Raw genomic sequence first — 72,089 nt, forward strand, 5'->3', positions numbered from 1 at the left:
TCTATGAGTCTCACAGGACTGATATTTGCCCAGAACGTACCATTCTCATGTAATATGTAAGTGGTTCATGGGAGGCAGTTTACCAGGTAAACTGACTCAAGTCGGTAAGCTGGTATTGAGCTTACATTTTTGCCAGAGGGTCTAGAAAAATTAATCCAGAGCCACATTTTGTATGAAAATTACAAAAACATTCATCACTGGTTTTGTGACTTTGGTATCCATTAAAGGGCAGAGTCTAAAGCTATTTATTATACCTCTCTTAGTTACCCATCAACAAATGGTGACCAACTGGATGTCGGCCCAGGTTGCACAGTGTTCCAGTGTTGAAGATGAAATGGAATATTAGACATTAGAATATCACCACCCATAACACTGATTTTTGCTTAAGTACAGTGACACCAAGATATTTGTAGAGTATTTGGTAGGCAACACATAGGAAATCGTCTGTACAACCAATTAATGTAATTGATTCCTAGGTATTCACTGATGGATTAATTGTGTGCCTATTTAGATTCTTTGAGAAATGCATTTTTATTCTGGCTAAATTATTGACATAATTTGTACTTTTTTAATTTATCTATCCTTACATAATTTTGTTTGTACCTTTCTGATTGCAAATTATGAAAATAAAACATTTGCCACGTTAATGCTTACAAAACAGTTCAGAAAAACTGAACTACTTGCCCTTCCTTGTTCAAATGAACATTGTAATATAGATAAAACTATTGAATTGATAAGAAGCTGGATATCTACAACCATGATGCATTGCCTTCCATTCTCTGGAAACAGGCAACGGAGCAGTCCAAATTATTTTCGATGTTATTAACCACGTATCCAGAATGCTTTTCCACTCAGGATCAGACTGTTATCAAAGAAAGCTTTCTAATTCGTAGTTGGAAATGCTTGAACATACCATCTATATTAGGTGGCTTGGAATATCAAAGAATTTACAAAAACAAATTTATAGACAAATGTCAAGGTCTTGACAGCAGTTGTCTTCTTGGCAGAAGCAGTTCCTCCAAATAAACCATTTCACAATAAAAAGGTATCTTTGTTGCTTTCTTCTATGAAATAGATGGCCGCCCACACATCTCTTATTACTAACTTCTCGCCACTCTTGACATGGTGGAGTCTGACACCATAACTTGTGCCTTGTGGCTGATCCAGATCCACCAGGTTATCTAATGAAACAATTTTACCTGCACCAGATGACAATTCCACTTCTCCATATAGATCATCCAGTAGAGCATTCATTGCCCAACCACCCCCTCAGTCATAAATCTAGCGTTCTGAGAGGTCCCATTACCGGTGATGCACAAAGAGTTAAAAGTAGTCGGACTTGGGTTACAAATGCTTATCCCTGATAATGGGGAAGTATGATCGGTCAACATAACAACCTACTACATATGCTATAAAAGCATAACTAGACCAAAGACTTTCAATCAACCACCTCTTTTTTGTGACGTCACAAAAGAGAATGTGATGAATTTCAGGGATGAGAGTGTGACCTCCTTGGAAAACATTTAGGTTTACTGAAATAAGGGTACTGCCCATTTGAGGTGTGAATTCAACCATAAAGTGATTGTGGGTGCAATTGGATGCATAGCCTGAAATGACTGTACATCTGAGAATAAGGTTTCTCAGATAAATGTGATCCAATTAACCTAATATGTTTCTTCTCATTTATGTGTAAAAACATAATACATGCATACATTAAGTGAACTGGTGTACTGGGTATTATAGTATTTATAAAATTAACATTTGTTGGAGGAGCCAAGATACTCGTCTATGTTGACGCATGCTCCCACCGCTATGATCACCCAGTTATTTAGACACCCCGTCTCATTATCTTGCCCCACCTGCGACATAGTGGAGCAGGGAGGTGGCTGTAGTGGAACTGATCCCGACCTGCCATTCCTGGCAGTGATGCGGGTCGGGCTGGACAACTGAGGCGGAGTGGGCGAGATGACGCACACAAGGAGGGATTGCAGGGGACCCCACTGGGCCCCGGCTGCACACTAACCAGTTCCGAGCAAAGCTAGGGAACTGGACAGCCACAGTCATGACAAGATCTGGTCTACTCTTGGCCGCAGCAGTAAAGGAGTGGACTGTGAGGGTCTCCTGAGAATCGTGGACAGTGGGCCCCACAGTGACGAGCTGTCCAGTGAGAGCATCTTGAAGGGGCCCAGCGGAGGGTGGACACAGAGATTTGCGGTGACACACAGTGTGGGCCGCTGCTTTCCTGGTGCTGCCGGATGGGGAGCCTCTTACTCTACCTGCACAGTGATGCACTACTGTATAAAAGACATATTGAAGTAATCTACAAATTTAGGGGCAGAGATAAGCAATGGCACCATAAGCATACCCAGAGGGCTGAGTTGTTCTGGAGACCACTCCAAATACCATTGAAGTCCAAGAGTGGTTTAGGGCCGCACTCAGAAGCTCAGTACACAATTGAGGAGGAACTCACAAAGATGCCACAAAGTGTGGCACCAAATGAAACTTCCCAACCCAGAGACACCGAGTCGCCTCCAGACTGGAATTGAAACAGCCAATCTTAATGGGCAATAGGGCCATTAGGGAGTAAATTAATGGTGTGGCAATTACTGTAAAGATACAAAACAGTGTTGGATAGAATGCTTGAATTAATCTCAGTCACTGGTAGTCACTGGGGCCACATTACAATCCATCGTTATTTTCCACACCATGCCACCTCAGTTTAGACCCAGCTATATGCAAATCAGTCATGCTCATGCTCCAATAGGAACAGATCTGTCCTAACTTTCAAGCCAGGATCTCCCTGTTTCAGAACACAAGAAACTTAGGACCAATTTCGCTCTCTGATTCATCAGCCGAATACAGCTTGGTCTCACTAACACAGTGTACACGGGGTGCAGATCTGGGCATACCCAACTCACTGAGGGCAACGCATCAAAGTATACAAAAAGTGATGGATGGAATGATTAAATTAATCTCAGCCAATGATAATTAATCGGGGGCCATATCTCAATTCATTGTTATTTTTAACACCATGCAAACTTACTGACCATTAGGAATTGCACTATGGTGTGGCGCAAAATAGATGGCATGATTCAGGAGATTGGGCGTCACTCTCGTTTCAGACTGAAAGCAAATAAATCAGTCCTATGCTCCATAAATGCAGAATACAACATGAGGACGAACCTTTCAATATACAACTTCGGCTGACCCCACTCAAATACTTGGGGATTTATCTGAGCACTAAACAAGCGTAAGTCTATGAATGAAATGGGGGAAAATTATTGCCTGACATAGTATACGCAAATGGTTGATATTCCAGATGTCACTAATGGGGCGTATAGCTCTGAGTAAGATGATTGTACTCCCTAGCACCCTATACATCCTCCAACATATGCCTATGCCTATACTGGAAAATTGCTTTTGTAGATTGGACAACCTGATGAGACTATTATAATGGGGCATAGGAAAATCTAATATAAGCCTTTGTGTATTAATAGTCCTGTGGGAAGGGGGGGCGTGCAGGCCACACATTTTAGAATTTACCAAGAAGCAATCCAGCTACAATATTTAGTCCCCTGGTTTGAGTAAGAAGGAATGGACCCAGTAGATCAAATCATTCGGCAACTGTTATGACTGTTGGGACTGTTAGCACTCCCCTTAATCTTTTGCAAGAAATAAATTTGATTTCCAATTCAGATCTGAACAACCATAGAGATATAGGACAAAGCCTCCAGGCAGAAAGGGTCTGAATATATATATTTGCAACAATTATACCCTAGTGCACAGGATTATGGACCACTCTCCCAAACTTTCCGGAAAACATGAACAAGGAAGCTATGCATAACTGCATGGGAGATTTACATGAGGATGGCAGGTTGTTCAGTTATGCATCCTTCTGCAATTGATGGGGCATCAATAGTAGATATTTTCTAACGTATGCTGGGTTGACAGGGGCAATCCGGAAAGCCTGGTACACAGGCCTGACAGACATCTCCTAAATCAGACGCTACTTGACCTGCTTGGGGGCAGCAAACTAATCAAACTTCTATATGGGCTACTGATCCTACGAACTGACAGAAGACTGCTTCTACTAAGATACCTCTGGGAAAGTGATATAGGGGAAGGTTAGGGGACCGAATGAAGGGGAGGTATCCTCAGTAGTTACAGGAAAGTCACTAGCAAAGCCAGATTGACACATATCTATTATAAATGTATACACAGGCTATACGTGATGTCACATTTATTGCACAGAATGGAGCCCAACACATTGGATCACTGCCCCAAACGTAGGATTGAAATGGGCACAAAGTGTACACGTGGTGGGACTGCCAGGTGGTATGGAACTTTGGGGGGGAGGTGATATTGCACCGAGTGCTTTAATAAGGGATCCCGTTGCAGCCTGCGGTACAGTTATGCTTGCTGGGCTGTGTACCCCGCAGTAAACACACAAAAGTAATGCATAAAGTAGTGGACTGGGATTAATAGTGGCTAACAAATGTGTTGCACTGAAGATGGATTATCTGCCAGGTACTGACTAAAGGGCGGTGGACTAAGGAGTTTGGGGCAGGCAGAATTTGGAGTGAGGCAGAAGTTAACATACACCGGGAGCTATGGAATGGATTATGGTATGAAGATGTAACTACAACGCAAGAGGAAGCTCTGCAGAATGATACAGAGCAGACCAAGTGAGAGATGCAAGGGAATACAGATGTGACTTATACATGTTTGATGGTACTCGTCATACCACAATGTTGTGCCACGTAACAACAGTGATCCCATGACAGGAATGTGTCCAGAGATGAAAGTTCTTTCCTGGCAGAAGACAGGGTTGGGACATTAAGGAAATGTTGCTGTGATTGAAAATCAATAAAGACATTTAAAAAAAAATGCTTTTATCAAAAGGGTTTGATTGCTGTGATTAGTAGGACCAAAACTCCGACCTGTCATGGCATAGTTTCTATTTAAGTCCATAGAGGCAAAGACAGAAAAGAAGGACTTCTTTTGTCTTTCTTAGCCCTTGGAGTTATGCATTTTGTTATAAGAAAAGAAATCTTCATAGAACCAGTTGCGTCCAGTTCTAGTCTCATAGTTTAGTCAGAGACATTGTTTGTCTTGGGTTTCCGATGGCATTAGAAGTAGAAGCGGAGGACAGGACAGACAAACACAGACAGTATTCCCTGAAGTGAGTAGTTATTTGCCTGCACTGAAAGAAGACTCAGTCAGCAATATGTGCTATGCTGAAGCAGGCAATATGTTTGATTAGAGAATTGATAGTAAAACAATTAACTCTCTGTGGCTGTTTGATCACCAAAGCCGTACGCTGCAACCAAACTTCAAAGTTATTTGCAAAAGTAAAGAATTATAGCTTAAAGTGTTATGGTTATTGTTATATAATTGACTGTCCCCAACAAAACAAGCAGTAAAGCCGTTTAGGCGATGGCAGCCATCTTACTGTACAAGTGAGCATCAATACATATTTCATCTAGGAACTGATAGTACTTTGCAGTTGACGTAGTTGCCAAGTTTTCCATGATGAGCTGCTCTCGTCCAGGTTTTTTCTTTGCATTTGGAGCTTCTACTCCTGTATTAAAATTTTAATAAACTACAAGTCCCAGAATTCAAAGAAGCCACCTGGACTGAAGCGGATCTGGGAAACTTAGCAGGGCTGAGTTGAGAGAGAAATTTAGAAAGAAAAATGGAACATTTCACATGCTCAGCAATGTTTCTGTATGTCTGTCCACATGTCAGTACACTGTATCTATCTAAGATGTTTTGTGCTGGGCGTGAATTCACACCTGCAACTTTGGAGCACGACTCATTTTTTTAATCATACACAGACAAGCAGATTTGAGTTTAGTGCATTTAATGGGAATACAGAGTAGACATACCACCTCAGGAAGTCAGAGATATACTAAAATAAAGCATGTATCGTGGAAGTTATCACAACAGGTAAAGCAAGCCAGGTTTTTTTCGAAAGGGGCTTTTGTGGCCACCAGACCACCATTTTCAGCGCGCAAAGGAGGTCTTGGCTCTTGTAAATCCCCTGCAAGAGAAATACATTGATATTAGCAGGATCAGGAGAGCTGAGCCCCTCTTCTCACTATGTCCCTGTCACTCTGCTAGAGAAATTCCAGTGGACTGGTTAGAAATGGTTTCTAGTGAATCTAATTGCAGCATGCTGGTTGTTAAATCTTCCTTGACAGTGCTGCTGTCTGCTGACCTACTGTTCCCAGTTCTTTAACACATACCTGGAGTGGGCTTAGATTGCCCCCAGAGGAGTATTTCTGTCTCATGCTAGTGGCTGTTTGGTGTATCATTGCACTATTTTCCATCTAAAAAATATACTGAATCGTCACACATTAAATTAATTCTCTCGTGTATGCATTCTACACAGAATGCAATTTTTGCTTGGGTTGTTTTCCACTGTAGAAGTGTGTTTCAATGTTTCAATCTGGACTAAAAAAGCAATCCGGCACAATTGGCTTTACCACTGCTTGTTTGGCATTAGCTTACAAAAGTCGTAAAGGGCCTTCTACTGTTTAAACAGACTAAAAAAGCCAAGAGCCACAAACAACCAGTTCTGAGAAGCAAATTGAACTATTCTCCACGACAGTACCTCATGAGTCTACTCTAAAATCCAGTTCACAGGCAAACGGACCCAGCTCGAAGCAGTCACAAGGAAGTCCCTCTTGGGCTGGTGCATCCGGATCTCATAAAAGCAATGGAGGGGATGGGGGAGCTGCAGGTTAGGACTGAGGTGTATGAGAGGTGCTGTGGGGCTCCAGCTCTGAGCGAGCACTATTTAACTTACATTGATCCATTCCTGCATGCCCTTTTGACACAAAGCAGCACTCCCCTTGTGCTGCTGTTATGCAGGCTGCCATGCATGCTTGTGCTTATGTCTAGGTACAATCCATGACAGAAACATCTGTCTTAATTCAGAGGAAAACCTGCATGGCCCAATGTCATGTTGGCATGCAAGTCCTACAAATGAAAAGTCTTTCGCTCATGCGAAAGATGCACGTGTCCTTCTTGCCAGTTCTGCCTACCTACGGGAATGCCCCTGCCAGCCCTTCCTACTCATGCCGGGCTTTCTTTACTGATTCCAGGTCTGCACATATATGCGAGTTCTACCAGTGACAGTTCTGCCCACCTGTGCAATTTCTACCTGATCATAGCTGCTGTGCCCACCCATGCTGGATCTGTGTATTCCTCCTTGTTGTTCATATCTATAAGTTTGCTTACCCAGCTGTTACTGGTAGACAGAGCGAGCTCTACTTTAAGATTCCAGTTCTTTCTTTTCAATGCCTGCTGTAGTTTTTATTAAATGTCAGTTACATGCATCACTCATAGTTTATTAATTAGTAGAGCAAATGTCTGAGCTTTTCACGCTGTTTCTTATCCATTTGTGCTTCATGGGGGCAGTCGAGTCTAGTGCCATCTGCCATACGACTTGAACTTACCTAAAACTCTCCAGGGACACAGTCGACTGAAAGAAAAAAGACAAGTAGTGTTAGGAATGTTCTGTCTCAACCACCCTGCTCTTGGCTCAAACAAACATTTAACACATTAGATAATTCCACCAAGAGGATGGCTGTGTGTGTGGGAGCAGGACTGGGAAGTCTCCTCAGCATGGGAGGGGCCGAGGGTGAGGCACGTGCAGTCATGTGTTGCAAATCAAGCATAGAAGGTGAGGCAAATAGTACTCCACCACTACACCAATATTACTACATCATGGAACACTACATCATCGGACGTTATATAGTTAAAAGCAAGTAACATACATAAGGGGTAAATAATGATAAAATAAGGGAAGACCATCTCCAGTAAATTCACTTGTTTTTTAAAAGCGGGTGTGGTGTTGGTCTACCCCCCACAAAAAAGATGTAATGTCTCACAATCTTAAAGTGACAATATGGTTGGCTACAATGTAGGGGAACTCAATATATTGACATGCAACCCTCCCCCCTCTGGGGTACACATAAGGAGTATGGATTCGAAGAGGCAATCTTTTGGAACCTCCCTTCATAACTGCAGAAATTGGGGAAGTTCAAGCACCCACACTAAGGTGCCAGCCACCGAGGGGAATAGAGAACGTGAACCAAGGGTACCAGCATGCAGAATCTAGGTTGGCAGAGTGTGGGCTGGAGCAGGCACTCGCGAAGGTCCTTCCACACACTATGGTATGGCTTGTGTACCTGTGATCTACTATTATCTGGCAAAGTTATCAATAATGGTGCCTGTGTCACAATGACAGCTCCACCTACTGGTAAACAAACTTTATGAGCACAGACTCTTTTCCATTTTAATGAAATATAGCACTGCATCAAGCACCATAACCTGCATAAGGAGCTGCTCTGTAGTGTCCGTGTCCCACCTTGAAGGCGTTTTGTGTATTCTAATGAAAAAATATAGATCTAATTGGGAAAGGGTAGAAATATATAGAGAGGAGGCTCCTGTCATAAAATACTCAATTGAATAATGGGCCAAGACAATTCTGTGAACCAGCCCCTACCCTACTTGCCTTCTTCATAGCAGATTTACCTCAGACTCTCTTGAAGACTGTATTGTTCCCAATGAAAATAAGTGCATTCTTCTCTATGCAGTTGATTTGGAGATAATGGACCATACACAAATCAGCTTGCAGAGGAATATGCTTAGGGGGCATATTGCGAGGGTGTGGTGGAGCACGGCGTTAGCATCCTTGGCTTAATGCTGCACTCCGCCACTTCTGAAAAGCAGGGCTGCACCGTATTTACAAGGATACGGTGCAGCCCTGTGTCTTTCCCAGTGCCGGGACTAATTTAGCCACCTGGTGCCCACAAAGACACCCTTGCACCATAGTGCAGGGGTGCCTGCGTTGAGGGAAGGTTGTTTATGTGCAGAAAGGTGTCTCTTGTGGTGGAGATAGGGGCTTGCAAATATGCCCCTAGATATGTTTAATAACTACTGTGAGTCCAACCAATAAATATGAAATATGAAAATAAAAATAAAATCTTAGCATTTGGGTCTAAAGATAAGCCATTTAGTGGTACATCTGTAAATTAAAAGTTCATGAAGTAGCCACATACAAATAATTGGGTATGAAATACCAGAAAACTTTCAACTGGAATACTCAGGTTGAAAAAGCTGGGCCCTGTTTTCATATTATCCGCACTTAAGATGTTTAATGGAAATGCCACTGGACTTTCTTTCGCACATATTTTAAAGGTGTATGACGCGAAGGCTCAATCTCAAAATGTATATAATCAGAAGTCTCCTGTCTAAATGGCAAAAATCCTTGAAACAAATAGAGGAATGCTTCCTTAAATCTATGTTGTCTCTTCCTAAATTCTCTATTGGACAAGCTGTAGTAATGGAATTTAAATTAACTTCCTGGTAACACAGAGCCATGCTTCTACCATTGAGATATGGGAAAGAGCTACTTGTTTGTGGCCAATAAATAATGCTAATAATTGCAATAATGAGGATTTAAATTGCGAACTAAAATAGGATCAGGGTAGAAGAAAACAGATTATGAGAGTAAGAGGTTATGTGGAGACCACTCAATATTTAGCAGGGCTGTGCAAAATTCACTTATTTTGCTTTTGCGTAATTATGAAAAAATTATAAAAAAATGGCAGTTATATTAAATGAAATGCAAATCCATCACTATGGGCTAAATTTTACTGTGAAATGAATCCTCACATCAATTTTTGGCATTAGAACGCATTTAAGTAAGAGCACTGCAAACAAGCACCTTTCATGTTCTGTTGTTCCTGTGCGTACGCAGTAGATTTTTACAGAGAATTGCACTATTTGCAGTAATTTTTTACCTCCACTGGCATGTAATTATGTGTAGCAATGTAACGCCGTGATATTGAAAATGCCACGTAACTAGCATAATACAAAATACCCCAAATTGCACAAATTAAGCCCATGCCTAGAATTTAGCAACTCACTTCGGGGCACATGCATCAAGGTATTTTGTGATCGCAAACAGTGCGATTCTCAAAAATTGGCTGTTTGCGATAGCAAAATGGCCTTCTGTAATGCATGAAAGTTTTTGAGATTCACAATTCAGGTAATCCCAATTTCTTGCGATTACCTAAATTGAGAATGCAAATAGGGAATCGCAATTTTATCTATGTATTACTTGTTAAGTGTTTATGTACTATCTTTAGAGACCTATGGTCTAAATAAACTATTTTCTGAATGTGAATCTGTAATGCCTGATTGGTATCACAGAAGCAAACCTTAGCTATGTGAGGCCTTCTTTCATCTCAGAGACTTTGAATGAGTAAACTCAGTATCTATCCTTTGCAAAAAACATCCTTGGGCTATAGCTTTCCACAGAGGACCGTTCTCACACCAATTTGTTACATGTATGTAAGTATTGATTGGGCCAGTTACTGTAAGGAAGTGGTCTGCAGAGTTATGTACATGGAAACAATTCCAAACTCTTGATCTTGGGTCAAACTTTGTTGATGGCAGTGTCCAAGAGCACGGCACAGGTGCCACACAGCGCTGCTTCAAAGACAGGTACTTCTCCTTTACGGCTAACTGGAGAACGGGATCTATGCCTTAAGGTTGCATGGAGGTCACCTAACTGGTGTAAGGATGACTGGCAGTAAGCTGGCTGTACCTTGGGGCTGCACGGAGGACAGCTAGCTGTGCCTTAAGGCTGCCTAGAGGTCAGCTAGCTTTTCCTTAGGACTGAGGATGCTTGGAAGGCAGCTAGCTGTCCCTTAAGGATGAGAGTGCTTGCAGGACAGCTAACTGTGCCTTAAGGCATGTAGAACTGACGTTTTATTTCTTGTTCTATTCTTTTCATTGGCTGTTCCATTTTACATATTGTCTGCAAAGGACCATAGCCCACCATTTTCTCCATTGCAGAATCTGCAGATTATCTTTGATACAGAGTTCTTATTTTGTTATACTCTTCAGATATTTCAGATCCACACATGGGGTAAAACTAATTTGTTGCAAATGGAAGCTTTCTAATTGTTTGGCTGAAGATACTTTGTGATCTGTGATCTACCTCCACAGCAGACATCTGCTCACCTGGCATCTATTGGTTTAAAATACATGTGTAAGATAACATGCATTTGTGGTCACTTGAGCTGCATTATCTCTATCATAAGTGAATTTGTTTTATATAAAACTGTTGTCTGGTCTTCTTGCTATGTTTGCCTTACCCAACAGTCTTTTTGTTGTAGAACGCAGTTGTTTTCTGTGCCTTAAACCTGTATTTTAATGAAATGTTTCATAGTGTTGCTATGTCTAAGCATATGAAACAGTAAGTTATTATTAATCAATTTAATAGAGCTCAATTCACCGCATCCAAAAGAATGAGTGGTGCTGCCCTCAAAAGAGCCATCTTTCCTCATTGTACAGCATTTTGTCACCTAACTAGTACAAGTGCTTGCATCCTTTGTATGCTGGATTGTGAGGCTGCCATTGGCTTCCTATGAATCATGCAATGGCTGTATGGAAATGACCAGCATGCATTATGCTTACTGTCTCTTGGCAGGTGTGTGACATCATTCATTGAGAGCCCAAGTACCGGTATGAGCATCTTGAAGTGTCCAATGGCTAAAGCAGGGATTTCAGCGACTTCTGGATGTCTGGCTGCAAACAGAAATCAGGAAGACAAACAAAACAAACTTTATAATGGGTTCAGTCACGATTTCACATGTCACGTAGCATATTAGTATAACTTACCTGCACAAAGAAAGTCATCTGAAGTTTTAAATTTCACATTCTTACTACCAGTTAGAATTAGGATATTTGTATCTAATAGTGTGGAAAATGTGCAAATATTTAGGGTTTTCTATACTCCTGGATTTAGGGTCTTGGACGGTAATGGGATAGCATTCTGGGAGGAGGGTGAGTAATCAAAAAACAATTTGTGGGTAGTTTACTACGCTACTAAGCAAACAAAACTACTCCTGTAAAATTCAGGATTAAATGCATTCTCAGGTCGAGCGAGAATATTGTAAACCCTATATATGCACATTTCGGATATGCATTGTCAAAGTGGAATTCATAGCAAATGGAAAATCCACTTGAATATACCTAGGAGTGGGGGTTACAGGTTTAGGTTTTGTTAAATTTTACAAATGCTTGATAATTTTGAAATTATGAAAGACGCAGCTGTGAGAAGACAATATGCAAGAACCAAAAAAACTAATTTGTTGAAAGAAACTAAGGCATGATGGACATGCCAGTCAAGTGCAGTTTTGGGAGCTTACACCTTTACAAGGAAATTAAATATGAAACCTAGGATTGCTTTACCGGGCCTTAATATTGTTAAAGAGAGTAAATTGTTTAAACCTCTTCGGTAATGAGAGCTACTGTTAATCAAGGACAATCATTCTCAGCTACTAACAAATATAGTACCTGTTACAAAATCACTCTCTCTCTTGCTCTGAGACTGACAGTGCCAGGGCCTGTTTGAGCAGGTAGTGTTACAGGAAGGCGACTGGTTATATTGCAGGCTTCATGCTGCCAGTCTTACTGAGTGTTATTGGATAGAGGGCTTTGCCATTGGTTGGGCTGGCTGCCAATTGAAGAGTCTGCCACTCAGCAGTGCTGCCTTCTGTGCCATGCAGGAGGCCGCACTGCTAAGTACCAGACCTTGGTATCATTTACTAGGTATTACCTCATGTGCAAGAGATACTTACAAGCAGCTGGCTCCTGTGGTACCTGGTGGAGATCAATTGCTTAAAGCCTTGTGCAGTAAAAATGAATTGTTTGTTTGCTTATAGAAGTCAAAAGTCATCATTAGGATTGTCTCTTTCTTTAGATTGTTTCCAGCAAAATTAAGAAATGCTGTGGTTTTAAAAAAAGTATTTATTTGAAATGTTTGTAATATTACGGAGATGAATTATAGGGTGGTAGTAACTATGTGATCACAGCAGTGAAGGCATGTGGGGTAAGATGAAAGGTAGCTCTGAGTAGGAGCGGGGTGTATTTTATGCTTCTGAAATTAATATCTAAAATGCTTTCCTCAAAGTAATGACAAAGTCTGAATACTGGATCACTCAACAAAGAGATAGGGATAGAACAGAAGTAGCAATGTGATTGTGGAAAATGGTGACGACCAGATTAGAGAGAGGTTCTTAAAAACAAAGCGGTCAGAATAAAGAATCTGTATGAAGGAATGTGGAGAGAAAGCGCATTCCCAAACTAAGGACTTAGGAATAGTCTAAAAGAACAGAAAAAGGATGAGGTCATGGAATGACTAAGCTGAGAAGTGATTCCTAGACAGTGTGCAAATTTGAACAAGAAAGGAGAAGCACTAAAGAGCAAGTTGCAAAGTGTTTTCCTTGTGACCATCTCATATTAATCACAAAAACCTCAAAAATACACAAAGGTCATGAGATTCAGTATGATTTGACTTATGCTTGAAAATGAGTACTATGTTTATGATGCTGTTAAGATTTCCAGCATCACATTGTCCCCATTGTGTATCCACATGTAATTTGACAGATCGGCCCCTGGTTAACTGTGAGGAGAAACTATGGCTGCTGTTACTATACCTGAAAGTATCAGCATAAAGTTCTATGCTATGGTACTGACGAAAGTAATGTGGGAAAATCCATGGACTGTGTGAAGGATAGTAATCAGGAACTGCACGCTACTTCACTGAAGCGAACAAAACTTTGCACACTCCAAGCAGATAAACCTACAAATTATAAAAATTACGAAACAGGTACGAAACATTAACCTGGGGATGCGTTAGCCAGAGAGATCTCTTGCAGAATTAATAATGGATTAAAGGTACTAGAGGGCACAGGAAAGGATGCATGTACTCCAGCAGAGAGAAAATAGAATTTGTGTTCTGTTTAAGGAAGATATGGGAAGATTTTATTGACATGAAAACCTTTGAAGCATAGAGAAGATGTGCATAATGGCAACCTTAAATGATCAAAAGTGATCTCTAGATGTTCGTGGGTGAGGAAAGAGATAGACAACACGGATGAAAAAATAAAGTGGGCTGGGTTGAAACAACAGGTCTTGTGAGCATAATAAGAGGAAAGGATAGTGGGGAATGACCATTCAAGGTAAGGGACATGGTAATAGAAAAGTATTCAGATTGGGTTGAGTCTAGAGGATAAAAGGAAGATTCAATGAAAAGAGAGGAGAATAGGAGTCAATGTAATGATAGGGCTAATTGTGAGCTTCTGATTTGAGATACAGCAAAACCATGTTAAGAAGAGACAAAGAATGACAGTTAGGTGAAGAAGCGTCCAGAGAAAGTTTCATCAGTACAGGTAGTAAGATGGCACACTTGTAATATTCAGGAAAGATACCAGACAAGAGTAATAGGTGCTGTGAAACAGGCAATTAGCAAGAGAGAGACTGAGAGATTAGGATGGGAGGGAAGAAGACAGTTGAAGCTGCTGTAGGGTTTTTATAACATATGAAGAGGAGATTGAGCCCAAGAGAAATATATATGGGAAAAAAAGAAAGGCGGACCTGCCTTTTGCCTACATGGACATACCATGACAAATGCAGTGTTTTCTCTTTCCCCAGGAAACATGTTTTCCTAATTTCTAGGTATTCCTAAACTTACGAGTCATCCCTGGCCTAACATATTCTTCTGACAGGCCTAGATGTGCGAGTTGAAATAAGACTGTTGATTGTAATGAACCCTCGGTGCGGGAGGGGACAGAGAGGCTATCAGTTGGTGTAAACGTATGATGGACAGAAAACTGAGGGGCAGATTTACTGGCACTTTACACCGAGTTCGCTTCACAAATGGCACTCAGACCAATGCAAAGTGTTGTACTGGAATTTACTTTCCAATACAAATACTGATTTGTGTTGGAAAGTATCCCTTAAGTATGCAAAGCAGTTCTTTGTGCTACTTTGCTTCAATGGGTCAATGGGTCAAGATTTTAAAAGTATAAATCTACGACTAAGAAATAGTATGTAGTGCTGGAAGGATATCAGTCTAGTACAAAATCTAGGCTTGACATCAGGCACACACCCTTGCACTATGGTGCATGGATGTGTGCATTGGCACATGGCATCCAACAGTGTGCCACCACTAGGAGACTAGCCACGGTGTTGTTCTTGTCTCTCCTATTAATGCAACGCAGTGCCACAATTTAGTAAATCTCCCCCTGAATTTCACAACAAACTGCAGGAAGGCAAAAACATGCCCAGCACCATGAACATGCCTGTAGGGTGCATGGACTTTGACATTTGTTTGTATATCATGGCTGGTCATCATCATGTGTGCATTTAGAGCTGTCTGATTGTTCTGTGAGTGTTCAAGGATGCTCTCCTGAGATGCTTCAAATAGATACATACCAAACAGTTTCACCATCTTGCAGGCCTCACCGCTTTCTGAGACATTTTGGGTGTATTCCAGGACACTGTGATCAAAGTCCCCATCAACAAATCGGATGTCACTGGTGGCGAGATCTGAAAATAAAACAACAGCAACTGCTTACTCACACTGTAGGAAATGTGGAGGAAAGGTTTACATATTACATGAAATGTATTAAACAAAATGTAAATGTACTGTAAAAAACATCTGAAAAATAGGTTAGCTAAAAATAATCACTATATCGGTACTCAAAACAAGCTAAAAACAGTGCCATTCTTCTTCCACTAGATAAAGATAATTAAGACAGTTGACAGCACCTTCGTGTAGTCTTAAAATGATGTTCCCCATAGAAACTGCTGCGTTTTAACAATAGCCTCAAATAAGTATTTACTCATAACTTATTTAACTGTTTTATTAATCTGCATGTATCTGAATTAAAAAGTGGGAAATATATTAACTGTTGCAACCAAAATAGCATCTGACAATTTCTTATAATGGTATCAAAGTTTGTGTTGGAAGGACACTGATAGAGTTTATTATGGAAACGTATTAGCCTTTTGGCTCTGACTAACAATGACTGAGCATGAACAAGGCAGTGCTGGCTGAATGCTTGGCTGGCATCTGCTTTTGATGTTGGCATGGAGTATGTTTAAGTGTGGTAGTAATGGGCAGGAAAGTGTCTATCAACCTTCATATTTGAACTGTTCTTAGTGCAATCTACAAATGTTTCTAATGTAATGGGAAGAACAATCTGAAAAACACGTTTAAGATCAATTTATAAAGTATATAAGTGGGAGGCCAAACATTAAACCATATGATTTTCACAATATATTAGGCAAAATAATGTGCCTCGAGTCAATAGTACTTGTATTTCACTTTTTAAGATGGAATCTGCGGCTCTTTCCACACCATAGTGCTTTTTGCTGTATACACAGGCAAAGTTGCAGGGGTACTGGGGAGGCGTGTTGCAGCGACCCCTAAATGATGTCCACAATAGAATTGTGGACAGATACTGGTTTTGTTATTATCCACTTTAAGAATCCAGCAGAGCCAGTCATAGGTTTCTTCACTTTACTTCATGTTTCAGGTCAGGGCTGACACAACGGCTGAGTAGCTGACAGTGGCGGCTCATCCATTAAGGCAGAGGAGCATCGCCCCACTGCAGGCAGCGGAGAAAACATGAAAAATAAAATGGTAATATAAAAATGTTATTATAATTTTATTTCTTGTCCTGCCAGCAGAGCCGAGCTTATCGGCGGGCGGTGACATTATTGGTGATGGACAGCAGCGGGGAGGAGGAGTGGTGGGCACTGTACATGTGCATGCCGGTTTGGCTGACTGTCTTGAAACGTGTTGTACAGACAGGAGGGGAATAGGCATAGGCTCCCTGTCATGAGTGAGTGCCAAGGAAGCCCTCTGCAACCAATCCAGGCACTTCTCTCATTCTGGTTAATAGTATTGCCAGCATGAGAGCAGCGTCTGCACTGGTTAGGGGAGTTTATTAGACTCTGGGAACCTGTGCTGGAGCCATGGACTGCAGGCACCGGAGGAGAGGACCAGGCAGCTGGTAAGTACACTTTTAAATTTGTTTGTTTTCATTAAATGTTTCTTTTGACTCACTGACAGGCACTGTGGGAAACTCGCAACTCCAGAACTCTCAATCGTAGTCCGTTATAACCACTGGTTGAAATGAACCACAATTGAAAGTATTCTTCTGGGTCAAAATATTCTGCCTGCGCTGCTCCGCCACTATAATTTGACAGCAGCCGCCTCTGGCATCTAAGGCTGTTTTACGTTTACCTGCTCTTTTCAGGCCTCTGCATGGTCATTGCTAAAGATATGTATCACATAAGCATACCCAGCTTGCTCTTGTGATATATGCTTAATAAAGTAGGCAAAGTTAGCTGCCACTAGATGGCACTGTAAACCAGGGCTTAATACAAGAAAAACCCTACACAGAGAGGGAGAGTGTGGGTAAGGAGGGTCCAAGGGATATGTTTAGAGACCAGCTACAGTATGAATCCCCAATCAACAAACATCATACCAAAAAATACTGTGGGTCTAAAAGTTCTGTGTGGATACCTGATATATTCAGTAGAGTGAAAACCATCTGGGGTATACCCAAAAAGGTTGAGTTCCCATTACCCACAAAGGTGGCTATTCATCATCTGGGAACTCTGAGCTAAACCATAACAACCAACCACTTGGGTAATTATGGCGGTTGTATGGTAGTCCCAGTCGTGGGTGACCAAAGGTAGGGTGATGGTTTGCAGTGCCAAGAATATAAAAGGAAAAAGTGCTATTAAAAATGGCTATCAAAACACAAACAATTTTATTCTGGTGCTGTCTCGATGCCACTTTAAAAACAGTGCGTGGACAGTGTAACAAATAACTGTCAGGGTGGCGGTCTACATGTTTCGGCTATCGGACCAAGGTACATTGGCAAACGGAGGAACCACAACAACCGAATACCCGGAGCAGGAAGGGACAACCACAACCAGGGACCAGCACGAGCACAACGAATTAGTTGTGAATCTTAGTACCAAAGTTTTGACATCTGATGAACAACGAGTCCTCAATAAAGGTTTGGAGTTTGTCCCTACCAATGAAGGAGACCCATTCCAGCTCCGCTGTGAATTGGCTAAATTCTTCAGGAAGATACGTCTTCACTTCTTCTTTAAGGACAAAGAACGTACAACTTTTGCAGATGATTCCCCTGACAGGAATACAGGCCTGAAAATTGCCTCTACTTTCAACCCTCCAGTTCATCTTGTTCCAGATCGCGTAAAAGTATTTGAACAAGCAGTGATCCAAGACATTACCACCTATAATGCCAGAGAAAACAAGGTTTATCATAATCTTTCGAAGAAGGACAAACAAGCCTTAATGGCACTTGCAAAGGATGATTCCATCATGATAAAACCGGCAGACAAAGGCGGAGCAATTGTCATTTTAGACACAGAGACATACCGCACTGAATGCCTGAGACAACTTGACAATCTTGCAGCGTATAAACCGCTCTCTGAAGATCCTACTCCCAGACTCACGAGAGAGATTAAAACCCTCGTTGATGATGCACAAGCTGCTGGTTGGATCACAGAACAAGAATCTAATTTCCTAACCACCAAATACCCGGTCATGCCATACTTTTATGTCTTACCAAAGATCCATAAAGAACAAAGACCACCTCCAGGGCGACCGATAATATCAGGTATAGGCTCTCTGTTAGAACCTCTTTCCACTTTTGTGGATTTCTTTTTGCAGCCGCTCGTGAAGGAGATGCCGAGTTACCTGCAAGACACCAAGGACGTCCTGCGTCTGCTTCCAGACATTGTTTTTGACACGGAATCAGACATACTGGTGAGCTTCGATGTGGAATCTTTATACACCTCTATTCCACAAACGGAGACTCTAGAAGCCATAGAGAGTCTTCTAGAAATGAGAACCCTCGACACCATCACACCGGTTCATTTCATTATGGAATGTGCCAGGTTGGCTATGATGGAAAATTTCTTCAGGTTCGAGGAGACAATTTATCTGCAAGTCTCAGGAACATCCATGGGCAGCATTTTCGCGCCGAGCTTAGCCAACCTGTATGTCCATCTCTTCGAACAGCACAATGTACTCAGACAGTCCAATCCATTTAGAGAGCAGATAAAGATATGGAGAAGGTACATTGATGATATTCTGGTAGTGTGGCATGGGTCCCTTGCTTCTCTGTTGGATTTCCATGCATGGCTAAATGAACAGAACGATTTTTTACGTTTCACAGTAGCTTATGACAAAACTCGATTGCCTTTTCTAGACATCGTGATTTGCCCTGACCAGGGCAGACTGGGGAGTGAGCTATACAGAAAACCTTCCTCAAAGAATTCTCTTTTGAGCTTTCAAAGTTACCATCCTAGATCACTCCGGGAAAATTTACCCATAGGACAGTTCCTGCGCATTCGCAGGAATTGCTCTGATCTAACCACTTTCAATCGTCATGCAGAAGAGCTATCTAGTCAGCTACAAGATAGACAATACCCAAAGAACTTGGTCAGACGCGCTTGGAAAAGAGCCACCAACAACCACCGTGGGGCACTTTTAGAACCTCCAGTACCAAAACCACCATTGTTGAGAATGACCTGTGTCAATACATTCAGCACGTGGTCTAACCATGTACAAAAAACGATCAGGAGACATTGGCGGATTTTAAACATAGGGAATGAGGCTTTACCACCTCCCCTCTTCTCTTTCAAAAGAGGTACCAACCTTAGAGACAACCTAGTCCACACAAGAAGACCACGGGCGAAACCCACCACAATTATCAATACCCTGTGGAACTTGCCACCGGTACAGGGGCATTTCCCATGTGGCCAGTGCTCTGTTTGTCCTCAAACTCAGTCAACTAAAACCATCGATATTGGTACCAACTCACCATGGATCCTAAAAAAACACACAAATTGCAACACAGAAAGGGTGATCTATCTCGTAACCTGCCCCTGTTCATTGCGATATGTGGGTATGACCACAAGAAAGATCAAAACTCGCATTAATGAACATAAAAGCACTATCAGACGGAGTAAACAAGCCACCAAACTCACCAACCACTTTCTGTCTTTGGGTCATAAACCGGAGGATTTGAGATGGGTGATCTTAGAACAACCCTTCATCCCCACTCATGTTACAGACATCAGCAGATTTTTGTTCTTAAAAGAACAAAAATGGGTGTTCAAACTCAAAAGTGATCTATCAGGTCTCAACGACGATATCCCATGGTCATCCCTGTAATCTGCAACTTTGTGAGACATCAACACATGATGTAGCTTTAAAAGTTTTTTGATCTCTATCATTCTTGTAAACAGGACATCACTCATTTTATCTGGAGTGTCTATTATGAGTAAATAGTCAATATCCCCTCCTTTGGGATCTCTGAGTATTACACATGGCATCTTTATCCCCCAACTATGTTTAGGTTTCATATTCCTAACTCTGACAAACACGTGATAACAGATTAGGATTTACCACCCCCCCCCCTTTTTTTAGCATTATTGACTGACACCACCTATGGCTTTAGTAAACTATACCATCGGTTTTTATGCAACATCGCAATGTTCACATCCTGATTGCGCCACCATTACAGCATACATTTTATAATTTACGCTAAGTGGCCTTTCGGATTATTGGAATTCCTTATTCCTATAAATATGTGACATCACACTGTTCATATCCTTAGGGTGACACTTTCACAGCATATAATCGTAATGTACGCTGAGTGGCCTTTCATACGACTTGCGCTTCGCTACGCATCAGTTTGTCATATAATACACCTTGATTGTACCTCTTCGGCAGACACTTCAATATGTCGCCGATATACGCTCCGTAGAGGAACTTTGTTATACAACTACATTACCCAAGTTCCCCTCTGTTGAGAAACCAGACATGGTTTTTGTCCCTCTAAGCTCCCCATAGAAAGTGACGAAGTCGGACGCTCTTTGGTCTTTATTAGGATACTCCCCCGGCCGGTCCGCCACCTCCCCTTCCAGCTCAGCTGCTAGCGCGGGGTACCGACGGAGAGGTGAGTCCTAAAGCGCGTTGTTATCTGACTTTTGTTTTTGTCTTTAGACATTGTATTAATACCATACGCATAAGCCATAGGTGAGGCGTGAGTCTTCAAGCGTGATATGACACGTCTTTATGTCTTTCTAGATCTAGCCAGAGTGTTCACTTCTTCAGTTACCGAGCACTATGGCTGTTCTAATAAGGGTCTTAATGCGAATTTAAAAGACTCGTGTTGCATTATTGACCCGCTCCTAATCGTGTGCCAGCACTACAGCACACTTTTAAATATGCTAGCATACACAGACATTTGTGTTATCAGCGGTTGATTACACTTGACTAGACTGTTTGATTCTGCCATTCCTTCATAATTGCATTTACAAACGACACATTGTGGAAGTGTTTCTCCCTCCCCCCACTATAACACAATGGGATATACTACCTTGGGGCTAATTACTGTACGTATTGATGCTCTCTTCCTTATAGAGCGGTGCCTCCAGTCCTGAGCGGATGCCAGGCGAGGCGAGGTACATACCCGAAAATTGACGGGTAAGTACATAAGCAACTTCTTGATATGCCTACCATTTTGTGTAAACAATACTTCTACTTGTATTGTGCTAATGACCGCTAGTACACTGCATCTAGCCGTATTTGTGTTGGATATTGATACTTTTCAGAAATGATTGATTTTTCTCTTCTATTGTAACTAGGTTCCTGTTTTCCCCCCCCCCAAAAAATCCAGGGAAACGGACTAGCATAAAAAGGTCGTATTGGGAATCCATCCCAACTATTAGTTTACTTAAGTTTCCTTTTTTCACGGTTTTTGCAGTAGCGCATAAGGTCCTGATGAGAGCTTGGACTCCATAGTCCGATAGCCGAAACATGTAGACCGCCACCCTGACAGTTATTTGTTACACTGTCCACGCACTGTTTTTAAAGTGGCATCAAGACAGCACCAGAATAAAATTGTTTGTGTTTTGATAGCCATTTTTAATAGCACTTTTTCCTTTTATATTCTTGGCACTGCAAACCATCACCCTACCTTTGGTCACCCACGACTGGGACTACCATACAACCGCCATAATTACCCAAGTGGTTGGTTGTTATGGTTTAGCTCAGAGTTCCCAGATGATGAATAGCCACCTTTGTGGGTGATGGGAACTCAACCTTTTTGGGTATACCCCAGACTGTAAACCAGGGCCCTGAATGTTTATGACTCAGGCTGCGCAAAAGCTTTTGACAAGCCTGTATAAGGTTATGGGCAAAGGAACCACAGAAACTAGGCATGTTGCTCAGTCTCTAGTTTAAAATGCTTCAACGAAGGGCCTCATTTAGACCTCGGCGGGCAGGTTACCCAGTCACAACGGTGACGAATATCCCGTCTGCAAAAATACAAATCCCATTATATTTCCATGGGGATTTATATTTCGGCAGATGGGTTATCTGTCACAATGAACCCGTCTGCCGAGATCTAAATCGGGCCCGCCAAGCACTAGCTCACTCATGGAGGGAGAAGGGAAGCACAGGATCCCACAGTTATGTTTGAGTTTCCATTGATATTTGTGCCATTGCTTTTTGACCTCCACATGATAACAGGTCATTCAGGTGGGTAAAAAAGTGTATGGAGTAGGCCTGGGTGAAATTTAAATTAGGCTGGCGTAATTTGCATAATATTTTGAATGTTGCCAAATGCTTTATGTGAATTTGGCAAAATTATGCCATTTCACAATTTCGCAAAATTATGCTGCTACTTGCGGCACAAATATAGTACAGGGACAACTCGAGGAACCAGAATGTGGGTGGCTGTTGTTTGTTGCTGTTCTGTTTGTTGCACTTTTTAGTCCAGAAGGCATCCTCATGTCAAAAATTCATGCACAAATGCATTTTTTACTAAAATATAGTGCTAAATGGCGGCTTTACATTTTGCATATTTATGTGCAATTTTTCCAATTTTACCCCTCAATATGCAAAAGCAAATTACACAAATTTCTCACACCCTTATTGTGGAATAGACACCCCTTACGGTTGATACTCACCACTTAGAGTGTATTGACCGTCTTTGACGGTATGGTATACCATATCCATCTTCATGCATCCTGAAGGTCTGGAAAAGAGCACAAATAAGCTTGCATATTATTTAGTAATCCATTGTGCTGTAGACAAAGAACACATATGTACCTTGATATTTATTTTAGCACATAAGTATTCATCAGCTCACTAGACTTAATGAATAAGATACTGTAGCAAAATGCCAATGTTTTCAATAGTCATGGTGGAGATGCATCAAACTACCAATTAGGCCCAGTGATTAAATGTATACCAGATATCCCAGTTCACAAGTCATGATGTACTTTTTCAGTCCTCCTGAAAGGTATCAGTGTACTCGTTAGGGGTGGGCAGAGCTTGTGGAGTTGTACCACGTGGAATTTTGCAGAGTTGCATTAAAACTCTGTGGAATTCTGAGGAGTTCTGCTCTGCTCTACCCAACCTCAGAATAAAGACTGGAGGCCATCCGTTGCCCCTCAAACATGAGCCAGCGGCCTGTCATACCCTCATAGACCACAGCGAGATACACGGGCCAGTGCAATATCATCCTAGCCCCCCCAAAAATGGGGCTGTAAAGTCGTGGCCCACCGACACATCTCTGGTGATAGTGCCCAGAACAAGCTAAAACATGAGCTTGAAAATCCAGCCCCTTCCCTCTTGGCTTGCTGTTGCTGCTGCCGCTGCTCAAAACTCCTGCGAACCCACCACGACAACATAGACGATGATCAGCCAGACAACACTACTGTGAAACACAATCTTAGAGGATGTGCGGTTGTTTTTAGAGGAGATCAGCCAGTAGTGAAATGAAAGGTGAGATATGTTAGAATAACAGGCCTGTTAAAACAGTTTTTTAGGCACAGACCATTTTGGGCACTTGTAATATGGGGATCAGATGATATAATATAGGAGTAGTGAGGATGAAATATATATGTGGAACACTATCTTTCTATGTATGTGGGGCTTCAGAGCACAGTGCCTGAATGGGTCACAGAGCACTGCAGACAACACAAACACTTCTGAGCTTATGTCATAACACCAGCGGAAATCGCATTAGTTGGTAATCAGCCCTTTTTCTTTTTCTTTCTTCCTTGCAGCAATGGTGGGTTACCTGATTAGCGCTGGGCCGTTTTAAGGTTTGCGCAAAGTGGGCAATAGGGCAGGGTTCCCACCTGCCAAGAGGACCTTTGGGAAATGAACTTTCTCTCTAGCTCACTTCTGTGTAGTTCTGCGTCTCAGCCTTCAACATATTATTCAATATTGCTAGGCACTATAGAGCTTGAATTAGCAGAAATTGCATTAAAAAACTCAGAGTTGTTGCAAAAAGGGGTCCCGAAAATATTTCTTGGCCATGACCACAAAATCCTTAGGATTAAACGTGATTAGCACTGACACTGAGAAGGGCCTTCTAATGGTACGTCAGCACAAAACCCTTCCAGGTAATCATAACCTGAGACCATTTAAAATTACCTTTAATCGAATCTCATGTTGTCTTATATGTTGAGAAAAGTTCCAACTTGCCTCTTACATTGTTTTTGTTTCCTATTTTGGTTAGCTCACGCTTTGCACATTATTCTTTTAGTCTGTATTATTCAAGTTAGTTTATATTTGTTGCTGTTCATTTAACTTGTTTTTCTCACCTAGTATTTTTCACAGAATTGGATGGTTCACCTGGTTTGTCATCTAGTCCCCACACCTCAGTCTTATTACTTAGTCTTTCTCACTTATACCGGACACAGATCAACTGACTCGTGCCATTACTTACAGGCTGCTTAATATTCCTACCAGAATGGCTGCACAGCAGATGCGAACCGTGGCTGAACTGGCAATGTGCTAAAGGCCAGCCCGTCCGCACTCATCCACACCAGGATAACGCGTTCCACGGGTCATGCTGCCAGTTCTTGTGTTCCTAACCATTGCCTAAGGCAAGCGCACTATTCTAAGTGAATCCCTCTGCATTCTCACTAACAGGTGGTAAGTCCATGTATAGACATTGCAGCATCTTTTCTTTCTGTGATGGGAACCTAAGTTAACCTATCAGATGAATTGCATTGACTTTACTGAAACCTAACAGACTCGCCCACTGACAAAGCATTAGCCATTCAGACTGGTTTTGAATTAAGACATAGCAACCATTCTTCAGCCTTGGGTGGTGGCATTTCTCTTCTTGTGCACTACTCATTTAAAGTATCTAGTACAACACTCTCTGCTTTTACTATGATTAATTTGCCAGCTTTTTCTATGCAACCCTCATCTCACTGCAGTATCCTGTGAGACTTGCTTCATCAGTCCTAAAATTAAACTTTGGAGAAATCGTGTCCAATGTATTGGTTTCTAATAAGCATTCCAGGTGATGTTATTAGGAGAAGGAGATTGTAATATTTGAGTGTTGATCAATGGCTTCAGATCAATACAACGTAAGGGTTTAAAAAATCACTCAGTGTGAGCAATTGAGCTGTTGATCGAGTGGGGTGTTATCCCTGCTCAAGCAAAGCCACAATACCTGTCAGGGTGAACCACAAAAGTTACTAAATTAACCTGTGTTTAACCCTCTGGTAGCTTGGCACAAATGCAGTCAGGCTTAGCTTAGAGGCAATGAGTAAAGTATTTCTGCAGCACACAAACAGTACTAACATAAAACTCAGATCATTAAAAGTCTCATAACAATTTAGAAACATAGAGGATGTTTTAATAAATCAACACCAAGACAACAAGGATCCAATCAGTAGAACCGGAGTTATGAATTTTTAAAGTTTAAGGTAAAAAATAGCACGCCAAAGATTAAAGGGATAACCGCGGACATAAAACCGCGCAAGACAGGATCAAAGTAAAAAAATATGGCCGACGGCGATGGAGCGCAAATCACATAAAGTAAGCGCTCACCTTTGGACTTAAAATACATTTTAAAGGAATGTTCGCAGAAAGTAAAGTTAAGAGGGCAAGGCTGCAGGCTGTGTCCAAGATGGAGACGTCTTCATGGGAGAGCCGCTGGACAAAGTTGCAGTGAAGATTTCTATGTGCGGACTTAGTATCTGTTTTGGAAGTCAAAAATCTTCAGCGGGATGCGGCAGGAGGCTCTAGCCGATGAGAGTTCAGGAGGTTGGATACCCCTTTAGCCAAAAACCGTTGAACAGAATTTGATGGTGCTGAGAAGAAGGTAGCAGGACCTACTGCAAAGTCAGGCCGACCGGCTATGCACATTGGCAGATAAACATGCAGGTTGGCCTGTCCTTCCCTCAGTTGCCAGAGCAGTTTTTAGCCAAATATTTTCCAAATCCCAATCGTTAGATGTTGGCAATCTGGGCACCTTTAGCAGCACAACCGTGGGGCAATGATTGGAAGGGCGTGGAGGGGCACCACCTGGGGGCTTAGGACTCACTGAGGCTGTGTCTAGGTACAGGTTCCATATGGTTGGAGCCTTTGCTGTCCCTGAGGCTCTGATTAGGAGGCCAGCCCCCAAGGCCTTAGAGTGACTCTGGTAGGCCTGGCTTCAAGTGATGAGGCATGGCTCAAGCAGTGGAGCTGGACTATGAGGGTTGAAGGCAGGCTCCAGGCAGCAAAACAGTCCATACAGGTGCAGAGAAACAGCCTTCTGGAGTACATAGCAGCAGACAGTCCTCTGAGAGCCCTTCCGCAGGTCCAAAAGGTGAACTGAAGAGTGGTTCTGAGGGTCCCATCTTTATACCTGGTGTCTTCTTTGAAGTAGAACAAGTTTCTAAAGTAATCCTTTTGAAGTGCTTGAAGTTTCCTGACTCCTCTGCCCTGGCTCCAAGCTGGCTGCATGAACAATGCAAACAGTTGCAAGTTGGGCTGCGCCATCAAAGAGGAATTGTTTATTACAATCTCTCCGGCACCAAACATGAAATGCTTACTTGTTCTCAAATAAAATATAGCATCTATTACATTTAATAAGTCAACCCAATGCTATCTTACTGGAGAAGTAGGCCTCACAGTAGTGAAGAATGAATGTAGGAGTTTTTCACTAGCAGAACATGCAAATCTTAAACGTGCACGTCCAGCCTCCTAATTATATTGCACCCTGCCCTGTGGCCTGCATAGGGCTTAACTTAGGAATGACATATCTGCAATATAAGGGGAGTGTAAGGGGAGTGCAAAGGGGTTATATTACCAGGTCCATTTGGCAGTTTGAAACTGCATTCAGACTACAATGTCAAGCCTGGGGCATGTTATGAGGTGCTACTTAAGTGGGTGGCACAATACCTGCTGCGGGCCCACTAGTAGCATTTAGTATACAGGCCCTGGTAATATGGTGCCCCACTCTATAAGGGACTTATAAGTAAATTAAATAAGCTAATAATGTGTACGCCAATTTTACCAGATTTAAAGAGAGAGCACAAGCTCTTTAGACAGGTTAGCAGTGATAAAGTACACAGAGTCATAAGACAAACAAAAATGTATTCAGCTAAAATAGGGGGGGTGAATGCAAAAAGTTTGGGGGAAGGTCACCCTAAGGCTGACAGGTCAAACACTTTGGTGAACAATTGAGCAAGTCTAAACAACAAAGGCTAATCTCTTCAGCTGATGAGTGTGGAGAAAGGACTTCTCCTTAAGACTAGAGGTGTGTGGAATTTGTAATACTGCCTGTGGAATTGGAAGAATTTAGCAATTCCGCATTACTCTGTTACTCCTGTAATGAGGATTACTAATAAATTCCTCCGCTTATTCTAACGGGTGAATTAATCAGCACCAGCACCATTTCCAACTTGAGCAATGGCTTCTTGTCTGACTCTGCCATGGACGCTACGATTGAAGGCATTCTTGCATATCTATCGAAACCATGCACAGTGAGTTGTTGTGCTCAGCAACCACAAAGCCAGCTTGGTTATTGGAGAGGGTGCAGCTATTGACAGAAGGCATCAACAGCAAGGCTGGGATTAACATTGGTGTTAACAATCAGAAGCTAGAAAATTCATACTGGAAGCCCTACAGCAAACAATAAAGTGTCTAGATTCTTCCTTCCCTAGTCAGCCTATCGAGTGATTCCCAAAGTCTGCCACACTTGCACCGCAGCCAATCGGCAGCTGTTGGTTTAGTTGGTGCGCAGGTTTTGTGTAAGTGGATTTGGCACTAGAGAAGTAGGGCAGACTGTGGCAGGTGAGATGAAAGGAGTAAGCTCAGCTGTGGAGACAAGACAGCTGATCCATGTTTGCAGCAATAGTGAAGTGAGTGTCAGCTACCGGTTGGCATTGGCCCTTGAATCTCCCCACAAATTCCAATAAAATCCAGTGTAGCGGTGTAGGAACGAAGCCTCGCCATGCCACACCAAAGTGCATAAAATGGATCAACTCGTTTGACTCTGCCAAACAGAAGCTTCTGTTCTTGGAAGAATTGAACAGAGGGCTGTTTTTGAAATCTCTGAATGTGCCTTGTGTGCCACAGAGGTGTCCAAAAACAAGTCATTGTCATGGAAATGTTATACCTTTAAAGGACAGATTTGCATCAAATGAGGCCTTACATGCAGGAACGTGCCATGAAGGGAAACACACCCATCCATAGTGACATTTTTAAAACATTAACTGCTGTGAGCAGAATTATGATTTTCATCTTCTCTCATTTGCAATCGTATCAGAAACAAAAAAGCATCTCTCTCTAAAGACTCCATAATGTGTCACAGCGTTGATGCTTGTTATTTTTTATAACAAAGATAAATTCAGCTCCGCTTAAATTTGGCTTCTTATCATCTGCAGTTGATGTCTCACCTTCATGTTGCGTGCACTTGTGTGACAAATGCTCATGAAATTGCAAAAGGGAGAAAACTTCTTGTTGTTTCTTCTCCCTGCCTGCTTAAAAACACCTAAGATTACCTGCGAACGAAACAAGGTAGCATGCAAAGAAAGCTCTTAGTTTCCAATGTAGTGTACAGGATATTTCACCTTTGGTCCTCTCTACAAACCAGGGGTGGGCAGAACTCCACAAAAGTTTTTGTGTAACTCAGTGAATTTCATGGAGTGAAACTCCACGAGTTCCACCCATGCCTACTTCAGAGATTGTTCTAATAGTAGGACCCCCGCAATAGCTCACCAATAGAGAAAGATCTGTTCTACTGGGTCTGTAAACTAAAGGTAAATACACCACTTTATTTTCATATTTTTATCTTAAAACTTTATCTAGCATAGGAAGCCCTGCCTTTCTGGTCTACTATGTGTACCAATATATCTATTGCTAATGGCATAGCTGTGAAGATATCATGTTTGCAGAACACCATTGTGAAAAATCCAGTTTTCAAACAACTTATGAAAAAATTAGGAATGTTCATTAAAATACTTCATACTTTTTTTACACTTACAAATTTTAAAAACGAGAAACTAGAGCACAGGGGAGAGTTCTTTGTTGATGAGGTTGAACAGAGGCTGAATATGTAGATGAGGTTAGTGTAAAATGCAGATGTGTCTACTACAGTTTTAAGTGTATTGTGTGTTCTTTTGTAGGCCTGCAGATGATGGAGAGTGTAGTATTTTCTCCATTTGCCAAAGTAAGGAATGGATAGGATTGGATAGTATTTATAAAGCGCATTTATACCCACGGGTGTCAAGGCGCTAAGCAAACGTTTGAGGAGAAAAAGGACCAGCTTCCAGCTAAAAAGCAAATAACCAAGTTTTCAGAAGTTTCCTGAAGACCGGAAGAGAGCCCGCCTTTGAAATAGAATGGGGCAGGGAGTTCCATAGCTTGGTCGTTGCCACATAGAAGGAGCAACCATCCCATCTGGACCTGTGAAATCTGGAAGAAACCAGTCTTCTTAGTGAGGAGGATCTCAAGGTCCTCCCTGGATTGTACCACTGAAATACGTTTTTTACGTGTGAGGAGCCATTGCTGTGCATAGCCTTGTCCACCATACTCAGGACCTTAAAGGAAATGCGCTTTGTTATGGGGGCCAGTGCAAGGCTTGAATTCCTCCTTGGCTGACTGATACTTCAGGATGTTAACAATCAGCCTTGCCGCTGCATTCTGTACAACCTGAAGCATGTTTAGGGCCTCTGTGCTGATGTTAAGGTACAGAGCGTTGCAGTAGTTCAGCCTGGATGGAACTAGTGCGATGATAGTAGGCCAATGTAGTTCATAGTATATATACGGCAGGACTTTCCGCAGGGCTTTTAAGATGAAGTAACAGGTGCTGACTGTCCAGCTGACCTGGGCATCGAAGGTCAGACCCTCATCTGACCAGATGGGGTTTGGTGATCCAAAGACTAGCACCTCAGTTTTGTCCGCATTGACTTTTAATAAATTGTCATGCATCCAGCATATAATGCTGGACATACATTGATTAAAATTTTGGGTATCTGATTGCAAACCATTTGTTATGGAAACTCTGCAAGTGGGGTAACAAAGAGGTTAAAAAGATTAGGGCTAAGCGAACATCCATGGGGGACCCAACAGAGAAGGCAGAAGGCCTTTGCTCTAAAGCACTATAGCTAACGATGTGAGTTCTGCTGGTCATAAAAGAGTGGAGAAGCTGTAGGGCCCTACCAGTAACTCCTGCTTCCAGCAGTCGCTGAATCATGCGCACTGGGGCAATGGTATGGAATGCCACTGAAAGGTCAAGCAAAATCAGCACTGCAGATCCGCCTTGGTCAACCTGCATGCGGATACAGTCGGTGGCTGCTACCAGTGCGGTTTCGGTGCTGGGACTGGCACGAAAACCATTCTGGGAGCTGTCAAGGATTTCCTGGGATTCAATGTGTTTCATTGGCTCAACATTGATGAATGAAAGTAACAAGGCGTTTGTCTGTAAAGACCAGCTAGGCTAGTGATTCTGTCTTAAGAACACTTTCTCATGGCCCCTTCATTGTTTCCCATGAGGAAAATAAGATTCCAGCTCAGATGTTTACAATAGACTACTGCGCTTTTGTGTCACAAGAATAATGCATCATTCCAATAAAGTGGTAAAGATACTTACCATTAAGGTAGAGGGAAGTAGCAGATTACTACTAAGAGTAAAACCAGATTGGATATGGCCTGATGCAATAAGTTAAACAAATAACAATTTCTGAAGCTGTGCTCAGAGCAAAAGGTTGAATCGTTAGTCAAGTGATGGGGTAAAAAGGGTTTCCAAAAAATGTCTAAAAATTGACCCTAAAGTGAGAAATGTTGGCCAAAGTATGGAGAGTGAAATAATTTTCTAAATGTATGCACATACCTTAAAGTAAAAAAATAAGCTCTAATAGAAATCATTGCTGTATCTTCTGTATATTTCATGCTCATTGAATCCTGCCTAGTAAATAGGCTACTAGCTTTGTTGATTGCTTTGTCTAACACTTACCCGGCGACGCCTGTGGCAGCATATAGGGATCCGTCGTCAAGTAAGCTGAATATGGTGATGGGCATCTTCATCACTGACTTCATCTGAACAAATTCCGGACAGTTTGATGCCACTGCCACAGCATACCACTTCCCTAGAATCTGGAAGAGAAGGGACAATCAAAAGACTCCAGAATGCTGACACGCCTGTTGTATATAGAGTTACTGCCACGAGCCAGCTATCATATGGCGCGTGACAGTACTGGCATGTGAATCACCTGCACAAGAGCAGGCATTATGGTGTAGTACCCTTTTCTCCCTTTCCACAACGCCAGAGCTGGCAGATGAGAACCACCTCTACCGGTGGCCGTAAGACAGTATAAAACTGCTTCTAAATCAGGGCATGGGAGTATTCTGAAGAGGCAGTACTCAAAAGACTGGCCCAACAGTTTAGTACAAGAAGAACCTGCATTGTTTTCAGAGTTCCTGTAAATGCTCCCCCATTGATAAACATTGCTTTTCTGGAGATTAATGCAGATTTGTCAAGCTGTCATCAAAGGTGTTGAATGTTAGACATAATAATAACTACAGATGGGCTATCTATCGCTGCCACTGTATTGTCTATATAGAGAGAGAAAGGGAGATAAAGAGAAAGGATACATATTGGGTAATTATTTAATGTGGTCCAATACTCCCATTGTGGGGTTCTAATGACAGCATATCAGTTACTCTTAACTTTTGAGTAACTTTAATACTTTTGACTATTCACCGAATCCGACTGTAAAGTTACTCAAATGTGTAAGAGTAAATAACAAATGTAAATTACTCAAAAGTTTAAGTTACCTTTGTGAATAAACCCTGCAGTTCATGAATAGCCCCAGGCCCTTCAGTTTGGTGGAGACATGTATGTTACACTCTTGAAGTAAATATAGACTCAGATTTTGTGAATACCCCAAAAAGTATTAAACCTACACAAAGGGGTAAATTATTCAAAAGTGTAAGGAACCTTTGTGAATCTGGCCCTAGGTTTCTAACTGAAACTGATGAAAGTAATACTGGTAGAGATTGTGTCACTTAAGCTGCATTTTTAACACATATTTTAAATAACTTTGTCACATAATATGATTATCCATGATACACATCATACTAGCCATGACAATTGTAAAGCTCTGCAGAGTGGTTTGTGACTGGCATTATGATGATGAGATCCATTTTTCTCTACGAATGGTAACATTTGTTTCATATTTCATGGTTCCTTGTGAAATATGGTTGTTGATACCACAGCATTTTGCGGAATAAAATCACTCAAACATGCAGTGCATAGTATTTATGCAGATGCAAATAATGTATTATCATATTATTAACACATTTGAATATGGGGAGGAACGAGAACTCATGAGAGGCAGCTTTAAATAAATCATGATTCCTGACCCTCCCTCAACAATGGCAATAAACAGCATGTTACGCTCTGTGCATCTGCATGTACAGTTAATTCCATGCTATTGTTGATGTATATGCAAAACTAACAGATGTAATTGATTTCCCAAAAATATTTATGAGAACTCATAGGTGAAAGTGATATCCTGCCACAGGAAATTGGGCATTTCAGCTATACCATGGATCTATTGGTAATCCCCATTATCTTATTAAAGACAGTGGGTGGGGTGGGGTTAATGGCCCAGTTGTTTTTCTCTGTAAAGTGTCTGCAGCATTGTATCCATGAGAGTCAGCTGTGTCTTCATTATTTCATTTGCCTTCTGCTTTGAGCACTTTTTGTTTAGATGTTAAAACTTCTCTGATTCTCTAGAACTGAAAGTCTGTGGACAGTTGGGTAGAATATTCTTTAGATTTAGGGTGATTTTTATACTTCGAAAAAAATCACCTGAGTGTCAGGAGTTCATATGATTCTGCATCTAATTTTTTGCTGAAATAAATACATAACTGATGATAACTGTCTAGCAGCTGTGGTCACAGTGTAAGGAGCGCTCATAGGCTGAGACTTCAGAAAAATGCAGCAGTATGAACATCCTGTTTTGTTTTAAGAACTGTCTTTCGGTTTTTATTTTACCTTGCTGCCTTGGAGAAGTGAAATGAACTCTTTATTAGGCTCTGAACTGTGTTCGGTTTAGCTTTTTCTTTCACATTTATTTCCACTTCTTGTGTCATGACACTGTTATCCACTTCAGATAATTCTAGTATGGCTTGTATTTCCTTGTCATGTATATCATTTTTTCTGAAGCAGTTAAATTGCCTGAAATCTGCACTTGCCAGAGCAATTGGAGGATTAGTATGGGTATTTTTATTGATGACTATTTCTCTTGGGATTAAGAACAGCAGGGTAGATCTCAAGTTATTTAGGCCCGATTTAGAGTTTGGTGGACATTATACTCTCTCATGAATGCAACAGAGTTCCATGCCCGCACCTGCTTTTCACTGCTTCGAAGCCACAAGCCTTTGGCAGTAAGCGCTACATAAATACTGCAATCCCAATCCGCCATTTTAGGAGAGCCATGATACAGGCCGCTGGTGATCTCTCACAATCCTGGGCACCCCAGGCACCAGAATGCAGCTTTCAATGCTACTGCCCCTGTCAGAGTGTTGCAGCAGTTATTGACAATGCATGTAGGGCACGCCAGCACCCATGGGTGTGTGTGTGGGGTTGTGTGTGTGTGTGTGTGTGTGGGTGGGTGGTTGTGTGGGTGGGTGGTTGTGTGGGTGGTTGTGTGTGTGGGTGGCTGTGTGTGTGCGGGTGGCTGTGTGTGTGGCTCAGTGTGTTTGGGTGGTTGTGTGGGTGGCTCTGTGTGTGTGTGTGGGTGGCTGTGTGGGTGGCTCTGTGTGTGTGTGTGGGGGTGGGTGGCTCTGTGTGTGTGGCTCTGTGTGTGGGGGTGTGTGGCTCTGTGTGTGGGGGTGGGTGGCTCTGTGTGTGTGGGGGTGGCTCTGTGTGTGAGGGTGGGTGGCTCTGTGTGTGGGGGGGGTGGGTGGCGATGCATGTGTGGGGGTGGGTGGCTCTGTGTTTGTGTGTGGGTGGGTGGGTCTGTGTGGGTGCAAATGCAATAGGTCTCGCATTTGAGTGATTAAGCTATTGACATTGTAAATAACAATGCTGTTTCTTTAAATGTTTTAAAAACAAAAACATAAACAAAAATAATGTCATGAGCAATGCCAATAGCTCTAACTTTAACAATGCCGAAACCATTGCATTGTAAATGCTTGTTTTGTTTTCCTGAAACAATCTCTTGCTTTGGAAGGTTGGTTCTTACAAAAAAATGTAAAAACCTCGTTGAATGACTGTCAAAACCGGCGGAGGCCAATCACTATACTTTTTGTACAGTGAAAGGCATCACTAGTGTCTTTCAGTGTACACAAGAGAGCAAAAGTGACCACTGGGCCAGCAGCAGTTAATTCCAAACTTGGCATACTGTGCCTTCTGATCAGAGGCATCTTTAATCTGCTCAAATGTAACCCTTGGCATCATGGTTTTAGTTGAATACATTTTCTTTAAACAAATATAACTGGAAAATATACCACAGTATAAACCATATGTGCAGATGCGCATATTGCCTCTCGTGAGTTATAGACTCCGTCCCACACACAACAAGGGGAGAGGATATAGCCTGACGGCTAGAGCGGTCAACTGCAAAGCTGGGGAAACGTGTTTGAGTCTCGGCAAGGGATGCACAACATCCTGCGATTCTGGGCAAATCACTTAATCTCCCCGTGCCTAACAAAATGAATGTGTCCCTCTGTAACGCAACTAGTGCTCGTATGGAGTGCTCTGATACCTTAGGGTCAAGTTTGTGCTATATAAAACTCCGAAGCAAAAAAAATGGAAATAAATTACATTTAATTTTCTCTGTGTATATAATATAAGACTATTCGCAGTCGAAATGCGGTAATGAAATACATTTTCAACTGCCATGCATATTCCCCCTGAGCGTGCGCTTTATTTTGCTTGGGAGAAGAATATTAGCCAGCCGCTGAATCCGGATTAAGGACTCCAAAACTACAAAACTACCAAGGATATTGGTCGCTACTCCAGAGGTAAGCTTGGCCCATGGGGACGTTGCTCTGGTGGGGGGGCATGCATGCACTTGTGCTCGGGCGTACTCCCTCGTGGGTGTGGCGCTAGGGGTTCAAGTACTTACGTCTCCGGTTACTGGCTAACTAAGGGGAATTTATTATTTAAATAAGCATGTGCTGGATTGACCGCGAATTTGACCGGTGCTTCACGACTACATACTTGCCCCAAAAACTTTTACTGAACAACATAAAGAGTACAATGGCACCCTTGTAACATACTCGTATTCTTCCACATATCTTTGCAACGCTCCAAATTTCTCAATGCAAAAACACCAATTGATGGACAGAATGCAGAACAATGTCTTACATTCACCCCAGTACAGAGATCTGGGCCTAAATCCATCGTTTTTTTGCTCACCATGCCGTTCCAGTTTGAACCCAGCCATATGCAAATCAGTCTTGACCCTGTGCCTCATGGGTACAGTCCAGCCCGAACTGCCAAGCCAGGTCCTCCCTGGACTGGAAACAAGCATCCTAGGACCGGTTTCGGGGTTTCACCCCTCTTCAGCCAGGATAGCTTGATTCCAGTGGCATGGAGAGCACGGGACCCACGTCTGGGCATATCCTTCCCACTCGGTGTGACAAATGCAAAAACACCAATTGATGGATAGAATGCAGAACAATGTCATACATTCACCCCAGTACAGAGATCTGGGCCTAAATCCATCGTTTTTTTGCTCACCATGCCGTTCCAGTTTGAACCCAGCCATATGCAAATCAGTCTTGACCCTGTGCCTCATTGGCATCGCTATTTGATTGTCTTTGGTGAATGTGGTGATGACAGCCCATATGGGTCGAATTGGTTTGCACTACAATTCCCAGAAATCACGGCGGTTGCCGTCCAGATTTTCCGAAGTATGGCAATTAAAGCGGGACATTTGTTGTAAGTGCGATTGTAATTTGCCCCACATGATGCCTCTGATGAGGGCAGTGACCCAAAACGCGTCACGCGTCACGCGTCAGGCATGGTATGGCAGGGTAATGGATTCCTAACTACCGTTTTCTTTGAGGATCAACCGTTGAACTAACTATAACGGGAGAATTTCTATGGTTTTGTACGAGTGAAATGTCCAACTAACTATAACGCCCCTGAAACCTATGTTTTTTTCAGTGAATTTCGAAGGTTTTTTAAATGCTAATTCCTAACTATAACGAACCTGAAACCTATGTTTTTTTCAGTGAATTTCAAAGGTTTTTTAAATGCTAATTTGTAACTATAACGTGTCTGAAACCTATGATTTTTTCAGTTAATTTCTAAGGTTTTTTAAATGCTAGTTTCTAACTATGCCTACAGTGGTAGGACATGTAAAGAAAGAAGAAAAAACACACAGAAAGAAGAAAAAGAAATGCAGAAAGAAGCAACAGAAGTCCTCAAAGACGAAGAAAAGTGCAGGAAGAAGGAAGACGTGCAGAAAGAACAAACAGAGGAGCAGAAAGAGGCCTTGTTACAAAATCGTCCTGTACCCTCAACTTTTTCAAATGGGTACTGGTGGTAACTGACTAACCAGTCCTAGAGCCAGTGCTATGCTAAAAGACACTTAGAATACCGTTAAAAAACCTACATACACTAGGGAACACTATGCGTTGGGATACCCCTGTGATTACCATGGCCTCCTTTGTAAGACCCTAGTACATGATAAGGCAGGGGGATTAAAACTACCGCTTAAAACGCGCCACAGGGCACGTTTGCACACTGGTGAAGGGAGGGGCGAGCTGAGCTGTCGCCGTTTTAATTTGGTGGATAAAGTCCCCATGAATCCTGAGTGTCCCTTGGGTACAACTAGCCCACTAGGTACCTCCAGTAAGCGCCACATAGCTATGTTGCAGAGAGGTGTAAAAAGGGCACGACCTGGACCACCTCTCTGCAACGCAGCGCAGTGGCGCTTACTGGAAGCACCTGGTGGGCTAGTTAGCCCCCAGGGGCCCTCAGGATTGAAGGGGAATTATTTCCCCAACTTAAAAAGCGTCACAGGGCGTGTTTGAACACGTCACCTTAGGCCCCGTCCCCTCCCTTCACCACTGTGCAAACACACCCAGTGGCCGTTTTGAGTTGGGAGATTAAGTCTCCTTGCATCCTGAGGGTCCCTGGGGTCCAACTAGCCCACTAGGTACCTCCAGTAAGCACCACAGAGCTGCGTTGTAGAGAGGTGTAAAAAGGGGCACAGCCTAGACCACCTCTCTGCAACGCAGCTCAGTGGCACCTACTGGAAGCACCTGGTGGGCTAGTTGGCCCCCAGGGGCCCTCACGATTGAAGGGGAATTATTTCCCCAACTTAAAACGTGCCACAGGGCGTGTTTGCTCACGTCACCTCAGGCCCCGTCCCCTCCCTTCACCACTGTGTATACACGCTCTGTGGACGTTTTAAATTGGGAGATTAAGACCCCTTGAATCCTGAGGGTCCCTAGGGTCCAACTAGCCCACTAGGTACCTCCAGTAAGTGCCACAGAGCTGCGTTGCAGAGAGGTGTAAAAAGGGGCACAGCCTAGACCACCTCTCTACAACGCAGCGCAGTGGCACTTACTGGAATTACCTGGTGGGCTAGTTGGCCCCAGGGGTAGGGTGACCAGATGTCCCCGTTTTCCCAGAACGGTCCCTGTTTTTGGAGAAGTGTCCCGACACAGTGTCCAGGTTAAACACAGAAATGTCCCTGTTTTTCATTGTTACGGCTGAGCATGCGCGCGCATACTCTCTTTGCACTGTTTACAGCATGTGTTGTCACTGAGGTGAGTGCTGTAGCAAGAAGGGAAATCCTTTGAAGAGAGACATTTTACACGCAGCGCCACCTACGTCATTTTGCCAGCCAAAGTTTCTACTTTGAATAAAACAATATTTCTTCGTCCTGTAGTTTGTATTCATAGCCATACAAACTTTTCAGTAGCCCTTATGCATACCGTGCAATGATTAATGCATTGCTCATTGCATGTTTTATTCCTAACCAATTGATGCATCTGTGTTCTCCATATCAAAGCTATGACTTGACCTTTTGACTGACTTTTCAGATCACGGCAAAGGGTTTAGCTGGAAAGAACTTAAAGGAGCAGGGTTAACGCCTGTGGAAGAGGCGAGAAGCGCTGCTCGACCTTTTTGCTCAGGTCTTCACACTATTGCACTATGAGATGATACCAATGGCTAGAGTGCACTATACATATCCCAGTAAGGTAACATGACATCTGAGCAGTGACCACGTAAATGTGGGAGGACTGTGTGGTCGGCCAGCCTTTGCGACTCTTAAGACCCTAAGGCAGTAATACCTGGAGAGAAGTGTTTTTTTTTACATTGGTCCAAGGCTGTCATTTGGCATTTTAGCATTCTGCAGTTTACCTCCCATGCTTTTCTGTCATGAGCAACTAAGCAACATTGGTGAGTTGTACTTTACGTGGTGCTGACGCAGCAGCTATAGAAATAAGCTTTGATAAAGCTAGTAAATCTGGCGTCTGCTAGTCTGTGATGGTCTATTGATTTTTGGCAAATATATGCTATAGTCCTTAAAAGTGTAAATGTAATAAAAGTACTAATGCTGCTGTGCAAAGGAGAGGGGTGCCAATAAAAGACCGCAAATTTGTTGTCTGCAATGCTTCATCTCTGTGGAGGGAGCTGCCATTGTAGTCCTTTTTCTATGTGTATGACAGCTGTCAAATTATGTCGATGGTTACTGCAAACCGGAGTCCTACTTTTATGTCTATGACCTGTCCCCGTTTTTTGTTTTGAGAATCTGGTCACCCTACCCAGGGGGCGCTTTTGCAGGGTGCTGCAGGGAGGGGGCGGGGCCTCCGGGGCGATGCCGGTCTTTTTTTTGTGTGTTTTTAAGAAGGGGGGCTGTGTGCCCCCCCTTTCTTTTCCTAATTTTTTTGGCCCTGGGCCTGACTCCTATTGTTTGGTTTTTAATTTTTTTTTTAAGGGGCCCCCTCCCGAGGCCATAATCGGCCCGGGGGACCCCATCGTCCGGGGCAAGGCCTTTTTTTTTATTTTCATTTAATTGGAGGGGGCTGCGTGGCCCCCCTCCTCAGGCCATTTATGGCCCCGGGGCCCCCATCCCCCGGGGCCGGCGTTTCCTTTTATTTTTATTTTTTATTTGTTTTTATAATTTCGGGAGGGGGGCGGCGTGGCCCCCATCCCGGGCCACTTATGGCCCCGGGGACCCCATCCCCCGGGGCCAGCCCTATCCGATGGGGACTGTGGGTGGGTCCCCAATCTCCCCCTGGTCCCACCGGCTCCCCGCCTCTTGCGGGAGCCGGCATTGCTTTTCCACATTGGAAGCTGCTAAGATGCAGCTCCCCGAGTGGAAAAGCAAACTGCTTTGGTATTTTTGAAGAGAGAGCAGGTTTCCTGCTCTCTCTTCCAAATACCAAAGCAGAGTTTGCTATGGCAGGGTGAGAGCCGCGAGGCTCCCGCCTTCCCATAGCAAACAGCAGTGTCCCGGGGGTGGGCACCCCGGGACACTGCAGGAGCCTGCCCTGGGGGGTGGCGGTCCCCAGGGCCATGACAAGGCTCCAGGAGGGGGGCCGCATGGCCCCCCTCCCACCATTTACAAAGCCCCGGGGGTAGTGGTCCCCGGGGCTTGGGGGTCCGTCACGGACCCCCTAATTTTAATATTTAGAGCCCCAGGGAGGTGGCGGTCGCCGGGGTGTGTTGGGGGTTCAAACCCCCCACACAGGTTTTTTTTGTTTCAAGAAAAACAAGCCCCGGGGTGTGGCGGTCCCCGGGGCTGCGGGGGGCCGTGAGCCCCCCACAAATAATTTAGATAAGCCCCGGGGGTGAGGTCCCCGGGGTTTGGGGGGGCCTTTGAGCCCCCCCACACATTTCCTTCCAAAGCCCCGGGGGTGGCGGTCCCCGGGGCTGGGGGGGGCTGTGAGCCCCCCCGCAATTATGTTTGAAAAGCCCCCAGGGGTGGTGGTCCCCGGGGCTGGTGGGCCCCTTCGGGCCCCCCATCCCAAAACAAATATTGCCTCCGGGATTTGGTCCACCTAGGAGAGAAATATTAATGAAGCGCGGGAGCCCGCGCTTCATTTAAAAAACAATTTAGGATGAAATTCATGCTGGGTGCGCGAATCTCGACGATTTAAAAAAAACAATGCTTTTTTGGGCCCTGGGGGTCCTTGTGGGACCCCCTGAGCAGGCCTAGGGGGTCAGGGTGTTTCTACCCTGCCCCCTTTTTGCGCATGACTTTTTCTGTTTTCTTGTGCCTCGGTTCTTCCGAGGCACAAGATGGCTGCCAACACTTCCTGGTTTGGAGTGTTGACAGCCAATTAGCATAAAGCTCGTGATCGGGAGGGTGCGCGGATCCTGCGCGGCCATAGATATATATGTGTTTTTACTTTTGATTTTCTCAGCAACTACTGAACGGATTTACACCATTTAACAAAAAGGGTTCTTTCTGAACCAAGAACTACCTCTTTGTCAAATTTGGTGTAATTCCGTTCAGCAGTTCGGGCTGTAGCCGTGTCTAAAGTTTCCTATGGGAAATTGCATAGGGAAACACGTTTTGGGACCCCCCCTTTTTTCTCGGCCCCCGCTTGCCAAATCACCCCGAATCTTTCGAGATAGGAGCGGACTGGAGCGCCCCACAAGTTTAGAAAAGTTCAGGAAGATTCGTCAACCGGCGCCAAAGTTATTGGGAATAGAATGTTGAGAATTTCCTATGAAAAATAGGTCCTAACTATAACTATCTACTGGCGACCGCCAGTAGATAATATATATATATATATATATATATATATATATATATATATATAATGACAGTAAAAATAAAAATATATGTGGCCTGATAATACACTTGTTTTTAGAGCAACTGTACTAAGGAAATACACATTAGCACATTTATTACTACATTGTAAAATTTCAGTTCATTACCACAGCATATCAAAACTGACATGAAAAGCACCCTTTTACTTCTCATGGGTTGCATGTAACAATTACTTTAATAAGGGAAACAAATCTACTAATAGTCATGAGGTCTCTTCTGTGTGAATTTTCTATTCTGCACAAATGTAACCCCTAGCATCTTGGATTTGATTAAGAATCTTGTGCATAATATGTTAATTCCTAATATTGTTGAGGGAGTGGAGGGACATCATTCCTCACTCGAAGCCTTTACTAATATGTTTTGCGCCCCTCCACACACTCATCAATGAAAAGTTTACACGGGAGTTTGACTACACCCAAACCCGCTGCATATGGCCTGTGCAATGGTGTTGGACACAGGGTCTGCATTGAACAAGAAAGTTCAAAAAAGACATTCAGTTTTCCTTGGCTAGTAGCAAAAATTTTAACGACTAAAGTCCTTGTGTAAAGTGGGTCCAGCAGCTTATATAATAGGGCTTTAAGGTCCCCGCTAATCTGCTTTCGATTGAGGCTTTGTCTTTCTTGCCAGCAGCTTACACCTTATGTGTAGCTTGTCCTAGAAACTTTTTCTACACAGCATGCATCTAAGATCTAAGAATACGAATTGCTGTATAGTAGCCTTGTGTGCTCAGTTGTCGACAGAGCGGTTTCAGCCATTTTGCCCACGATGATTTGTACGCCGGGCAAGCAAACATTAAATGGGCAGTGCTTTCAATCGGGGCCTTGCAACATGGGCAGTTTTTCTCCTTGCTTGGGCTCCACTTTGCTGTCGCCTCACGAACAGGGAGAGTTCCGAGCCTAAAGTGGATGTAGAGTTCTCTATCTAGTGGTACTTTAATTGTGTCGAGAAAGGGCTCAAAATATCCAGTCTGCTTGTGGGAATAGAATTCTAGTGTTAGTTTGCCCATGCTGAGATTATGGTTCTCTTGTAGGTCCACCCATTCCCAGTATAGGCGTTTGAGTTCCTCTCTCCTCGGGGGTACCTAGCCGGCCCAGCAGCCCTGGAGACCCATAGCTGACAGCGTTCTTTTAATATCAGCAATCCAGCCTATTTTCCCGCCAGTGTCTAGACTAATAATCTCAGTCATGGCTTCTACATAGGAAGAGAGTTCAGGCGTCCGCCTAATGTGGGCCCAAAAGAGTAGGGGGGGGCAACCTAGCTATGTCACCCAATGACCACCTACACAGATCTAACAATAGGGGAGCAAGGTGGACGTACTTGGGTACCATGACCAGGTCTCTCAGAAATATGTATCCTGACCTGCAGAGCTCATCAAGTTTTTCGAACCCCCAGACTTCTGCTCCATAAAGGGCAGAGCTGACTGCTTTTAGGTCGTAGATTTGGAGTGCTGGGGCTACGGGCCTAGTATGAGAAAGGCGATATTCTTTCCCAATTACTCCAGTTATTATTTTATGTCCCAGCAAAATCTTTGCTATGTGGGGTTTCCAGGACATCTTGTCAGAAAATCTTATGCCCAGATAATCAAAGGTGTCCACCTTTTCGAGGGGGACACCACCTAGCAAAGGGCCACTTTTGTATGACCTGTGGCAATTAAAAGCCATAAATTTGGTTTTAGAGATGTTTATGACCAATCCCATGTTATTGCAGAAAAGTTGAAATCTATTATTAACATGCTGTAACCCTGCTGGGGTCTTAGATATCAGCAGGGTATCGTCTGCGAATAACAGGGTTGGTATTTTGTTTTTAAAGTTTCATGCAGATTTATATGACTCACCAAAACCTCCCTGTGCTATCACTACTAGCAGAATCTGAATCTCAGAAGTGGTGCAGGCAGAAGAGAAGTATTCCCAACTATTACTGCAACAAAATACAGTATTCAAAACAGTGCAAGTCTGGAATAGAGTTCTTTAGGAGTGTTGTGTCAAATCCATTTGTGAAAGAAACTGAAATGGTCAGGTGAAGATTGAGGTGCACTTGAAAGTGTGTGTTACACTCATACCCCAATATCCAAGGTCAATGATTATTGGATCTAGGTCCATTGGGAGGAGTGTGTTACAATGTCATATCAGAATACCTGGGGTGATTAAAGATTTGATTGAGTTGCATTGGAAGGAATGTGTCTGTAATGCTGGGGATACATTTGAGGTGCATTGAAAGGAATGGGTAGTTAATACCAGACTATTTAAGATATAGCGTGATTCTGGATTGAAATGAGATGTATTTGGAAGGGGTGTGCTATAATGCAATAGGGGAATATCTGAAGTAATTCAGGACTGAATTGAGTTGCATTAGTAGAGGTGTGTTTCCTGTCATACTAGATTGTCTGGAACAACTGAAGAGTGAACTGAAAACATTGGAAAATATATGTTAGGCCCCAAAGTAGAATAATGACGGTGACTAAAATCAGGGTTGCAGTGCATGACTAATAAAGATCTAATTTGCTGCACTGGAATATCAAAGTTATGCAGTTTAAAATGAACATGCATTGGAGATGATGCATTATGTAGTGTGTCCTGTGCACCTCTTTTATTCCTCACAGACCTGATAATTTTCTAAGTTTGAGATATATGCAACAGATTAACGCAATAATGAGAGTTACCTTCTGAGGGTCAAAGTTGCTCATTACTGGAATCTCCATAGCCTGCACCTGAAGCAGGCCTGAGAAGAGCAGACCAAGGCTTATCCACATCGCAGACATGATGGTCTTCAAGGTCTCAAGCTGTCTGTGACTCTGGGTCTTTTATGGCTGGACTACTCTGTCTCCTGAGGCTCAGATGATTGCTGCGCCGCACACTGAGCATTTATACATCTCACTACAGGAAGTAAAGCAGGAAGGTTATTTGCTGCCAAGACTTTGTTATGTAACACATTGCACCACTGGAGATACAAGAGATATCTTGATGATCTAATGTCACTTTTATGCTGTCAAATACTTGACTCTGCTTGATAAAACTGGCTTAGTTTCTGGTTGCATGCACTGATTAACAAAAGATCTTAATTTACGGTTAAGTAATCTCCTACATTGGTTTCCTGGCATAGCTATTCTAGCTTGCTTGCTCCAAATGTGGGAAGAAGATAAAGTGCAAGCCAACTGTAGGTCATGAGGTGATCCCTAAATCTTAATTGCTGGACATCCATGTGAGACACCGAAACATAGGAGAGCAATGTGTGATGGTTTTCACATAATGACATGTTGCATGAGTTTAAAGTGATCACCGGGCATGACAAGGCAGTAGGGAGATTCATCATATTATTGAGGTGCAAAGGTCAACTTTACTGAGTAGAAGAAAGCAACTGTAGAGTATGCCATTAATGTCATTGCTAAAACTCATGCGTATTCACATGGGATGAGATGATATGCAGTCAAAATGATGTATTGCTGTCTAAAGGGGCAGACTCAATCCAAGCAAGATTCCAAAAAACTGTTTCCTGATCTGTACTGGACAAAGCAAGTCATACTGTTTTTCCCCTTTTGTCTTGAAATTGAACAGATGCAAGTTTGGGTCTTGTCTTCAGCCCTTTTAATCCTCTGAACCTCTAGAAATTAGGGAATTTATTGGTAATGTTGCTGTCTGTCCCTTGTACTGCTTTAGTGCGTATTCCAGACCACTGCTACCCCATCTTAAAAATAAGAGTCAAAGCATTAAGATTACTTTCTATTTTGCCCGGAATGGCCATGTCATGAATGCAAGAAAGGTATTCCACAATGTCAATAATATAATCTACTAACATGTTCCCCACATTCAATGTGTGGTTCAATTGTCTTTCTCTATGTATTAGATGTTCTTCTTCCACGGAGTGCCTTTAGGCGTAAATCCACCAGCAAGTCCAGGAGTGCCCAGCCTCTATTATTGTGTCTTTTGTCATTTTTTAGAGTGATGTGATACCAGAATATAGTTGTTAGATTATTCTTTAACAAAATAGTGCTAATTGCAGTTAATAATGGAAAATCTACACCTAGTGTGATGATTTGTTTGTAAATACTATTTAGAACACAATATATATGTACATATAAATTACTGAAAAAACAAATGGTTACACTGGCATTATAGTTAGGTTTTGTAATAAGTTCTTACTTGGAATTAAAAATAACCTTAGAAATTCGCTGCAAAAAAATAATTTGAAGGGACTCTATAGTTAGGTGAACATGTTACAGTTTCAAACTAACAAAACAACTGAAACTCAGCAGTGATAGATCTCTCAAGTAACTATAACTCGTGCCCCAAAGTATCTATGACCCACGCCCCCACCGTGTACAGTTTTGTCATCAATAATGTCATTTCAAATGTTTCGGTAATGTTATCTATGATCTCATAGAACATGTCATGAGTGATGTAATATGTGGGGTAGTTAGCAGTTCACGGTGAGGGCATGAGTTATAGTTACTTTCAGGCATGAGTTATAGTTACTTTCAGGCATGATTTCAATACATTTAAAAGTATATGTGCTTTGAGACCCGCGAGGTTCCCTCTGGGACCACCCCCACCAGGCTAGTGCCAAAAAAAATGAGCTCACTTAATGGCCAAAGATAAACATATTTCTAACATCATAGCACATTTTGAGCCCCATTAGGCATATTCCGAAATATTATGAAAATTCAAATGAAACAAAACAAAATTATAGATATCTTAGCTCTTCCACGTTACCTACAGCTCCCCAACTGCTCAGTGTACATTATTTTCAATTCCAACCTATAAAAGAAAAAATATAACATAAAACAACAGTCAGTGCCCTAATGTACCTGTATGCTCAGAACATGCAGCAATTAAATATTCGAAAATATCAATAAAAACAAATAGGCAGAGAAAGTATAATTACACGTACAAAAATGTGTACATTTCCTCATCAATGTTCAACCCAAGGAGTTCTTTAGTTCCTATCCTTAAAATGTACTTTCTTCTAGTTGTCTCAATGTGGCTTCTCTATCTCTTCCCCTCATGGACTGTGGTATTTGGTCTAGCATGCTGTATGTTAGAAGATCAGAGTTGATCTCTAAAGTGCCTACCAACTGAATAAGTATCATCAATGTTTTTTACCGCCCGTATGTGCTGCAAAATATGTATGTGAACCCTAGCAGTCTGGATGCACGTCTTACACACACAGCAGCTACTGGATTGGTTTTGTTGACATGCCACCCCCATAATTACCAGGAAGACTGGTTTTAACACATGAGCGCGCTGCGAGGGGAACCGTAGGGCTTTCCAGCAATGTGTCTTACCCGTATTGTCCAGGATTACCAGTTTAGTGGGAGCCAGCGTGTGGGAAAACCCATCTTTAGAGTCCAAGCAGCATCTCATTCCATGACAAAATGCTATAAGATTGTTTACTGAATGTCACAGTGCTCTAAATTGGCATGGAGAGAATTTTTATTTGTATTCATTGAGCGGATTCATAGTCTCAATATAACTTTATTGAGCACTTGCGCAGATTGCTTTACACAATAGGGCCATAATACCAAAAAAGGTGCTCATTGTTTCAATATAACTTTATTTAGTACTTGACGTATATAGGTTTAACCAATGGAGCTGAGATGTACAAATTATTGTGAGCCCAGCGTCCGTTTGATTGTTTCTGAATTATTGTTAATCTAATGTTTTGAAACATTGCCTAGCCCGGAGTATAAGTAGAAAAAAAGTGTTTAATCAATACAGTGATATATTATACATGTATGTTCCAATATGGCCGCCATTGCCGCTTCAGTGGTTTGTCTGCCTTCAGTGTCGGATTTCTGTGTAAATAGGAAGCTCAAACATGTGCAGGCATCGTGAAAAAGGCCTTTGTAGTTATTACGGGAGCTGGTATTTTTATATATATATATATATATAGATAAACAATTGCCCTGGAGCATTCCGAGATCACACGACAGACGTTCCGCCATCCGGCTCTGATTTGTACCCTCCCTTCGCACTCCACATGTCTTTAAAAGTGCCGACGCGTTTCAGGGCTTCCATGCCCCTTGATCTTGGGCTGCACAAAAGAAAATGGATGCACGCATTATTCTTATATCCGGTTCCTTTTATTTAATTCAAGCCCCTCAGTGGGCGTTCGCTTAGTGCACAGTCCATCTGAAGCTTTGTGGGACTTGAAGTCCATAATGCGCATACACTGCTAACTTTAAGTAAGCTCCATTGTTCTTTTGTTGTATTTTGCTTAATTTATCAATTACCTTGAGAAGGTTGCTTTGCGCTTAAGCAGGTTATTTGACAAGGAACGCTGTGCCAAAGAATCCCACAAAGTTGGAGACTCAAGCCTCGCCTCGCTGGAAGTCACGTTTTGCTCCCTGCAGGCGATGGTGCTTCTCGGCACGGCCGGGCTGCCGTGTGCAGATATAGATAAACAATTGCCCTGGAGCATTCCGAGATCACTCGACAGACGTTCCGCCATCCGGCTCTGATTTGTAGCCTGCCTTCGCACTCCACATGTCTTTAAAAGTGCTGACGCGTTTCAGGGCTTCCATGCCCCTTCATCTTGGGCTGCACAAAAGAAAATGGATGCACGCATTATTCTTATATCCGGTTCCTTTTATTTAATTCAAGCCCCTCAGTGGGCGTTCGCTTAGTGCACAGTCCATCTGAAGCTTTGTGGGACTTGAAGTCCATAATGCGCATACACTGCTAACTTTAAGTAAGCTCCATTGTTCTTTTGTTGTATTATGCTTAATTTATCAATTACCTTGAGTAGGTTGCTTCGCGCTTAAGCAGGTTATTTGACAAGGAACGCTGTGCCAAAGCATCCCACATGTCATCAGTGATGTCATTTGAGATGTCATCAGTGATGTCATGAGTGATGTCACTGACCATGTCATGAGTGATGTAATATGTGACGTCATCAGCAGTGCATTGCAGGCGCGCGAGTTATAGTTAGCTGAACTAACTATAACGGGGGAAGTTCAATGGTTTTGTACAAGTGAAAAGTCCAGCTAACTATAACACCCCTGAAACCTATGGTTTTTTCAGTGAATTTCTGAGGTTTTTTAAATGCTAATTCCTAACTATAACGTGCCTGAAACCTATGGTTTTTTCTGTGAATTTCAAAGGTTTTTTAAATGCTAATTTCTAACTATGCCTACAGAGATAGGACATGTGAAGAAAGAAGAAACAATGCACAGAAAGAAAAAAAAGAAGTGCAGAAAGAAGCAACAGAAGTCCTCAAAGATGAAGAAAAGTGCAGGAAGAAGGATAACGTGCAGAAAGAACAAAAAGAAGAGCAGAAAGAAGCCTTGTTTCAAAATCATCCTGTACCCTCAACTTTTTCAGACGGATACTGGTGGTAACTGAGTCTGACTAACCAGTCCTAGAGCCAGTGCTATGTTAAAAGACACTTAGAATACAGTGAAAACACCTACATACACTAGGGACCATTATGCGTTGGGGTCCCCCTGTGATTAGCATGACCTCCTCTGTAAGCCCCTAGTATATAATAAGGCAGGGGGATTAAAACTACCTCTTAAAACAGGCCACAGGGCGTTTTTGCACACGTTAACTCAGGCCCCGTCCCCTCCCTTCACCGCTGTCTAAACACGCCCTGTGTCCGTTTTTAGTTGGGAGATTAAGTTCATTTGAATCCTGAGGGTCCCTAGGGTCCAACTAGCCCAGTAGGTACCTCCAGTAAGTGCCACAGAGCTGCGATGCAGAGAGGTGTAAAAAGTGGCACGGCCTGGACCACCTCTCTGCAATGCAGCTCAGTTGCGCTTACTGGAAGCACTTGGTGGGCTAGTTAGCCCCCAGGGGCCCTCAGTATTGAAGGGAAATTATATCCCCAATTTAAAACGTGCCATAGTGCGTGTTTGCACACGTCACCTCAGGCCCCGTCCCCTCCCTTCACCACTGTGTAAACGCGCCCTGTGGCTGTTCTAAGTTGAGAGATTAAGTCCCCTTGAATCCTAAGGGTTCCTAGGGTCAAACTAAACCAATAGGTACCTCCAGTAAGCGCCATAGAGCTGCGTTGCAGAGAGGTGTAAAAAGGGGCTTGGCCTCAGAACACCTGTCTGCAGCGCAGCTCCCTGGCGCATACTGGAGATGCCTGTTGGGCTAGTTGGCCCTCAGGGACCCTCAGTATTGAAGAGGAATTAATTCCCCAACTTACAATTCGCCAGGGGGCGCGTTTGCAGAGTGCTGCAAGGAGGGGGCGTGGCCTCCGGCACGATGCCAGTCTTTTATTTATTTTAATTTTTTAAGAAGGGGGGCTGTGTGGTTCCCCTTCTTATTCTAATTTATTGGTCCTGATGACCCCATCCCCCAGGGCCTGTCTCCTAATTATATTTTTTTGACCCCAATCCCCAGGGCCGGCCACTGTTTTTTATTATTTTAAAAATATATATATTTATAGACACACCTCGGACATGCTGGATAAACCGTACGTACCTATCACCATGACGATTTGCGTGATATTCATTAAAAGGCGACTATGCATACAATGAATCCACGTGGAATGTATTTACACCACTAGTGAAGCTCTGACATGTCTGATGCCCTACCGTGCCTAATCCCGGTAGACACCCTTGTCGTTTATTTATACAAACATGGGTAGCTATTGACGGGCACATTTAATACACATGCACACCAAGCCATTCAAAGGGGATTCGACAAAAATTCGACCAAAACTATGCAAGAAACCCCCCTCACGGTTAATAAAACACACATCCACTGCCGGATGTGTAATACTTTTTATTTTACTCTCTGGAAAGGGGACGAACATCACTTGAGAGTCACAGCGCGCTCCTGGCAGAGCCCAATGCTGTGTTACACCCACCATTGCCTGCTGAGTGCCACACACCTCTGTCTTGTATTCCACTAGCTAGTGCATATGCTATGACACTCTCTAGCCCATGTGCACTGTAACTCCACCCCGTGAATATGTCATGCCACACTTGTCTTCGCACGGGTTATATTGCCCCATCTAACGTGCCTTCCTCGATGCCTATGTTATAACGCACAGTGCTATGCCATACATATTACAATCTGGGATCCATATCTTTGTCACAGTGCATATGCAACGTTACACTCCCCAGCACATATTTTATATTACAACTTTAGAGACTAGTTAGGTTACACAACACTGCCCTGTGCATATTACACTCCAAGGCGCATATCGCATAGCACGCGCTAGTGCCTGTGCTATCTCGCGCTCTCCAATGATTCTGTAATTGCGCACAATGTATTGCATATTATATTTCACGCCCGGTTCATCTTATATCACACTTTTTGGTGCATAGTTTATACCATACACTATATCTAGTTTTCATTTTCAATCGTGCTCTCAGGACTATGTTCTATATAACACATTGTTCACCTACCCTTTTCACGGGCATTACATTTTGCGATAGGGGGTGGAGGGTCAGGGGGTGTTTCTGCCAAGTGAGCCCGGAGTCACAGTCACAAACGTCCTCTTCTTCCTGAATAAAAGTGAGATTATGCTGCATACTTGTTCATATTTTAAGTAGTTCGCACCGACACACGTTTTAAAAACAATAAAGTTCCTAATACCCGCCTTCTCTGAACAGTTAGCTTGCTGCCCCATCCCCCTCCTCCCTATCCTCTGTTGTGTGAATCCATGGACTAGCCTCCTCCCTCCTGCCATGCATGGACTGATGTGCTGCCACTGCCCTCAATTTAGTATGATGTACCAGTCCACTCCTCCTGCCCTCCATTGCCCAATTCTATGCCCCATCATTGACCTCCTGCTTAAACTCTGTGCTTAGCTTGCTGCCCCTATTCTTCTTCCCCCTGCCCTCCGATGTCTTTGGGCATGCCCCTGCTCCATCCTTTTTGCCCACCATGTTCCATAGACCTGCCACTCCTATCTACTCTGAGTGTTCTGTTGAGCTGCCACTCCCCTCCCACCTGCCTAGCATTGTCAGATGACTGTGACCTGTCCCTGCCACCTCCACCCTGCCTGTCCACATGCCATGCCCCTATCCTCTTCCTCCTGTCCTACATGGTCCATTGTACTGCCACACCCTTCTGCCTTCCCTGGTATGTTGTGCTGCAACTGCTCCTCCTGCCTGCCCCGTGCGGTCTGTTGTGAGGCCCCTTCCCCTGAACTTTCTTGTCTGTGCACAGGTCCTGACCCTCCCTTCTATCCTCCATCGTCCTTTGTGCATGCCCCTGCACCCTCCTTCTTGCCCATCATAGCCATTGTGCTGCCACTAACCCTCCCACTTGCCATGCATGGTCTTCTGTGCTGCCATGGCCCCTCCCACCTTCCCTGTGTGGTCAGTTAGCTGCCCCTGACCCCCTCCCACCTTCCCTCCATGGTCTGTGTGTATGCCATCACAGTCTCAGTGTTGCTCTTCATGGTGTGTCTTGCTTCTAGTGCCCATCCTGCCTGACCTCCATGGCTATCTTGCTGCTCCTGCCCTGTCCCCTTGCCCCCAGCCCTCTGTTTACATGTGCAGACCCCTACTCCCTCCCTCCTGGCTTGTCTGTTCCATTGTAATGCCCCTGATCCGTCCCTCCTGCCCTTTATGGTCTGTTATGCTGCAGCTTTCTCTCCTGTCTGTCCATTATGGTCAGCTAGCTACCATTGCCTCTTGCCCCTCTGTTCTCTGTTGTCCATGTGCATGGTCCTGTCCCCTCCCTCTTGCTTTCTATGGATTGTTGTGCTGCACTCCCATCCCGCATGCCCTGTGGGGTGTATTGTGCTGCTGCAAACCCTGATGCCTGCCCTGCAGGGTCAGTTTGGTGCACCTCTCCATGTCTCTCCTGTCCTCTGTTATCCAAGTCCATGTCCCTACCCCATTTCCTTCCATTATCCAATGTACCATACTTGCGAACATTTTGAACTTGGTAAGAAGGAGATTTTGAAAAAAAACTGGGGTATTGATTTTCCCCTTTGAGTTACATTGAAAAAGAGGAGATTGTAGACAGGAGACAGATCAAATAAAGCCCATTTGAGCTTAAAAACATTGGATGTTTCCTGGCTGAATCGGGTCTGTTGGCATGTATGGTTGTACTACCATTGCCTCTTCCTTCTGCCCACAATGGTCTATTACATTGCCACAGCCTCTCTTGCAAGACCTGTATTGTTGGTTTGTTGCCCCTGCCCCCCTTTCCACTGCCCTCCATAGTCTGTTGTGCTGCCACGGCCCTTCCTGCCTGCTCAGTGTGGTTAAATTGTTGCCTTTGCACCCTCCTACCTGCCTTCAATTTTCAGAGTCCGTGCCCCTGGCCTCTGCCTCTCAACAGTATCCTAATGAACAACTAGATTGCTAACATTCTATATTTATTACAAAAGTGTGGAACGCCTGACGTCATCTTGATGTAATTAAAACTGTAATACCTAGAGCATTTCCTTTAGAAATTACATATATGAGAGGGTCTTATTGGCATCAAAATTATGGTTAGTGCTCTAAAAGACTAAAATAAGGACATATTTTCTGAGTTTTCAAATAGCGACAAAGCACTTTTAAATTATTTGTTATCTTTATGTTTTTTTATCCAGTTGACCACTTGATTAAATGTTGCACTTAGGGGAGAGGATGTGGTGTTACTTCCAGAACTGCAGACTTTGCAACTGGGGAACCAGGTTAGAGTTTCTGCTTCAGCTCGACATTCTGTGATTCCTTTTCAAATCACTTAGTCTCCCCATGTCTACAACCAAAATGAATTTGTTCTTGTGTGATGTAACCAATGCTCATGTAAAGCACTCCAATACCTGACAAGTCTGCACTATATAACACTGCAAAAACACAAAATAATAATTGTTTTGCACACTTCTGTCATTGGGCTATATTTGGGCTACATCTGGGTGATTTTGGGCTACATTTGGGCTCTTTTGTCTCCGGTGGCCATCTTGGGAGATTTATTTGTTATGAAGTTTCCTAATTTCCTCATGTACTGCAGTCTCCTCAGTAGGAAATGCTTTCAGTTTTTTACTTTGATTCCATCATGAAAGTATTCAGATATGTCACACATTTGCCATAAATTCTGAATGTTAGCACTCTAGTTGCTCATTAGATCACTGTAGTAAAACTACTGTTCACCATGGAAGTCTGCTCCTGGTATTAAAAGTGCATGTTTCAGTATGCATGTCAGAATTTTTTAATGAAATAGAAGAGGATTTGAGAAGTCACTCAAAATGTGCCCTCATTTTCTTTCTTCAGCATTAATCATAATTTCTATGGCAAAATGAACCCCCTCATTGTGTTCCTTTTTAAATTAAATGTTTTAAGTGTTACCAGTTTATTCCAATCAAGATGGCTTCAGGTGTGCCATACTTTTGTCATAATGAAGACAGTAAGCGCTCTAGTTGTTTTTAAGAACACTCTGGGACATTCTGTCATTGGGCTATACTTGGGCTACATCTGGGTGATATTTGGGCTCTTTTGTCTCTGGTGGCCATCTTGGGAGACTTATTTGTTATGAAGTTTCCTAATTTCCTTATTTACTGCAGTCTCCTCAGTAGGAAATACTTTCAGTTTTTTACTTTGATTCCATCAAGAAGGCATTCAGATGTGTCACACATTTGCCATAAATTCAGAATGTTAGCACTCTTTTTGCTCATTAGATCACTGTAGTAAAGCTACTGCTCACCAGGGAAAACTGCTGCTGGTATTGAAAGTGCATGTTTCAGTCTGCATGTCAGAATTTTTTAATGAAATAGAAGAGGATTTGAGAAGTCACTCAAAATGTGCCCTAATTCTTCTTTCTGCAGCACTAATCATACTTTTTTATGGAAAAATGAACCCCCTCATTTTGTTCCTTTTTAAATTAAAGGTTTTAAGAGTTACCACTTTAATCCAAGCAAGATGGCTTCAGGTGTGCCATATGTTTATCATAAGTAGGACTGTTAGCGCTCTAGTTGTTCTTTGGAACACTCTGGGAAGCTGCAGTAAAACACAAAGGAATCAACTGACAGTCTCTGCCCTTGTTGGATGTACATGTTTTACTGAGAATGTCAGACTTCATTCTCACATGACTGAGAAAGATAATGTGAATTTACAGAAAATAAACTCTCAGTTTCGCTTATAGATCACCTTCCAAACCTCTGTGGGAAAAGCATGAGAAAATATTTTTCTCTCAATTATGATATCCCAGCAGAAGGCTTTTTCACATGGTGAAATCACCTTGGAACATACCACAATTCCTAAAATGAGTATGGTACCATCAACAAATGATTTATAATGTAACTAAAGTCTTAAAACCTTCTATTAACTGCAATGCTTTTTAATGAGGTGCTATCATGTATATTGGTCCCAAGATGGCTGCCAACACTTCTTGGATGAAGTGCTGACAGCCAATCAGATCTCAGGATCAGATGTGTGGTTAGGCTCCGCCCACATATATATATATGATTTTACTTTTGATTTTCTCAGGAACTACTGAACAAATTGACACCAGACCTGCAAAATGCACTTCCCTGACCTGAGGACTACCTCTCTGCCAAATTTCAAGTGATTCTGTTCAGCCGTTCGGGCTGTACCTTGGACTAAAGGTCCCTATGGAAAATTGCATGGGGAAAACGCGTTTTGGGACCCCCCTTTTTTCTCAGCCCCCGCTTGACGAATCCCCCCGAGACTTTCAGGGTAGGAGCGGAGCGGAGCGCCCCACCTATTTTGAAAATTTCGCAAGGATTCGCCAACCGGCGCCAAAGTTATTCCAAATAGAATGTTGCGGATTCCCTATGGAAACACGGTCCTAACTATAACTATCTACTGGCGACCGCCAGTAGATTATATATATATATATATATATATATATATATAAATATATATATATATTACCTACTGGCGGTCGCCAGTAGGTAGTTATAGTTAGGACCCCTTTTCCATAGGAAATCCGCAACATTCTATTTTGAATAACTTTGGCGCCGGTCGATGAATCCTCGCGAATTTCTCAAAATAGGTGGGGCGCTACGCTCCGCTCCTACCCTGAAAGTCTCGGGGGGATTCGTCAAGCGGGGGCTGAGATAAAAGGGGGGTCCCAAAACGCATTTTTCCCATGCATTTTTCCATAGGACCTTTAGACAGAGCTACAGCCCCAACGGCTGAACAGAATTACTAGAAATTTGGCAGAGAGGTAGTCCCTAGGTCAAGGAAGTGCCTTTTGTAGGTTTGGTGTAAATCTGTTCAGTAGATTCTGAGAAAATAGCCTTTAAATCAATATATATATCTGAGCCCGCTTACGGTACGCTTACCGTACGCTTACCGTACGCGTACGGTGGCGTGCGCGAGCGCGATTCTGATTGGCTCTTAGATCTTAGTAAACATTCGAATCGGTCGAAACCAGGAAGCGGCGTCCGCCATTTTGTCTCTCGCACTGAGTGTTATTTATCAAACATGATGCCCAAAAACATGTTACGGGGCTGTTTTGACAACTCCCTCCCACACAGTCATGTTGAGGGAGTCCCCAAACATCCCCCAAGAGCAAAAACGGTTATATTTTTTTTTCGGCAATTTCGCCGAGTACGCTTACCGTACGCTTACCGTAAGCGTACGGTAATGAAATAAAAACTAAAAAAAACACTATCCACATTTACCCCACCCCCTGTGCTTTTGGTGGCCGCAGGGCACCAAATGTACAGGGCTTATCGATTCCTGAAAACACTATCAACACTTACCCCACCCCCTGTGCTTTTGGTGGCCGAAGGCCACCAAATGTACAGGGCTTATTACTGTATAAAAAAAACATGAAATTATAAAATCGAAATAAAAAAAACACTATCCACATTGACCCCTCCCCCTGTGCTTTTGGTGGCCGAAGGCCAACAAATGTACAGGGCTTATTAAAGTTGATAAAAACCGTGCACGGAACGAACTGCGTTAAGTGGGCGCGCACGCCTCGAATGGCGTAAAGTAACTTAGCATTTAAAAAACCGTACAAATTCACTGAAAAAACCATAGGTTTCACACACGTTATAGTTAGGAATTAGCATTTAAAAAACCTTGCAAATTCACTGAAAAAACCATAGGTTTCACACATGTTATAGTTAGCGGAAATTTTACTGATAAAAAACCAATGAAATTGCCCCGTTATAGTTAGTGCTGGCAACTATAACTCACGCGACCGCAATCTTCTGCTGCTGACATATGTGTCTTTATAAAAAAAAATATTTGTAATATATGTATAGCTAAAAATGTATGGAAGAAGACATGGGCAAATAAGTGTCTAAATACAGTATTAGCATCAGCAGAGGATTGCGGTCGCGTGAGTTATAGTTGCCAGCACTAACTATAACGGGGCAATTTCATTGGTTTTTTATCAGTAAAATTTCCGCTAACTATAACATGTGTGAAACCTATGGTTTTTTCAGTGAATATATATATAAATGAACACTCCTCGCTCAGAAATGGAATGACGACACCACGTCTTGACAATCTATATCAGATTTTAATCTTCGGCAGTGTCGGACGCGTTTCGCCTGAACCAGCAGGCTTGTTCACCAACAAAGTTTTGTCAAAAAAAACACCATTTTAAAGCTGTGCACATGACAAGTCACATGATAAACTACAAATAAAGTGCAATGAAAAACAGACTCGTAGTTCATTTAAGATTCACCATCAAAGCAAGAACAAGCATAGCGGAATAGGTGTGAGTTAAACTCAAAATAGTGCATATACTTTTCCTGCGTGAATACGCAATGAATGCTCAACTACTTATTATTTAACACACCAAACCGTAAATGTTGCCCTAGTGGGCATGCACAATGGTTCTTGCTACCGTCTGTCAAATTAAGCCCTAGTGGGCAAGCACTACACATGATTCTGCAACCTATGAAAGCAAATATGGATTTGTCTTATTCTATATAATACAGTGCTACCCAGTGTAAAACTAACAAAACATTACAATTACACAAACATGTTTAAAAAAGAGATTACGGAAAGATAGCAGCAATGGCATAATACTAATGGCCTAATTGGAAACCTATCTCAAGCCCTTATAGATGTGTATACAGGTCCTCTTTCATGTTAAGGCCTGACGGGGCTCTGCTGTTTAGTTCTAAAATATAGCGGGATTCCAGTTTTCTTAGATCTTTTTCCCTATCACCCCCTCTAATATTGGGAGCAATTGCATCAATGACAAAATATGTGAGACCTAGAACATTATTCTCATGGTATTTTGCAAAATGACGAGCAACAGGGTACGTCTTATCCCCATTTTTAATAGCTCGAAGATGCTGCAGGATTCTTTTATGGACTGGTAGAATGGTACTGCCCACGTATGATAGATTGCATGGAGAGTTCAGTACATATACAGCAAAATCAGTTTTGCAATCATATTGCCCTTTGATGTTCTTTTCAATTTTAGAGCAACCCGTTACATATTTTGAGGTATTTTTACCATGATGACACGTTTTTCACTTAGTGCATTTGATAAGACCATTCTTACGATGCAACCAAGAAGCTTTGGGGCGTGTAACTATGGGTTTGGGTGCCATGTTGCTCACAAGCATTTGTTTAAAGGATCTAGCTCTTCGGAAAGTTATTAAAGGTCTGGCTGAAACTAACTTGTTTAACACAGGGTCATTACGGATCAAATGCCAATGTCTTGCCAGAATATTTCTTACTTGACCATGTTGTTTATTATAGGTTGTTATCATTCTACACTCATTTGATCCATCTTCCCTGCTCTTGGCTTTCTTGCTAGACCCTGTTTTTTTAAATAGAATATCTTCCCTTGTTTTATCCTTAACTTTATGGACAGCTGCTTGAATACATTCATCCCCATAGCCTCGGAATTTGAAGCGGGAATAAAGATTTGTCAATTCAGTCTCCCTGACTTCGTGCTCACTACAATTCCGCATAGTTCTCAAGAATTCCCCATAGGGGATGCTTCTGATCAAATTGTGCTGATGAAAACTAGTTGCATGAAGCAACGTGTTTCCTGCCGTCGGTTTCCGATAGATTTTGGTATGTACCTTGGCATCTTTTACATATACTGTAAGATCAAGGAAATTGACTTCTGTATCACTGATAGTACTTGTGTATTTCAGATTTAGATTATTAATTTGCAGCTGTTTCACAAATTGCCTGGCTGATGATTCAGAACCTTTCCAGACGACAAATAAGTCGTCTATATACCGACTCCAATGTAGTATGTTGTTGTGCCATACCTCCTGGTACTCTTGCCGGATCACCTGCTCCTCCCACCTGCCCATATGCAGATTTGCATAGCTGGGGGCGAAGCAGGTGCCCATTGCAGTCCCACACAACTGGTGAAATTGTTCCCCATTGAAAAGAAAAAAAATATTCTTTAAACAGGTACCTATCATGGAAATCAGCATTTGTGGGTGTGCCCATAAAGAAATTTGTTGTGTGCCTAAAAAATGTTTAATGGCATTCAGGCCATCTTCATGCCTGATACTTGTATACAGTGTTGTGACATCGATAGTTAATAAAAGCATATCTTTTTCCCAAGGTAAATCATAAATGCTTTTCAGAAAATCGCCCGTGTCTTGTATAATAGAGGGTAACAATTTTACCATTGGGCATAGAAAGGAGTCAATGAATTTGGAGGTATTTTCCAAGGCACTTCCAATGGCCGAAATAATTGGCCTCCCTGGCGGATTATTGAGATCTTTATGCACCTTGGGTATAAGATAAAAAACTGGTACTATTGGATTGTTGATCTTCAAATACAAAAACTCTTCATGTGTTAACAAATTTTGATCAAACCATTGTTGCAATTGTGTATTGTACAGCTGATGCCTCTCTAACATGATATTGGAGGGGACTCTAACATAATTAACTTTGTTGTTCAGTTGCTTATATGCTTCGTCCAGGTATTTCTGTCTACCCCACAGGACTATATTCCCACCTTTATCAGCATTTTGCACAATACAATTATCATTCGTGGACAGTTTTTTAATCAAATCCAAACACTCTTTCTGCTGTTGTGAACATTGTTTATATATTGCGCCAGTACATTTTCAAATCATTCACTACCAATTCATTAAAGACGTCTATCGAGTCTCATGCAGACATGGGAATGAATTTTGAACGTGGTCGAAAGTGCGTGGCCTCACTTGCACCAATATTGATCCCTTGATCATTGGCAATTTCTTCTGTGGTTAAATGCCCATCATCTGATGGCATGATTTCGTCGTTGGTACCACTGGATCCCATTTGTTCCAAGTCACACATCAAATCCATATCATGTACTTGTAAATTGCACAGTTCTCCTTGCTCAGCCACACTTCTGTGTACACCTGTTGTTTTATATCTCCCAGGGTCTGACGCAAAATGTTTTTTTACCTTTAACATTCGTGTATATTTAAATGTGTCAATTCTTGTTGACACATAATCAAATTCTTGTGGTGGGCAAAAAGACAATCCCAATTGTAAAATCTTTTTTTCTTTCTCAGATAGGGGGATAGGCGTTAAGTTGATCACTGCTGATTGATTCATACTTTGTGATTCATCAATTATTTTCTCTTGTTCTTCCCATCTATACTGGCGTTGTTTGGCCCCTTTCCGCCTCTGTTTCCTCTCCCTCTTCCCCTTCTTGGTCCTCCGTAATTCGTCATGGTTCTTGGTCGGAGGTTGAACCTCCGTTCGTCTTGTAAAAAACCGAACTCTTCTATAACGGAAGGTATTTTATTGCCCATACTACTGCTTGCCCCTTCATCTGCTGATGTTTCCACCTCTGAACTTAGAAGACTACTAATGCCTGATTGCATTTCGCCTGTCAATCCGAGTTCAGGATTCAGTTTTTGCCTGCGGACATTTTCAAATTTCTTGGCGAACGTGTAGATTTGTCCTCTCTCATTGGCTTAATTTGACAGACGGTAGCAAGAACCATTGTGCATGCCCACTAGGGCAACATTTACGGTTTGGTGTGTTAAATAATAAGGAGTTGAGCATTCATTGCGTATTCACGCAGGAAAAGTATATGCACTATTTTGAGTTTAACTCACACCAATTCCGCTATGCTTGTTCTTGCTTTGATGGTGAATCTTAAATGAACTACGAGTCTGTTTTTCATTGCACTTCATTTGTAGTTTATCATGTGACTTGTCATGTGCACAGCTTTAAAATGGTGTTTTTTTGACAAAACTTTGTTGGTGAACAAGCCTGCTGGTTCAGGCGAAACGCGTCCGACACTGCTGAAGATTAAAATCTGATATAGATTGTCAAGACGTGGCGTCATCATTCCTTTTCTGAGCGAGGAGTGTTTATTTATATTACGGACCCAGTTTGCGAGGTCTGCTCGACGACGCTCCCGCTGATTAGGAGTGCGGTGGCTGTTCGCAAACATTGTGGAAGTATATATATATATATATATATATATATATATATATATATATATATATATATATATATATATATATATATATATATATATATATATATATTACCTACTGGCGGTCGCCAGTAGGTAGTTATAGTTAGGACCACGTTTCCATAGGAAAACCTCAACATTCTATTTTGAATAACTTTGGCGCCGGTCGACGAATCCTCGCGAATTTCTCAAAATAGGTGGGGCGCTACGCTCCGCTCCTACCCTGAAAGTCTCAGGGGGATTCGTCAAGCGGGGGCTGAGATAAAAGGGGGGTCCCAAAACGCGTTTTTCCCATGCATTTTTCCATAGGACCTTTAGAACGAGCTACAGCCCGAACGGCTGAACAGAATTACTAGAAATTTGGCAGAGAGGTAGTCCCTAGGTCAAGGAAGTGCCTTTTGTAGGTTTGGTGTAAATCTGTTCAGTAGATTCTGAGAAAATAGCCTTTAAATCAATATATATATCTGAGCCCGCTTACGGTACGCTTACCGTACGCTTACGGTAAGCGTACGGTGGCGTGCGCGAGCGCGATTCTGATTGGCTCTTAGATCTTAGTAAACATTCGAATCGGCAGAAACCAGGAAGCGGCGTCCGCCATTTTGTCTACCGCACTGAGTGTTATGTATCAAACATGATGGCCAAAAACATGTTACGGGGATGTTTTGACAACTCCCTCTCACATAGTCATGTTGAGGGAGTCCCCAAACATCCCCCAAGAGCAAAAACGGCATTATTTTTTTTTCGGCAATTTCGCGGGGTACGCTTACCGTACGCTTACCGTAAGCGTACGGTAAAAAAATAAAAATAAAAAAAACACTATCCACACTTTCTCCACCCCTTGTGCAAATGTTGGCCGAAGGCCACCATTTGTGCATGGCTTATCAGAGCACAGAAAATTTTCCCAAAAAATTTCAACAGATTACCTATCACAAGGAAGCGCATAATATGTCCTCCATGTGCGCACGGTGCGCGAAGCGCATCGTGCGTACATGGCCCATCTAGCGTAACGTGGGCACGGCACTAACTGCGTAAAGTGGGTGCGCGGTGCGCGAAGCGCACCGCGTGCTCACTGTGCGCGCACGGTGCGCGAAGCGCACCGTGCGCGCACGGAACGAACTGCGTTAAGTGGGCGCGCATGCCACGAATGGCGTAAAGTCACTTAGCATTTAAAAAACCGTACAAATTCACTGAAAAAACCATAGGTTTCACACACGTTATAGTTAGGAATTAGCATTTAAAAAACCTTGCAAATTCACTGAAAAAACCATAGGTTTCACACATGTTATAGTTAGCGGAAATTTTACTGATAAAAAACCAATGAAATTGCCCCGTTATAGTTAGTGCTGGCAACTATAACTCACGCGACCGCAATCTTCTGCTGATGACATATGTGTCTTTATGAAAAAAAAATATTTGTAATATATGTATAGCTAAAAATGTATGGAAGAAGACATGGGCAAATAAGTGTCTAAATACAGTATTAGCATCAGCAGAGGATTGCGGTTGCGTGAGTTATAGTTGCCAGCACTAACTATAACGGGGCAATTTCATTGGTTTTTTATCAGTAAAATTTCCGCTAACTATAACATGTGTGAAACCTATGGTTTTTTCAGTGAATATATATATATATATAGCCACACAGTTTGGCTCAACCGTCACTCGGACCCCAGGCGCTTCTCATTCCGGTGCGAGATTCTTGGCAGAGCCACGCCGTAATTTTATACAACACACTTCCTTATGGAATTTTATGAAAGACGCACTCACAGGTTTCTTCGTTCCCCAAGCTTTATAATATACAGTTCACATCAGGGTAGAGGAGACAACCGACACGTTTCGCTATACACGATAGCTTGATCACGGTTCGTATATATATATATATATATATATATGTTCACTGAACAAAACAAAGGTTACAGAAATGTTATAGTTAGGCTCCAGTTTCACTCTTGCAGAACCAGAGAAGTTCAGCAGTTCTAGTTATCTGAGCTAACTATAACTCGCCCCCCCCCGCAATGCACAGCTTATGAATTCACATATTACATGGTCAGTGACATCACTGATGACATCTCAAATGACATCACTGATGACATCTTTCACAGGATCTCTGACACACCCATTCACACCCCAATATAACATTTCATACACCCACTCCAACTTTCAAACTACCATTGGAACTACTTGTCCGAGCATGCCACTAAACTGCACTATGCAAAGCCTATTAAGGAAAACAAATGATTAGACATGCATAAATAAACAAGAAAGAAAGCCTTTCCTGTGGTAAGTTATGCAAGCCTATGAGGAAGATGCTTTCTGCATCGAAACGCATCAGGCTTCAAATTTTCTTTTTTGTTTTGCAGAGGAGAGTCAAGAATGAAAGCCGGATGGCTGGATTGCTGCTGAGTGCCCTCCCGAAGCTCCAGGACATTTGTTTGAACAAAATTATCCACACGGCGGTCCGGTCGTGGGGAGGTGCACCAGCTCAAATAAAGGCAACAGAGAGGCTGTGATGGGAAACCATTCCTTGAATGTGCAACGCAGTGATCCGGAAAACATAGAAACTTTTCCCTGCATTCAAAGTCCTACCAAGGAAAAGACATGCATTTTAATATTAATTACCGACAGGAGTCCACTTGTGGGAGACTTTTGCTCGTGATGGAACTACTTGTCCCAGCATGCCACTAAACTGCACTATGCAAAGCCTATTAAGGAAAACAAATGATGAGACATGCGTAAATAAACATAAAAGAGAGCCTTTCCTGTGGTAATTTTTGCAAGCCTATGAGGAAGATGCTTTCTGCATCGAAACGCGTCAGGCTACAAATTTTCTTTTTTGTTTTGCAGAGGAGAGTCAAGAATGAAAGCCACATGGCTGGATTGCTGCTGATGCCCTCCCGAAGCTCCAGGGCATTTGTTTGCAGAAATGTTATAGTTGGGCTCCAGTATCACTCTTACAGAACCAGAGAAGTTCAGCAGTTATAGTTATCTGCGCTAACTACAATTCGCCCCCCCGCAATGCACTGCTTATGAATTCACATATTACATGGTCAGTGACATCACTGATGACATCTCAAATGACATCACTGATGACATCATTCACAGGATCTCTGACACACCCACTCACACCCCAATATAACATTTCAGACACACACTCCAACTTTCAAACTACCATTGACACACCCACACCAGTACTTAAACACCTACTGATTCATAGGTGTACACACACATCCACTCAGTCACCCATACATCCACTCATACACCATCTCACTCACTAATACAGCCCCTGATATATTCACTCATACACCCATAGAGCCTCTCACACTGTCAGTCACCCATAGGCCTACTCAAAGCGGAGAACACTGTTTGGTCCCACCATGCCATAGCATACTTCAATATCCTGGGGGTGGGCACCCTGGGACATTACTATAGCCAGCCCTGGAGGGTGGTGGTCCCCAGGGCCATGCAGGGCTCCTGGAGGGGGGGCACGCAGCCCCCATCCTTTGTTCACATTTGTTCTGGGGAGGTGGTGGCCCCGGGGGGTCCACAATGGACCGCATTAGTTATTGGATTTGAGCCCCAGAGAGGCGGCGGTGTCCAGGGCTCTGAGGAATGGCATAGGGCCTCCCCCGCTTTTTTTATTAAAGTATGTGCCCCAAGGAGGTGGGGTCCCCCGGGCATCGGGGGAGACCCTACGCCCCCTCTTTACATAAAAAAAAACTGTGCAAGACCCCATGTTATTATTGAAAGTAGCCCAAGGGAGGTGGCGGTCACCGGGGAAGGGGGGTCTGCAAGTCCCCCCGTTATTGTTGAAAGTAGCCCCAGGGAGGTTCATAATCAAAAGTGCACTGGGGAGGTGGTGGTCCCCTGGGGCTTTGATAAACCATAGGAGGGGGACCCCCGGCTCCCCCTCCTAAGTGTATCATATGCTGCGGGACCTGGCCTGGGGATTATTTTAAAGCAAGCGTGGGAACCCGCACATGCTTTTTTTTTTAATTTTGCTGCAGATTCGCGGATCCCTGGCATCATTTACAAAAAAAAACTTTTTAGCCCTGACAGGATCCCTCAGGGACCCCCCAACATATCTGGGGAGCCAGGGCATTCCTACCCTGCCATCGTTTCTTTTTCTAAACTTTTTTTAGGGACTCTGCTTCAAGTCGAGTCCCAAGATGGCTGCCAACACTTCCTGGTTGAAGTTTTGACAGCCATCTTGGGCTCCCAGCACAGATCACCAAGGTCCTCAGGTGGCGGCATGTCTGCTACAAGGGGGAACAAACTAGACTCCTGCCAATTTACTCCGAGGCCCGAGAGGGAACCAAACTCGTCCATCATCCTCCGTGCCCCCGATAGAGCCTCCCCTGTGCGCTGTAGGAACAGTAGTAGGTCATCTGCGTACAATGCTATATTATGCCTCTGCCCCCCCAGCTGTAGTCCACAGTAAGCCCTGTCAGACCGCGCCACACATGCCAATAACTCCACAGCCGGGGCGAACAACAGGGGGGAGGGAGGATACTCTTGACGCGTGCCCCTCTCCACCGCTCTGATATCATGCGCCCCGTGCGACCCTCGCCACTAGATCCACATACAGCAACTGCACCGAGCACAGGAACCCTGGCCCAAGCCCCATCATGATCAAATTCAAAACTACATACAAGAACCCCCACTGAAGGGTATCAAAGGCCTTTTCTATGTCGATGGTAAACACTGCTCCTGCCTGATCGCCCAGTGCCCCAAGCTCAAGTACCGATAGCAGGCGGCGTATATTCAGGGTCGTATTCCTGCGGGGAATAAATCCCTCCTGATCCTGCTGCACCAAGGAGGTCATTTGCGGTAGTAACCGTAATGCCAGCATATTACTTATAATCTTAAATTCAAGATTCAACATCGACAAGGGCAGATACGCGGCGCACTTCACGGGGGACCTGTCGGGCTTCAGTAGCGGAATCACCACTGCCTCACTAGTGGTGTCTGGCAAGTGCCCCCTCTCTCCTGCCTCTGCATACATATCCACAAGTTTGGGGGTCAGTTCATCCACGTAGAATTATTTGGGGGACCCATCTGTGCCCGGGGACTTCCCTCTGGCCAGTGCCTTAATGGCCACCCTTACTTCGCTTTCAGTGATCGCAGCTCCCAACTGGTCCGCATCCTCCACCGCCAGGGTAGGCAGAGGGAGGTGCGCCAGAGTAGACCTCTATTTCCACTTCTCCCCAAGGTCCCAAGCTCCTGTAGAGCTGTTCATAATAGCCACAGAACCTATTGTTAATGGCATCTTGTCGATATAGGGAGTGCCCCTCAGAGTCCGCGAGCTCTATCATGGTATTCCCCCTGCGGGTTGGGCTAGCCAGCCACGCCAGAAGTCTTCTGGCCCTATCCTGCTCTGCATGTGTCCTATCCATGTAGGTCTTATAATCAAAGCACCTCAACCTTTCCTCCTGCACGACCACTTCTTCCTTCTTCTCAAGCAACTCTTGGCGGAGTTCTGGGTGGTTCGGGCGGTGAAGTTTCACCTCTCGCAGTGCTCGGTTAGCCCGTTCTACGTCTGTGAGTAGCATCTATGAGTAGCGTGTGCCTCACCCCAATGGATAGCGCCATGCATCGTCACCTGATTAAAGCTTTGAAGGGCTCCCATTCTGTCACAGCAAACCTTGAATCAATCCCACTACCATCAACCTATCATAACCTCATCAGCTTATTGTGGCCAACAAAATATGACCAAAACAATGTGCATGTCCTTCAATGAATTTCCTCAAAATAACCCTCCACAAATACTTAATAGGCCTAGCTAACTCATCAACCCCATCACAGATGTCCAGACCCACTTCCAGGACCTCAACAGCACCCTCCAGTGAACAGCTAACCGCCATGCTGCATTAAAACCCAAGACTCCTTTGTGTTGCCAGATGTTCATTAACAGCAGACAAGCCACCAGATGCCAGGAAAAGATCTGGAAATGGTTACAACAGGTACGTTCCATTGCACACTAAAACAACTCTAACCTCCTACAATTTCTGTACTTGCACACATTCTCTAAAGTCATCCCTCCTGTGCTTTTATTCACATCAACATTTCTCAGTAGCATTCGTACTCCTTTCCCCACAGTCATCAATCTGACACTTTATCCAACGACCATCCTGCACCTTACCAATTTTCCCTGCAGAAGTTTTCAGGTCTAGGCACCTTTCCTCACAGTTATCAGTCATACCTTCCCTAAGTGAGTTCTTGCATCCATCTCACAGGTAGTGCATTTACACCATACTTCATTAGTCTGTGTTATTAAACTATATCCAACAAACTATATTCCTATACTGCTCCTCTACAAAAACTGTTATGAAATCATCCCTTCAGAATCAACACAATTTTACCCCAACAGTCAGCGATCCGACAGCACTGACCATAAACGTGTGGTGTCCATCCATGACTCTTATGATCAGTGTGAGGTTCCACACAAGCCTCCCTTCAGCAAAATAGAGAGCCCCATGGACAGCCTGCCGTGCCCTCATCAGGTGACTCATCACAGCTTTCACATCATGATGTGATCCTACACAGCTTTCCCCTCATTAGGTGATACTACATAGCCTTCTACTCCGCAGTTGTTCATTCACTGAGCAGGTGTGCCACTTGAGTAGGGCAAGTATGTCAAGCACAGGGGTACAATGACCCGAACAGTGCTAGATTTCCAAATAAACTGTAGACTATTTAAAGGATTGCTTTTTAGATTCAATGTCAGGAAATTGATTGCATATTGTATTTCCTAAAACTCTGCCCTGGCTTCAGACTTTATGGACCAACATTACATGTCCCTGGTCTAACTATCATTGCCTTATGGACTTATTACATAACTGTCCTAAAAGGCAGTGCACAATTTTTATGATAGTTGGAACCAAGGGCACATGTTCAAAGCCATTTTCTCAATTACAAAATTGCTTTTTGGTATGTTTCAGTAACATTGTTCATGTTGAAAAAGCATTTCAGACTCGCAAAATGATTTTACCAACCAATTTTGAAACAAAATGAGGAAAGGGCGTGTAAGACTTCCTCCCTTCTAATGGTGATTTGGTATGCAATGCAAAATGTATTGCATTCTGTGGTTGCAAACCATTGAACAGTTATTGACACCTCAACAAAGGGTCTAGCACATTTATAAACGGAAGCTGTTACCGTTGGACTGCTTCAACTTTGGATTCATGTTGGGTGAATCCTGTGGAGAACACACTGGCCCATTGCTCCCAAAATTTGTTCCCAAACAAAATGTTTGTCTTTTTTTTAAAAAAACAGGACTGGTTTCTTTACGGAACACCCTCTGCTTTTTGAAAAAAAGATTTCCCATTTGGAAATTAAAATACAGAGACAGAGACAGTTTGCTACCACTTTTTGCAACCAGTCTTTTATTACATCTGGCCCTAAAGGTTAAGAGGTTCGGCGAAAATGATTCCTAAACACGTTTTCTGCTCTTTAGGGAGCGCTACCTTGACTTTTCTATTCTTAGGGTGATCAGCCATAGTGCAGCAGAAGTGAAACACAAAATGCTGCAAATTTGCAGATGAATTTAGTGGATGTGGGTATGCCTTTAGGGACTTTGGTAGGCATCTTTGTACAGCTGAGCATCAAAAAAGTCAGGGCCGCACATTTTTTTAATGAATGTCATAAAAAAGAAAAAAAAACACTAATGGATGGGCCAGAAACAAGGAAGCAGTGACTATCTCATGTCATGGTGTCTCCTTTGTAATCCAACTCTTCTTCGCCATATCTGGTAACTGCCAGCTGCTGGCAGGGGAACAGACCTTCCCTTGTTCAAAGTCTGGTTCAGGGCATGGCTCTTGGCCTTAAAAGATGTAATTTCAGGTATTGGCACACAAACCATCCTGTGATGTTCTGGGAGGCATATGATGTTCAAGTGGGGTTGGCCAGCTAATCTCTATTGATAATCCACTTCTGATGTAATAAAGAGAGCAAGACGTTTAACTTGTGTTGACATCTTTACCTGGCCCATCAATCAGATACCAACACTGTGAGATAAGAGGAGGTGGAAGAGCATACATTGGAAAACAACAAAAGTACAGAAGACTTTATTGCTGGTTGTAGGTTACTTCCTGGTTCTGGTGCAGGAGGCTCCTCCTGGTGCATTGTGTGTTCAGACATAAGGAGCTGAAGCTTGAGCCCCGTCTGAGCTCAAGATTGTATTTGAACTTCACTATAATTTACCTATTCTGCGTCTCGTATTAACAAGTACTTCTTCTTAGGTGGGGCGGAGGGTTTCCGTAAGTACTGAAAGCTAGTGGCATAAGCAGAGTGCCTTGGGTTCTAATGGAAACAAGGAAAATGAGACCACAGCTGCCTGTTTTATGGTAAAGAATGACCTAATTTGTGGATCTGTGACCCCATTAGACCTCGTGCCGCCATGCTACTGCACTTGCTGCATATTGTTAGCTACAAACCTGCACGAAGCACCTGGGAAAAGCAGCCAGAGGGTTTTTGAACCTTGACTTTACCCACATTGGGTGTGCTGTTGAATTGTGGTGCTATTATGTTACTTTTTGTAAACCTAACAGTGATTAAATATTCTACTTCTGTTTTAGCCACTGATCCTCTTTTGCAACTAGAACCTTGCCATGCCATCTAAAGTGCGTCCAATATAATTTCATCAGTAAACTATGGTGACTAATCTTCAAAAATCAGATATGAATAGAATGTGGAATACCAGCATGTAAAGCCCAGAATAAATACATACCTACATGTATGAAGAGTAATTAATAACAAAGAATCAGTTTTCATGAGAATAGCAACATGGATCATCTGGCCTATATGAAATATTTTAGTAAAAACACCTCCAACCCTGGACACACATGCAATTCCCAAGTTACCAATTTGATTCATTTGTGACTCCACCAACTTCATGAATCAGTCACTGAAAGTGTTACACTCAAAGCAACACACTCACGAAAAGAAATTCAGCAATTCTGATGCCCCAGATAACTTGTGGTTTCCCTGCTGCATTTAGAGCAGGGGAACCACTGATTGATTACTGAGAGAGCCACTGCCAGTCCAAGTTCAGAAGGTACCCGCTTTTCAGTTATCAAGGCATCTGCTCTGTTTAAAGCAGTCCTTCATCTTTCATTATCCTAAGGTTGTAAAAAGGGTTCAGTTTGCACAAAGCATTTTTATTTTGCATGGCTTTATATGGCGTAGTTGTATTACGGATATTATCTTGATACCTGGGATGGTTGTAGCCGTGTCTCTCATGTAGTACCCCAGGGCACAATTATTTGCAAACTGTTAATGTGTTTATAGACAGTGAGCTACGCTAAAGTGCATTAGTATTTTCTGCTGGAAAATGTAACAATTGCTAATGTGTTATTTATTAGAGCTGACTATAAAGCAAACCTGTCTGTTCTACCCACCACAGGATCTCCCAGAAATAACATTGTCATAAGGAAACCCCTTGCCTTTCAGCAAGGTATAGATATTTTGTATTCTATAGTTCTGAGCCCATTGCTAGCAGTAGTGTCTCAACACCTCAGTTTTTCTAATTGTATCCCTATGTATGTGTGTTTTTACAGGTTATGGCATAGAGGTTCAAATGGCTGTCAACGCAATACAGCAAATTCTAGAGGTTCAAGATGCAGCGTGCAGCGTACAACAGCGTACAACATAATCCAGGTAAATTAAAAGGGCCCTGGTGTAATCATTAGTCCCTGATAGTACACAAACCCCATAGCGGTCTTGTGGGAGGGGTTCCTTAGAGAGCGGGCCGAAGCCTTGTATTATACTGTAAATATGATATTTATTTCTCTTTTTTTCTTTACCGTTCCAATTGAACTGTACAAGGACAGCATACCACCACAAAAGGTAGAACAGCTATCCAAAAAGGTTTTTTCAAAAAAGAAAGACTTCAGCGTCTAAAGACGGTCCTGCTACAAAGAAAGGTACGCAACAAAGGAACATATTAGGTGTGTTTCTTGACAAAATATAGTAAAAATAACCCTAATGTCCTATTTTCTCAAGCACCTTGTTCCTCAAACATATTGTAAGAGGTATAAAATGTGCTATAGAAGTTAGACATGAGTGGGGGCATGCTTTGGGGTGGATTATAAACAGTTGTAAAGGCTGTGTTTTATTTTCTAATATATTTTTATGTTTACATCGTAGAGCCAGCACAAAAGATCTTTGAAGCAATTCCCCATAAGGCTAAGCGGACATCAACACCACTGAAGGATATAACAAAGACTCCAAAACGTCCAGATGTCAACAACTGGTGAGAGCTACATTGTGAGTCAGGACAAACCATGCAATGGATCTCCAAAGAACTGTCATAGATCAGGTACTGAATTTAACCCACACACCGCTTTACAAGTGAAGCCTACAATGCATTGAACACATCTACAGGAACTCCATTTCTGCCTAGGGCTGGAGACCCCCAAAGGGTGTCTACTCCAAGCCGCCAACACACTACAGCAGGGGCTGTTTAAAACCATTGAAGGGGCTCAGGAGCCATGCGAAAAACCAAAAGTGAATAGAATTTCCTTAAATAATTAGAAAAAGAAGCCAGCAGTCTCTGAGATACAAACAGTTCCTTTAGACCTGCCTTTAATAAATATGTTACACCTCAGACATGTCCCCATAATCAGCACACCTCCAAATGCCCAACGTCTGAGATGTCTAATGTAGATGTGCTTCCTCAGAGGCCCATCCTCAAAACTTTCTATAACTATCCGCATAGTCTTTGAGACTCAAGGCTTGAAAACAATCCCCCCATAGAGGACCCTTATTCTGTGTACATAGGCCTTCTCAGGGCACTGACAGGGGTGGTGGAGAGTTGTGAAGCACCAGCCAAAGTAGCTCACAGTGTTCCTTCGGTGTAGACCTCAAGGAGCTGCAGTCAACTGCACATGAATCACCTCTTTCCAGGCCTGGAGCTTCCTACACATCTGCAGCTCTGAGCTATTACAACCAGCATTTAAATTCTCCATAGTCCATGTCCTCTGTTCAAGTGCAAATATACCATCACCCGCACCAACACACACAACACCGCACCACAACATTCCCTGATATTAGACCAGGATGGAGTGGGTGTCAACATCAAAGTTTTGAATCAACATCTAGTGGGGAATCGTCCTTCAGAGCACCTAGGTGCTCGCATTGGAACCCTGTTTTTTTTATCCCCCCGATTCCTGACCTTCAGAAAATTGTTAGCGGAGGTAATCAGAGGACAGTACCAGGTGTGCTTCATGGTAATATACACCCCACCCCAACGGCCTCCGCTAAGGCCCCCAAATATGATGTTTTGGACCAAAAAACTGTAGTGGGAACATATATCAAAGGCATACAACACGCTGTCAGCTAAAATCCAAGCTGAACTCTAAGACCTTTAAACTGGGGAAGGCGGAAAGCGGGAACAGACCCATGACGGATGCCCAGAGGGAAATAATTCAGAGGGTGAAAAGGTGTAGAAGAGAGGTATTACGAGCGTGTGAATCAGTTGCTGTAGACATAGGGGTTATACCAGCATGACTAGGCCTACGGTGCTCACTAAACAGTGACGGTTCCACATTTATTAATAAGGTTGTCTAGAAGTCAAAATATAAAAAGAAGGTCCAAGGTATACTTACTAAAGCCCTTCAGTTCTTGTGAGTTCTCAAGAAGAAAAGGCAGCTAGAATCCCACAACCAAGGCCAAAAAGTTCCAAACACATTGACAGCGCCATATAAATCAGACTCCATTAGGCCTCAAAACATAAATTTAGGAGAGATCCTCACGAGCTCCATACGTTTGAGGTGCTCACAGGGTAAAGTTGGGAGACTCCAGTACCCTGAACACTCAGAAGTACCAGCT

The 72,089-nt window shown here is 43.0% G+C and overlaps 1 protein-coding gene across 1 annotated transcript; it reads right to left on the reverse strand.

Moving 5' to 3' along the window:
* Positions 1-7,463: 7,463 nt before the first annotated feature.
* Positions 7,464-43,744, reverse strand: LOC146868519 (olfactory protein-like). Its single transcript, XM_085615672.1, has 6 exons — positions 43,646-43,744; positions 31,185-31,324; positions 22,900-22,967; positions 15,304-15,417; positions 11,500-11,610; positions 7,464-7,489 (listed from the first exon to the last, which is right to left on the reverse strand). The coding sequence occupies exons 1-6, from the start codon at positions 43,742-43,744 to the stop codon at positions 7,464-7,466; spliced, it is 558 nt and encodes a 185-aa protein (XP_085471798.1).
* Between the last annotated feature and the right edge of the window lie 28,345 nt (positions 43,745-72,089).

This window comes from Triturus cristatus, chromosome 1_2, assembly GCF_964204655.1.
Source record: "Triturus cristatus chromosome 1_2, aTriCri1.1, whole genome shotgun sequence".
Taxonomy (NCBI): Eukaryota; Metazoa; Chordata; class Amphibia; order Caudata; family Salamandridae; genus Triturus; species Triturus cristatus.

What these genes read in the sequence shown, in the direction of transcription:
- LOC146868519 (XM_085615672.1), bottom strand. Translation starts at nt 43,744, where the DNA reads ATGTCTGCGATGTGGATAAGCCTTGGTCTGCTCTTCTCAGGCCTGCTT. An exon ending in GCTGCCACAGGCGTCGCCGG is followed by an intron (nt 22,968 to 31,184) that starts GTAAGTGTTAGA and finishes GCTCTTTTCCAG; the next exon opens with ACCTTCAGGATGCATGAAGA. An exon ending in CGGTCAATACACTCTAAGTG is followed by an intron (nt 15,418 to 22,899) that starts GTGAGTATCAAC and finishes TTTTATTTTCAG; the next exon opens with ATCTCGCCACCAGTGACATC.